This window comes from Pelophylax lessonae, assembly GCF_965119305.1.
Source record: "Pelophylax lessonae genome assembly, chromosome: 2".
NCBI classification, from domain to species: domain Eukaryota; kingdom Metazoa; phylum Chordata; class Amphibia; order Anura; family Ranidae; genus Pelophylax; species Pelophylax lessonae.
In genome coordinates, this window is record NC_138769.1 from 214,043,523 (window position 1) to 214,115,611 (window position 72,089).

The window sequence follows — 72,089 nt, forward strand, 5'->3', positions numbered from 1 at the left end:
AGTATGAGATGAACCCCAAAAACTTGGAAAGGTGGATCTCACACGTACCGACACAGACTATCACGCAATTTAATTGATCCCCAAAGGATTTAATTGAATAGCGGAATAGAAAATATGATCAAAAAGAAAGTGTATGTATCTCACACGTACACCACCACACTAGGCCCCAATTACTATTGTTTGTACCCCTGAAAGGATGGTTGAGCAGTAGGAGGAGGAGTATGGAACAGGCAGCACCCTCAAATCTTCAGAAGTATGAGATGAACCCCAAAAACTTGGAAAGGTGGATCTCACACGTACCGACACAGACTATCACGCAATTTAATTGATCCCCAAAGGTTTTAATTGAATAGCGGAATAGAAAATATGATCAAAAAGAAAGTGTATGTATCTCACATGTACACCACCACACTAGGCCCCAATTACTATTGTTTGTACCCCTAAAAGGATGGTTGAGCAGTAGGAGGAGGAGTATGGAACAGGCAGCACCCTCAAATCTTCAGAAGTATGAGATGAACCCCAAAAACTTGGAAAGGTGGATCTCACACGTACCGACACAGACTATCACGCAATTTAATTGATCCCCAAAGGATTTAATTTAATAGCGGAATAGAAAATATGATCAAAAAGAAAGTGTATGTATCTCACACGTACACCACCACACTAGGCCCCAATTACTATTGTTTGTACCCCTAAAAGGATGGTTGAGCAGTAGGAGGAGGAGTATGGAACAGGCAGCACCCTCAATTCTTCAGAAGTATGAGATGAACCCCAAAAACTTGGAAAGGTGGATCTCACACGTACCGACACAGACTATCACGCAATTTAATTGATCCCCAAAGGTTTTAATTGAATAGCGGAATAGAAAATATGATCAAAAAGAAAGTGTATGTATCTCACACGTACACCACCACATTAGGCCCCAATTACTATTGTTTGTACCCCTAAAAGGATGGTTGAGCAGTAGGAGGAGGAGTATGGAACAGGCAGCACCCTCAAATCTTCAGAAGTATGAGATGAACCCCAAAAACTTGGAAAGGTGGATCTCACACGTACCGACACAGACTATCACGCAATTTAATTGATCCCCAAAGGTTTTAATTGAATAGCGGAATAGAAAATATGATCAAAAAGAAAGTGTATGTATCTCACATGTACACCACCACACTAGGCCCCAATTACTATTGTTTGTACCCCTAAAAGGATGGTTGAGCAGTAGGAGGAGGAGTATGGAACAGGCAGCACCCTCAAATCTTCAGAAGTATGAGATGAACCCCAAAAACTTGGAAAGGTGGATCTCACACGTACCGACACAGACTATCACGCAATTTAATTGATCCCCAAAGGATTTAATTTAATAGCGGAATAGAAAATATGATCAAAAAGAAAGTGTATGTATCTCACACGTACACCACCACACTAGGCCCCAATTACTATTGTTTGTACCCCTAAAAGGATGGTTGAGCAGTAGGAGGAGGAGTATGGAACAGGCAGCACCCTCAAATCTTCAGAAGTATGAGATGAACCCCAAAAACTTGGAAAGGTGGATCTCACACGTACCGACACAGACTATCACGCAATTTAATTGATCCCCAAAGGTTTTAATTGAATAGCGGAATAGAAAATATGATCAAAAAGAAAGTGTATGTATCTCACACGTACACCACCACACTAGGCCCCAATTACTATTGTTTGTACCCCTAAAAGGATGGTTGAGGAGTAGGAGGAGGAGTATGGAACAGGCAGCACCCTCAAATCTTCAGAAGTATGAGATGAACCCCAAAAACTTGGAAAGGTGGAACTCACACGTACCGACACAGACTATCACGCAATTTAATTGATCCCCAAAGGTTTTAATTGAATAGCGGAATAGAAAATATGATCAAAATGAAAGTGTATGTATCTCACAAGTACACCACCACACTAGGCCCCAATTACTATTGTTTGTACCCCTAAAAGGATGGTTGAGGAGTAGGAGGAGGAGTATGGAACAGGCAGCACCCTCAAATCTTCAGAAGTATGAGATGAACCCCAAAAACTTGGAAAGGTGGATCTCACACGTACCGACACAGACTATCACGCAATTTAATTGATCCCCAAAGGTTTTAATTGAATAGCGGAATAGAAAATATGATCCAAAAGAAAGTGTATGTATCTCACACGTACACCACCACACTAGGCCCCAATTACTATTGTTTGTACCCCTAAAAGGATGGTTGAGCAGTAGGAGGAGGAGTATGGAACAGGCAGCACCCTCAAATCTTCAGAAGTATGAGATGAACCCCAAAAACTTGGAAAGGTGGATCTCACACGTACCGACACAGACTATCACGCAATTTAATTGATCCCCAAAGGTTTTAATTGAATAGCGGAATAGAAAATATGATCAAAAAGAAAGTGTATGTATCTCACACGTACACCACCACACTAGGCCCCAATTACTATTGTTTGTACCCCTAAAAGGATGGTTGAGGAGTAGGAGGAGGAGTATGGAACAGGCAGCACCCTCAAATCTTCAGAAGTATGAGATGAACCCCAAAAACTTGGAAAAGTGGAACTCACACGTACCGACACAGACTATCACGCAATTTAATTGATCCCCAAAGGTTTTAATTGAATAGCGGAATAGAAAATATGATCAAAAAGAAAGTGTATGTATCTCACACGTACACCACCACACTAGGCCCCAATTACTATTGCTTGTACCCTTAAAAGGATGGTTGAGCAGTAGGAGGAGGAGTATGGAACAGGCAGCACCCTCAAATCTTCAGAAGTATGAGATTGTGTTCACTGTACCCCACAAAGATTGTGTTCACTGCACCCCACAAAGATTGTGTTCACTGCACCTCAAAAAGGATTTTGTTCACTGCACCCCACAAAGATTGTGTTCACTGCACCCTAAAAGGATTTTGTTCACTGCACCCCAAAAAGATTGTGTTCACTGTACCCCCCAAAGATTGTGTTCACTGCACCCCACAAAGGATTTTGTTCACTGCACCCCAAAAAGATTGTGTTCACTGTACCCCCCAAAGATTGTGTTCACTGCACCCCACAAAGATTTTGTTCACTGTACCCCACACAGATTGTGTTCACTGCACCCCACAAAGGATTTTGTTCACTGCACCCCAAAAAGATTGTGTTCACTGCACCCCAAAAAGGATTTTGTTCACTGCACCCCAAAAAGATTGTGTTCACTGCACCACACAAAGATTGTGTTCACTGCACCCCACAAAGGATTTTGTTCACTGCACCCCAAAAAGATTGTGTTCACTGTACCCCCCAAAGATTGTGTTCACTGCACCCCACAAAGGATTTTGTTCACTGCACCCCAAAAAGATTGTGTTCACTGTACCCCCCAAAGATTGTGTTCACTGCACCCCACAAAGATTCTGTTCACTGTACCCCACAAAGATTGTGTTCACTGCACCCCACAAAGGATTTTGTTCACTGCACCCCAAAAAGATTGTGTTCACTGCACCCCAAAAAGGATGTTGTTCACTGCACCCCAAAAAGGATTTTGTTCACTGCACCCCAAAAAGATTGTGTTCACTGCACCCCACAAAGATTGTGTTCACTGCACCCCACAAAGGATTTTGTTCACTGCACCCCAAAAAGATTGTGTTCACTGCACCCCAAAAAGGATTTTGTTCACTGCACCCCAAAAAGGATGTTGTTCACTGAACCCCAAAAAGGATTTTGTTCACTCCACCCCGAAAAGATTGTGTTCACTGCACCCCACAAAGATTGTGTTCACTGCACCCCAAAAAGGATTTTGTTCACTGCACCCCAAAAATATTGTGTTCACTGCACCCCACAAAGATTGTGTTCACTGCACCCCAAAAAGGATGTTGTTCACTGCACCCCAAAAAGATTGTGTTCACTGCACCCCACAAAGGATTTTGTTCACTGCACCCCAAAAAGATTGTGTTCACTGCACCCCAAAAAGGATGTTGTTCACTGCACCCCAAAAAGGATTTTGTTCACTGCACCCCAAAAAGATTTTGTTCACTGCACCCCAAAAAGGACGTTGTTCACTGCACCCCAAAAAGATTGTGTTCACTGCAGCCCAAAAAGATTGTGTTCACTGCAGCTCACACACAGAAAAATGGATGTGGATCACTGACACCTGCCTATCTCCTATCCCACACCACACAGCAATATCGATTGTAGTTTGTAGAACACAGTTTCCCTAAAATTTAGCAGCAGCCTCTCCCTAACAGGATTGAGAAGAGATCGTAGATCAGGATTGAGTGCAGAGTCACCCCACCCCCCACACAGCAATATCGATTGTACTTTGTAGAAGACACTGACCCTATAATTCAGCAGACTCTATCCCTAAAATGCCTACAACTCGCCCTGCCTAAACACTCCGACCTGTCCCTCAATTCTATCCGGACACAAATGGTTTTTTCCTGCCTGTCTTTCCCTAATCAGCAGCCAGCACGTTGATGTGTGCTCTGTCCCTGATCTAAGCAGCAGAATGAAGACGCTGCGGCTGCCTGGAACTTATAAAGACTTGGTCACATGCTTCAGACGGCCAATCACAGCTACTGAGACATTTGCAGGCATGGCTGGGATGGCTTAAGGCACACCAGTTAAACGATTGTTGATTGGCTGTTGAAAGCCCGCCATGAAAAGAGCGCCAAAGCATGCAAAACCCGGAAATAAAATGACCGAACACGGATTTTTACCCGAACATACAGTAAAGTGTCCGTGTCCGTGTTCGGGTACAAAAAATCCAATTATTCGGTACGAACACGAATAATACAGTCCGTGTTCGCTCAACACTAATAATGAGTCTTTTGAATATGTCATTTTTTTCCACAAGTTTTTGGAAAATGTGGAAAGAAAATGAAAACACATTTTATTTATACAAAGCTGTCCATTTATGCAATATTTCTAACACATAGCATGTACATAGCAAAAATTGCACCCCAAAATACATTCTGCTATTCCTCCTGAGTATGGCGATACCACATGTGTAACACTTTTTCACAGCCTGGCCACATACATAGGCCTAAAGCCCCGTACACACGTACCGATGGTCGGCATACAAATGTTCCTCTTTTCTCCCCGGGATGTCGGTGTCTGCTGAAAAGTGCAAAGACAGCACAAGGACAGCACAAGAATTTTGTCCGCCGACTGCAGAAGTGATGTCATGTAATGGTTAACTTTCCCTGTGTTTTCTATTTTCTGAGCATGCCCAGTCTTGCAAATCTGCGGTCTGTCGGCCGAATTCTGTACTGACAGGCGAACAATCGTCCGTTCTGGTGTCGGCATACAAAAATTTTCATGTTTGCAAGAAAGACTTTTGTCCGCGGATTGTGCGCAGACATCTGTCGGAGGCACCATACTAACACGCGTACAATCGGCAGATCCTTCGTCCACCGACGTTTGTATGCCGACGATCGGTACGTGTGTACGGGCCTTGACATCCAAGTAGCGCTTTACACAAAGTTGTCCATTTATCCACTTTAAGACTGGGCCTATTTTTGACACTTGGTGTTTACAAGCTAAAATCATTTTTTTTGCTAGAAAACTACTTGGAACCCCTAAACATTATATATTTTTTTTAGCAGAGACCCTAGAGAATAAAATGGAGATCGTTGCAATATTTTTTATCACACCATATTTGCGCAGCAGTCTTCCAAATGCGATTTTTTTAAAAAAAATTCACTTTTTTGAACTAAAAAATAAGAAAACAGTAAATTTAGCCCATTTTTTTCCATAATGTGAAAGATAATGTTACGCCGAGTAATTAGATACCCAACATGTCATGCTTCAAAATTGCGCATGCTCACAGAATGGCGCCAAACATTGGTACTTAAAAATCCCCATAGGCAACATTTTAAAAATTTCTGCAGGTTACTAGCTTAGAGTTACAGAGGAGGTCTAGGGCTCAAATTATTGCTCTCGCTTTAACGATCGCGGCGATACCTCACATGTATGGTTTGAACACTGTTTATATACGTGGGCGGGACTTGCGTATGCATTTGCTTCTGCGCGCGAGCTAACGGGGACAGGGTGCTTTAATTTTTTTTTTTTCCTATTTATTTTATTTATTATTTTTTTATTTTTACACAGTTTAAAAAAAAAAATGTTTTGATCATTTTCATTCCTATTACATTTTCATTCCTATTCATCACCTTTTGGTGATGAATAAGCGACATATCCAGTCGTGAAACGCGTCCACCTATTGTCCTGCAATCACAGTGTGTACCTGTACCTGCCATTTGATTGATGTGGAATAAAGATACTCCTTTCCATGAAAATCCATCAGAAGTGCGGTCATTCTTTTTTGTCTGAATCCCTTGTAATAGAAATAGGCATGACAGGTCCTCTTTATTGTGAGATCTGGGGTCAAAAAGACCTCACACCTCACAACTACACTAAAAAATAAAAAAAAATTAAAAAATTGTTGAAAGAGGAAAAAAAAGAAAAGAAAAAAAAAAAGCGGCCCTTTAAACCGGTTGCTAGGCAACGTCTTTTGACGTAGCTCCGGTCCTCCAAGACCATAGAGTCGAGTGAGGGCCATCTTGCCCTCACTCGACTTCCTGTCTCTGAGGATCCGGGACCGGATAGTTTTCCCCGCTGCCGGCGGGTCCGGTAAGCTGGGAAAACGTCTGGGACGCGGCAGGAGGGGGGGGGGCACCTCTTCCCCTGCACCGTAAGGGTAATTCCGCGGCGAATCCGCCACTGGGACCACCCTTATCTGAAAGCCGACCGCCCGCCATTTCAAAAAATACCGGGGCTATGGGGGCTATCTACTGCCATAACCCCAGTATTTAGCTTTTAATGGCCGACGCATATAGTCGTTAGGCAGTCAGTAAGTGATTGCATGTATATGGCAAACAGATGACGATGACTGATGGGGTGACAGGTGACGATGGCTGATGGGGTGACAGGTGACAATGACTGATGGGGTGACAGGTGACGATGACTGATGGGGTGACAGGTGACGATGACTGATGGGGTGACGATGATTGATGAGGTGACAGGTGATGTTGATTGATGAGGTGACAGGTGATGATGATTGATGAGGTGACAAGTGACGATGATTGATGAGGTGACAAGTGACGATGATTGATGGGGTGACAGATGACAATCACTGACGGGGTGACATGTGACGATGATTGATGGGGTGACAAGTGACGATCACTGATGGGGTGACAAGTGACGATGATTGATGGGGTGACAGATGACGATGACTGATGGGGTGACAGGTGACGGTGATTGATGGGGTGACAGGTGACGGCGATGGTCACTGATGGGTGACAGGTGACGGGCGATGGTGCACGGCGGTACTGATGGCAGTCTCTGGTGACCGGTGAACTTTAGGCTACGTTCACATGTGAGCGTAGCGATCGTGGGCAGATTCACTGCAATTCTGCCCGCGATCCAGAAATCATTGCAAATTGCGGGACGTCTGTGCGTTGCCTGTGATTTGCAATAGCACCCCAAACGCTGTGCGATGTTGCTGCGATTTCCGCCTGCCGAATCGAGGTAACATCACGCAAACAACGCATGGCGCCCCAAAGAAGCTCTTGTACCTTTTTTGGGCGTCATGCGATGTTTGTGTGATGTTACCGCGATTCGGCAGGCGGAAATGGCGGCAACATCGCACAGCGTTTGGGGTGCTATTGCAAATCACGGGCAACGCACAGGCGTCCTGCAATTTGCAATGATTTCCGGATCGCGGGCAGAATCGCGGTGATTCTGCCGGCGATCGCTGCGCTCACATGTGAACGTAGCCTTATGGGTGTCAATTTCTGGGCACTGATGAGGTGACTGTTGGGTGACAGGTGACATTGGGGGGGGGGCTGAGGACTGTGTGGGGGGACCTTTATTTGTGTGATTTTACTTTTTTACAGGTGTACAGAGCAGTAACTCACTATTTCTAGCTCTGCTCCCCTCATACTGGAAACTGTATGAGGGGAGAAGAGCTAGTAACAGTCAGTTACTGCTCTGTGTTTACATTTTGTGATCGGCTGTGAATGGATTCACAGCCGATCACTTAGTAAACAGTCACTGTCAGTGACTGTTTGCTACTGCCGGTGACAGCTGTGTTCCTACGGAACACAGTGCCACCGACATGACCGCGCTGCGCGCTCCCGATCGCGCATGCGCGGTCATCTTCCGGGCTCCGCTATTGTGATCGGCTGTGTCATTGGAACACAGCCGATCACGTGGGAAACAGCCATGCCTATTGGCTGTTTCCCCCCTACCGGTGACCGGCTGTGTCCCGGGGACACGCCGACACCGACGTCCGCCCAGGATAATAGCCGCACCGTCCCCCCTTCATATGACGGCGGGCGGGCGGTAAGTGGTTAATTACACTTAATGTAGCAGGTGGTGGATTATATATACCTAAAATAACAAATGGTATATCATACACTTGAGCTCGTACAAATACATATTGCCCTTCAGGGTCTACCTTTTTTTGAAAGCACTTCCATGGTACCGACCTATGGACAAGCAATGAAACCCCCCTTGCATATGTTGAATAGCTTGAGTGTATTGACCATTGGATCCAGGGTTTACACAATTGGTTTGTTGTATCTGGGATCATATGTGTCTCTTGCAGGCATATAATTTGTGCTTTAGTTTGTAATATATTTGTAATTACCTGGGAGATCTCTTCTGGGGGGTCCCTAGACCCCTAACATTCCATGATAGGAACCCACATTTTGTAGTCATCTTAGAGGTTTTTTTCTATATATAGCTGTAGGTTCACTTCCCAAAAGCGATCCCATATATCTAACCGTCTATCTATGACATTTATCATGATAATACCCCATAGCAATGTACTCCTTATATTTTATACCAATATAATTATTGAGGTCAGTTGGGCAAACCAGGACACAGCGATCTTCAAAAGTAACAAGAAAAAATATGAAAAAGAAAAAAAAAATCACAAACAAAATTACCAAAAAAAAAATATTTTTTTTTAAAAAGAAAAATCATCATGCACATATAGCAAAATTTTGACCAATCATTTGCATGCAAGGACAATATAGCTGCGACCTCCACTCAAGCTCCCACCTTACTCTCAGAAAAATTTCATGTTTTCCTCTAAGAAATAAAAAAGGAATTTTGCTAAGCCATCAAAAAAAAAAAAAAATGGCTCAAAGAATTACCAGTGGTGGTAGGAGGGAGGGAGGGGAAGAGGAACCCCGAAAAAAACAAAAAAAAAAACAAGAGTCCCTCCAGTCTGTCCTTCACAGTGTTCACAGAGGTAGTACATTTATGGACAGCCTGCAGGATTTGACTTAATGTTGGCTGATCATCCTCCATCAGCCCCTCTGCTGTCTCTGTGAGCAGGTCAGTCTATGATGAAAGTGAGTCAGTCCCCAGGCCCTGTGCAGTATCAGCATATGCACTCACACAGGCAGGGCGTTCACCTTCCATATCCTCCTGCCCCTGCATATCAGAGAGCTTCCTGGCATACAACAGTATGTCTCCAGCGCCGTCCATACCTTGAGGACACTGGGCTTTACTTTTTCCTCCAGCTTCTTTAGGCTTCTCTGTGCCTCGTGTGACACATTGTGGAGTTGCTGTGCCGGCATCATCTTGGCCTGAAAACACTGCTGTGTCATCCTTATTTTTGCCGCTGCGGGTCATGGCGGCACTGGAGAGTAACATGAGGGGTACCTCAGTGATCAGGGGATCTTCCTGCATTATATTCCGGTGGTAGCAATGCGGATTTCGGCCAGGGAAAGGATTGGTAGCAGGATCAAATGCGGGATCTCCGTGAGAACAATCCGCTCACATGCCCCATTTGGCCACACCCCCCACACAAACATATTTGACCTTTAACAATCATCATGCGCACATAAATATCTTCATACTACACAATATTTGATTAAAAAATGTGTTTGCTGTATTGAAAAGAAATTGGTTACCATAATTTTCACCTTTAAGTTAGGCAATATAGATTTAAAGGGCATGTTTAGCCCAAACTTCTTTTCTTAGTTTTGGATAGAGCGGTGAAGGGTTGGAACCTCTCATGTACCTTACTGTGGAGCCTGAGATGATTAGGGTGGCCTCTTGCAGAATTCCCATCCAAGCACCCCTGGGGATGGAGACAGGGAGTGCTAGGGCAGTGGAAGGGCGCAGGAGTCTGGAAGCTGTAGGAGTAAGTTGTAGCTTGGAGACACAGGAGTTCCTCCAGTGGTGGTGTGGAATCTGGTCACAAGCCTTGTTCAGGGGGATCCAGGCAGACAGGTGCAGAATCAGGATCAGGTTCAAGGTCAGGAGCAGTCAGAAGTCAGTAATGTGCTGGCGGTGGGGTACCAAATCAGGAAGCGGAGACGGGTCCAAGTCGGGTCAGTAGCATAAGCGAGAAGCAGATATAGCAGGCAAGGGTGTTCCAAGAGAGGTGTTAGACATAGACGGGTCAGGAACAAGGTTAACAGACATGGATTAGAATCAGGAACACAGGAACCAAAGCTGAAGACAATCCAGCATGGCAGCCATGCAGACTCTCAGTTTACTGTAACTAGACTGCTGGGCTCCAAAATCTGTGGATGCATGTGCACGCCTATATGTACGTGTTTGCGCATGTGCCCGCTACACATTCTAGTCCTTGCTTTTCTTAGGCTTCTATGATCGTGACTATGCACATGTGCATAAGAATGAGCATCTGCTGAACGGGAATGATTATTTGCTGACTGGGAATGAGCACCTGCTACATAATTTTACTGCTATTTTGGGATTCTGTTAGAGAGATTTCCCCTCACGTCTTGTCCTTATGACTTTTTACAAGATAGGTAGTGAGGGGAACTCTCAGCTAACTCGCTGTACTGTATATATGATATGTGAAATCCAAGTTACTGCTGCCTCTGATAGAAACACAAAACAGAGCTCACCAGATTGTGTACAACAACTTTTTAATGAATAAAAAATGGTAAAATTGCATTTACAATAAAGTGGCTTGACCTGGGCATATCACCAGGAATAAAAATTGTATTGTAATGAATCTGCGCTGTGATAACACATGTGGCTGCTTGATATACCCAAACCTAAAAACCAGTGAATATAACAAAAACATACAAATAAACAAATAAGTACACAGTGTTTAATGTGCCAAACGTGAAGTCTCTCTTAAATAAAAGTTCATATACCGTATATGCCAGTGTCTAAGATTACTTTTTACCCTTAAAAAAAATCGGGGGTCGTCTAAAATGTAAAGCTGAAGAGAACTCCAGGTTGAGGACTACTTTACATAGTTTGTTTGGGCCAAGCTAGCGAAAAACAAATGTTCCCCTAATCTGTTAGTCCGCTGGATATGCGGTAATACTGTATGTACCGTAGCTTTGGCTACATACAGTATACCGCGCTGAGCCAATCACTGTGAGCGACATATTCTATTATTGAATACAAAGCCTGCTCAGATTGGCTGAGTCAGAGAGGCAGGCTGATGATGTTACAACCTCTGACTCTCCGAGCTGGCTTTGTATTTAATAATGGAATACATTGCTCATCGTGATTGGCTCAACGCAGTATACTTTATGTAGCTGAAGCTTTGGTACATACATTATTACATCCAGCGGGCTGACAGATTAGTGGGAATAAGCAAAACAGCTGCTAGACAAGTCCCCATCATGGCTCCACCAGCAAGGAGAAGTAAATATGAAGCAAGCATATACGGTAAGTCCAGACAAAAAAAAAAAGATCTTCCACCATCATTCCATCAGAAATATCCCTCCATTGCTAAACTAGGTTACATCAACAAATGTTGAGAAAAACTCTCATTGGGTAGCTGGCAAAAGGAGAGACACTAGTCGGGATAGTTATCTCTGAAGTGGTCATTGCAGAAATCATGGACAAACAATGTGCAAAAACACCCCCAGAGTGTGGAAACAGAGGGCCAATATTATATCCTGAATATGTGAGGTACCTCCACTATAATTATATCCTGGATATGTAAAGTACCTCCACTAACATGTTTTGGTGCACACACACCCTCTTCATAGTGGAAGGTGAGACACTAAAAGAGCATTTAAGTAGTTTAATTTTAAGGGGACTATAGTTGGTGCCCAAAATGCAAGCTTCATTGTGACAGCTTTGGAGTGAAGCATGCCTCAGAACGTGGCTAGTGCACTTATCCTGGCTGTCAGTGAATGACAGAGCCACCCCAGACTATCATTCCCTTGTGAACAACTAGTCCTCTTTGAAGCCTTCTTAACCACTTTACCACCGGAGGATTTTTCTGTCTTACGTCCAGGCCACTTTTTGCGATTCGGCACTGTGCGACTTTAACTGACAATGAACTGAACTGAAATGACGGTCATGCAACGCCGTACCCAAACAAAATGTACGTCTTTTTTTTCCCACAAACAGAGCTTTCTTTTGGTGGTATTTGATCACCTGTGCGATTTTTACTTTTTGCGCTATAAACAAAAAAAGAGCGAAAATTTTGAAAAAATAACAATATTTTTCACATTTTTTTATATGAAATTCCCCCCAAAAAAATGTAAAAATCAAAATTTTTTATAATTTTTGGCCAATTTGTTTTCTGCTACATATTTTTGGTAAAAAAAATCGCAATAAGCGTATTTTGATTGGTTTGCGCAAAAGTTATTGCGTTTGCTAACTAAGGGAAAGATTTCTGTCATTTTTGGTGTTTTTTATTAACGCGTAATGGCGGCGATCTGTGATTTTTTTTTGCGGGACTGCGACATTGCGGCGGACAGATCGGATCCTTGACTGACATTTTTGACACTTTTGGGGGTACCAGTGACATTACTACAGTAATCAGTGCTATAAATATGCACTGTTACTGTAAAAATGACACTGGCAGGGAAGGGGTTAATTTTATTGGAGAGGAAGGGGTTAATGTATGCCTGGTGCTTACTGACATGTGTGGGGGGAGGTGACTGAGTGACACAGGGACAGATCGTGGGTTCAGCTATGCTGAACCCTGCAATCTGTCACTGCCTGTCACTTAGGAGATCCGCCCGCTTTGTTTACACAAGGGGGCGGATCTCCACACTCGATTCCCCGACGATCGGGGAAGAGCAGCGGCGATCGCCACGCTCCTCCCCTGGCCCGACTCTCGCTGTGACTGAACACAGCGGGAGCGAGCCTCCGGCGGCACGCGCGCGCCGCCCACAAGGGGAGGAGTCCAGCGACGTAGGTCTATGTCGCTGGACGATAACGAGCCACATTGCTGCAGTAGCAGCAATGTGAGCGGACGTAAAGTGGTTAAAGGCTCTTATAGCATCTCACTCTGATGAGTTGGCCTGGAACCAAAAACATGTTAGTGTAGGTACTTCTCATATCCAAGATACAATCTCTTTCTTCTGTTTACACGCACTGTTTACACAGTCTGGGGGCATTCTGTACATTTCATGTCCATGGTTTCTGCAGTGTCCACTTCAGAGGTAACCAACTTCACTAGTGTCTCTCATTTTATTCATTATCCAGGGAGAATGTCTTAAGCAAGCATCTGTTGGTGTAACCTGATTTACCATTGGAGGGATATCCCTGGTAATGTGTTCTGGTCAAACCTCTTTATTGTAAGTTCAAATTTTTCCATTTTTATTTATGTATTATTATTTCACCCACAGTCTGGCTGGCCATTGCCCACTGAAAACTGTTGCAAAGCTCCAGCACACCCTTGCAGAAGCTCTCTCTAGTCTCTAGCTCTCTCTAGCTCTCACAATGATTCCAGAATCCGTACCTACCTGAGTTAATTTAACTAGTAGCAGATTCAGATCAGGATTCCAAAATGTACCTTCTAAAACCCAAGACTACTCACACCTCACCTAGGGTTTTGGAAGGGCAGCTAGAGCTCTCTTTAATTCTAGTTTAACTTGCAACCTTATTCATAATTTAGTGTTAGTATTATTATGGGAGAACTGATATTGTAATTCTAATACCAGGACAAAGTTTGGTTAAAGTCTAACTCAAGCCAAATATTTTTTTTCGTATTTGAATTTATTGGTGTAGGGTTACACCCTCTGTCAGGCTTTTACTGTCCTCCCAATTAGGAAATATCCGAGTCAGAAATATTTCACCTAATTTTCTGCCCTTGTGACAGCAGGGGGAAAAAAAAGCAGGGATCAGTTGTCAACTGGACAAGATACAGACAATAATAATTTACCTGATAGGTGTTCTAACCCTTTAATTTTTTAACTGAAAAAAAAGTATTTTGTTGCAGTATGAATCCAGACACCATTTCAGCATGAAAACAAAAAGTGTTTTGTTGTAGTATGAATCCAGATGCATTTTATGATTTCTTTATGTTATACAGTTATACAGTATAAGACAGGTAATCAATGTCTGCAATGCCCTGTTCATGTATATGTTTTGACTGCTCTTTTCTCCTATGTACTTTAGATATTCAAATGACATTCACCTCAACAATATTTTATAAAGGGAGATTCGCCCAACAGTTGTCTGCATGATAAATATAGTGAATGTCATCAGAAATGAATGGGCAAAATCCATCAAAGGTTTGGGAAGATGGCCCTCAGTCGACTCTATGGCCCTGGAGGACCAGAGCGACGTCGATTCCTAGCAACGGATTTAAAGAGCCCATTTTTTTTCAAGATGAAAACCCCCCCCCCCTTTTTTTTTTTTTTCTAGTGTAGGTGTGAGATCTGAGGTGGTCTTTTTGACCCCAGATCTCACATTAAAGAGGTCCTGTCGTGCTTATTTCTATTACAAGGGATGTTTACATTCCTTGTAATAGGAATAAAAGTGATCAAAACATAAAAAAAAAAAAACGGTGTAAAAAAATAAAAATAAAAGATAAAATAAATAGGAAAAAAAAATAATTAAAGCGCCCTGTCCCCGTTAGCTCGAGTGCAGAAGTGAACGCGTACGCAAGTAGCGCCCACATATGTAAACAGTATTCAAACGACACATGTGAGGTGTCGCCGCGATCATTAAAGAGAGAGCAATAATTTAAGCTCTAGACTTCCTCTGTAACTTCAACCTGTAGACATTTTTAAAATGTCATCTATGGGGATTTTTAAGTACCAATGTTTATCGCTATTCTACGAGCGTGCGTAATTTTAAAGCCAGACATGTTGCTCGGTGTAACATTATCTTTAACATTATGGAAAAAATTGGGCTAACTTTACTGTTTTATTATTTTTTAATTCAAAAAAGTAAATATTTTCCCCAAAAAATTGTGTTTATAAGACCGCAAATACGGTGTGATAAAAAATATCGCAACAATCTCCATTTTATTCTCTAGTGTCTCTGCTAAAAAAAAAAAATATATATATATATATATATATATGTATTGTTTGGGGGTTCTAAATAAATTTCTAGCATAAAAAATGATTTTAACTTGTATACAACAAGTGTCAGAAAAAGTCCAGATCCAGAAGTGGTTAATGAAATAAAACGCTACAACTGCTTCATCTATTGAAGTAAGACAGACAATACTATATTAAAATTAGATGAATTGCTCAAAATGTAATAGATTCCTGTTGAAACAGAATGTGCACAGTCATATAGTGAAAACCAATAACATTCAATTCCCTGCTTTCTGTCTTTACAGGAGGTGAGAAATCTTATGTACATAGTTAAAACACTTCCAGCACTTGTTTTAGGTCGTACCTGTCCTTTTATTTTCTTGCTTTGAAGATTTTACAGACTTTTGAAACAATTTGTGATAAGGTTTTCTACACCATATACTTTGCTCGGCAGGGATGAAATAGTGTTACAAGATTGCTTTCTATGCCTTCGGTTGGTTTAATTTGCACTATTCTAGAGATTTGAAATAGGACCACAGCTTGAGATCGCTGTTGTCTCAAGGAGAATGAACCCTCATTACACAGATAAAATGCACAACATTTCCCTGACCTGTGAGCTGCACTCTGTATGCCCAAGTTTTCAAATCATGTACAATTATACATCCCACTATGGATTTACAGACAAACGACAATTTTCTCCTCAACTTTGTTTGACCTTGTAACTGCAAGACACTTTGTCCACCACATAAAAGAATCTAAAACTTTTATACAGTCAATAAAAAAATGACAAATATTGAAACACCTTTTCTCATTTATTTGATATAGAAAATGGAGTATTGCTCATGACTGGCAATCTTTAATATGTCACAGACTGATAGAGAATGTAGTGTTACAGAGTGAAAAGAAATACTCTCACCTAACGAAATAACCACATACTGTATATGCAAATATTTTTACTAAGAATCTTTCTCCGGAGATTAATGTATTAACAGTGCATTATAGCCAAAACAAATATTTCAGTTGGTCAATGCTTAAACCGCCTGGCAATTTCTTGGAGATGTTGGAGCGCAATGTGGAAAGGAAGAAACTCCATTTGGGCATAATGCCAGGAATATCTCACTTTTGGAGTAGCAAAAATGTATAGGAAACCAAGAACTAACTAAGCCCACTAGGCTCCACCTATAGCCAAATTTTGCCGTTGGAAAGTCTGACCCTTTACAACAGATTTCAGTCCAGCATTTTTAAATAATAAAAAGCAGCTTTTTCTGTAACATTCACCTGGAGTCCTTGAAAATAAAAAATCCTGTTAGACTTCTGAGTTGAACAACAGCCAGCTTAAACCAACCCAATTTTTGTGAGCCCAGGCTGTCATGGACATACCCCCCACAAGTCTGGAACACAGGACTGCCCATTGCTACCACTGAGGAAGAGGAGGGAAGGCCTGTGACCAGACCATTTTGAAGACTTCTGGAAAATGTATATATAGCTTTTTTCTTTTATCACTAGCAGGGGGTTTTAGGTGGAGGGTCAGTGTTAATGAATATGGAGTCCTGGAGTGCACAGATCGAAAAAGATGGCGCCGGCTCCTCCTCACACACAGCAGCACAATGCAGCAGGCTGGACACTTGGAAGAAGGGGAGAGAACACACGCTGGGCTGCAAACTCAGAACAGCAACTTTCTCCAGGCTTAAGTCAGTAGCGCAGTCGAACTGAAGAGAAGGATTTATATTTCAATTATAGATTGCTGCATAAGTGATCATGTCTTGTTGCAGTGCTCCTTTCATTGATATAATTTCTTTAATTGTTTTTTCTTGCTTTTTAATGTAAAGTTCAAGGATCATTATTTTTCTTGAGCACTGCATTAACACTGGAAGTCTAATTGGACAAACATGGTTAACATTTGTAAACATGTCACCATTTTTCAGGAATCTGATTCTTCCATTATTATGAGACCTAAACTTATGTCATTAAATGTACATACAAAAGAAAAGCTCTACGGTCTGATGCATTGAAACTTGGAAGTGACATTGTTTGCATTCAAGAATCCTGCTTTGCAGTGGATAAAACACCTAAATTTACATATCACAGATTTCCACATACAGTATCTCACAAAAGTGAGTACACCCCTCACGATTTTGCAAATATTTTATTATATCTTTTCATGTGACAACACTGAGGAAATTACACTTTGCTACAATGTAAATTAGTCAGTGTACAGCTTGTATAACAGTGTAAATTTGCTGTCCCCTCAAAATAACTCAACACACAGCAATAACACAATGTCTAAACCACTGACAACAAAAGTGTGTAAGTGGAAATGTCTAAATTGGGCCCAAAGAGTCAATATTTTGTGTAGCCAACCTTTTTTTCCAGCACTGCCCTAACCCTCTTGGGCATGGAGTTCACCGGACCTTCACAGATTGTCACTGGAGTCCTCTTCCACTCCTCCATGATGACATCACGGAGCTGGTGGATGTTAGAGACCTTTCGCTCCTCCACCTTCTGTTTGAGGATGCCCGACAGATGCTCAATAGGGTTTAGGTCTGGAGACATGCTTGGCTAGTCCATCAACTTTACCCTCAGCTTCTTTAGCAAGGCAGTGGTTGTCTTGGAGGTGTGTTTGGGGTAGTTATCATGTTGGAATACTGACCTGTGGCCCAGTTTCCAAGGGGAAGGGATCATGCTCTGCTTCAGTATGTCACAGTACATATTGACATTCATGGTTCCCTCAAGGAATTGTAGCACCCCAGTGCCGGCAGCACTCCAGACCATGACACTCCCACCACCATGCCTGACTGTAGGCCAGACAGACTTGTCTTTGTACTTCTCACTTGGTTGCAGCCACGCACGCTTGACACCATCTGAACCATCTGAATCAGATAAGTTATCTTGGTCTCATCAGACCAAAGGACATGGTTCCAGTAATCTATGTCCTTAGTCTGCTTGTCTTCAGCAAACTGTTTGCAGGCTTTCTTGTGCATCATCTTTAGAAGAAGCTTCCTTCTGAGACGACAGCCATGCAGACCAATTTGATGCCGTGTATAGCGTATGGTCTGAGCAGTGACAGGCTGACCCCGAAGCCCTTCAATCTCTGCAGCAATGCTGGCAGCACTCATACATCTATTTCCTAAGTACAACCTCTGGATATGACGCTGAGCACGTGCACTCAACTTCTTTGGTCGACCATGGCGAGACCTGTTCTGAGTGGAACCTATCCTGTTAAACCCCTGTATGGTGTTGGCCACTGGGCTGCAGCTCAGTTTAAGGGTCTTGGCAATCTTCTTATAGCCTAGGCCATCTTTATGTAGAGAAAAATATATTTTTTTATATCCTCAGAGAGTTCTTTGCCATGAGGTGCCATGTTGAACTTCCAGTGACCAGTATGAGAGAGTGAGAGCGATAAAACCAAATTTAACACACCTGCTCCCCATTCATACCTGAGACCTTGTAACACTAATGAGTCACATGACACTGGGGAGGGAAAATGGCTAACTGGGCCCAATTTAGACATTTTCACTTAGGGGTGTACTCACTTTTGTTGCCAGCGGTTTGGACATTAATGGCTGTGTGTTGAGGTATTTTGAGGGGACAGCAAATTTACACTGTTATACAAGCTGTACACTCACTACTTTACATTGTAGCAAAGTGTCATTTCTTCAGTGTTGTCACATGAAAAGATATAATAAAATATTTACAAAAATGTGAGGGGTGTACTTACTTTTGTGAGATACTGTATATTCCTTTCAAACACTAAAAGGAAAAAAAAAAGGAAAAATAGTTATTAAAGACTCTTTTCAACTTCTAGACTTACAGACAGATACTTAAGGAAGATATTTAATTCTAGTACCAGCCATTGACAATATAACATATACAATTGTTACATCTCTACCCCTATCAAAAACCTTAATCTCTTGATATGGAAAGTCTTAGTGAAAATACAGAAACTACAAAAAGGTTACTTTATTATATGTGGGGGCCTTAAAGCTCCTATGGACCCTATTATGGACACCACTAAAAAGAAGCATACTACTAGATTTGGGTTAAATCATATTTTCTTTCATGAGGACTTGTAGGCCCCTTGGAGGTGTCCCAACACCATAGAAAAGGATTATACATTCTTTTCGAATGTTCATACAACTTATTCAAGGATAGACTACATCATTACAGATAAATTACTCTTACAAAAAATAGATGCCCAGATCCTCAATATATTCTTGTCAGATCACATTCCAATCACACACAAAATTGGGCTGGGGCAGCCCTGCATCAATAATACCATATGGAAGAACACCATATTTATTCTCTCGCAAAATAAATATATGTCTGTAATGTAAGGAAGATTAGAAGAATTCTTTGTACTTAATGATATTGATTCTGTAAACTATACCAATATATGGTGCATCAAAAAAGTTTATACTAGGGGTCAAATCATACAAATGGCCTCTAAGGGAAAAAAAAAAAGAAATCGAGTTCTATAAATAGGTTATTGAAAGATATAACTAAATTAGAAGAAGAGCATAAAAAAATCCCCTAATGATACAAATATGCTACAACAACTCAAATACTTCAGAACGGAATTACAGTCCGTATTAGCAGACCATGACTGATTTCTCAAAAACTAAGATTAAATTATTACTCTCAGGGCAAAAAAGCTGGCAAGTCTTTGGCTTTTCATTTATGCCAACGTCAAAATAAAAATAAAATCCATAAATTGATTCAGCATACATCCAGAAAGGTACTTTACAACTCCCAAGAAATAGTAGATACCTTCTCAGAGTACTAAGGAATAAGGATCACTAAAGGATGATAAAAATAATCCTCAATCCTCATCTAAAAATATAATAGAATTATTAAATACTGTGAACCGACCGAAAATTTATACCACCACTTTAAAACAGCACAACAAAGCAATATCCCTGGAAGAAACCCTTAAGGGTCATCAAATCCTTGCTGAAAAACAAAGCCCCAGGATAGGATGGTCTTTCAGGAGGCTACAATCAAGCTTTTGCTGACACTTTAGTATTGTATCTGAATAAAATGTTTAATCACGTGGCCAATATCAACCAATTTCCCAAAGAGATGTTGGAGGCTATAATAACCACCCTTCCTAAATCAGGAAGAGATCCCACATTCCCTATAAATTATAAACCCATATCATTATTAACTCTGACCTTAAATTTTACTCAAAAATATTGGCAAATAGTTTACGGACAGTAACCTCTTATTTTATAGGCCCTGATCAAGTAAGCTTTAAGGAATGACAAGCCCAAGATGGAACCAAACGGTTGGTAATCTTAATCCAACAGGTAGAAAACCTGCCTTCTCTTCTCCTAGCCCTGGCTGGTGATAAGGCATTTGATAGAATGCATTGGGATTACATTTTTAAAACACTAACAAAATTTGGGTTTAAAGGTTTTATTCACTCGGCCATCATGTCACTTTACACGCAACCTTCAGCTAAAGTGTTTACCTCAGGCATAACTTCCAAGAGTTTTAATTTATCAAATGGAACAAGACTAGGTTGTGCACTATTTCCCTTAATTTTCTTATTAGCCATAGAACCATTAGCAGAAACTATCTGCACAAACTCTGATATTAAAGGAATAAAAAAGGGTCACTATGAGCATAAAATAGGCCTTTTGCTCATGGAATTATCCTTTCATTATTTAGCCCAGCTATCTCTATATCTGAAGTTCAAAAAAGATTGGAATGTTATGGTAGAGTGTCTTACTATAAGGTCAACCAGAACAAATGTTATGCTTTACCTATGAACCTATCTACAATACTCACTAACAACTTGCGTGGAAAATTTGGCTATAATTGGGACACATTTTCTCTATCATACTTACGAATACAACTTACTTATTCATCTTCCAAATTATATGAGGTAAATTTTCCTAAACAAGTTAGAACAAATTAATGACGACTTGAAAAATATTCAGAAAACCCATATTTCATGGGTGGGAAAAACAGCAGCATTTAAAATGCAAACTTTACTTAAGATTCTATATTATTTTCATTCTCTTCTCATCCCGATCCCCTCTAATTTTTTCATGCGAGTGGACTCTAAAAAAACAATTTGATTTGGAATGGCAAAAATCCCAGAGTGACATTTTTAATAATAACCATCACCAAATCCACAGGAGGTATAGGTCTACCAGATATTAGAAATTACTACTACGCATCTTTATTAGATCAAATGCGGTATTGAATTTCTTTCCTCAAAGATAAATTATAGTTGGCCATTGAAAGAGAGGCTACTTTAGGTCATGATATGTTCGCTTTAACTATTGCTTATTATATGCTCCCTAAAGTAAATATACCTTACCTTCTCAGTATAAGATCCATCCCAATGGCATGGAAACATATCTTATCTAAAATTAAAGGTATGGGCAATATGACAAATATATCTATTCCTTTAAGAGTAATGGAATACTGCAAGATTCGCCTCTCAGTGGGAGATTGGATCAAACAAGGTTTTCATTATTATAACTGCCTGCCTGTGTATTATAAGAACATAGTAACATGTAAGATCAACAAATATGCCCGCTTAAGAGAATGTAATCCTAATAACAACATCGAAATCCCTGTAAAGATATGGCAATACTTTACAATAAATAATGACCAGAAGAGGAAAGGAATATCCCTATTTCATGGTCTACTATCTACTTATCCCAAAGAGGTTAAGAGTCCTCAAATGCTTAAGCGTGAAAAAGAACTATCCCAATCCCTCTCATGGGATCAATGGCAAAAGGCCATACTGATCGCTGGAAAGTTTTCCTCATGTACTGAATACCTGGATAATACCTAAAAAATAATAAATAGATGGTACATAAAGCGGAGTTCCGGCCTCAGAAATGGTTTGGAGATAAAAATACCCCCAGGACAGTCAGGGCTAGTGCATTCCAGAATGGATAGCCTCTGAACTGTCCCAGGCCGCACTTACCTTTTAGAAGAAATACTTACCTTGAAAATTTCTTGTCCAGCGCTGCCATCTCAGGTGTGGGCAGCTGAAGCCAGGGCGTCCTCTTCGGTGTCCTCTTCGTCCCAGAATGCGCTTGCACTGGCCCCGCTCATCAGTTCCGGTGCACTGGGCATGCTGAGAAGCTGTTTAGCAGGGAATGACGCGCCTACACCGGAACTGACGAGCGGGGCCGGTGCAAGCGCATTGACTCCCGGGAGCGATGATGTTCAGCTCCCAGGAGTCAACGCAAGCAGGAAGTGATGGCGCAGGCTGCGGTCGCAGAGGGAGGAAGCAGAAGGAAGGTAAGTATTCTTTCTTCAAAAACAAGGTAAGTAAAGAGGCGGGAACTCCGCTTTAACACCATACAAACTATCCAAAATGTGCCCATCCGCATCCCCTATATGTTGTTCATATTGACGTTCAGCTCCCAGGAGTCAACGCAAGCAGGAAGTGATGGCGCAGGCTGCGGTCGCAGAGGGAGGAAGTAGAAGGAAGGTAAGTATTCTTTCTTCAAAAACAAGGTAAGTAAAGAGGCGGGAACTCCGCTTTAACACCATACAAACTATCCAAAATGTGCCCATCCGCATCCCCTATATGAGTGCAATGACCAAAGTTGGTACTCTATATCACATTTTATGGAACTGCAAAAATCTACACAGCTTTTGAAAATCAATATCCTCCTTTATAGCTGCCTTCACGAGTAATCTAATCAAACTTACTCCTGTGATGGCCTTAATAGGAATTAACTTAGACATATACCCCCTAAAGTATAGAAAAATTGTAGCTCATATTTATAGCTGCAAGACTTGCTAAAACTAACCTATGGAAATCTAATGAAGCTCCTTATGTATCTAATGTTATTGTTAGACTGAATAGTCAAGCACAGTACAAATTAATGTTAGCCCATAAGAACTATACCACAACATGTAGATTTAAAAAAGTTGGCAAGCTTGGATTTCTCACCCCAGAGCTCCTAATTTTCTAAAGGATTTTTTTTTTAAATCAGAATAAAGTTTATCAACAATTTTTTTTTAACAAAGTTTTTATTGTTTTAAAGCTAAATCAGATAGACAATGCAAAACAAATTGACATTTAAAACTACATTCAGAGGATGGTTACATGAAACATGAAGAAGACACTGTAATGACTGTGTTACAAAACAGTCAGATCTATTGTACACAAGTAGTATAATAAATTGCATTGGGACATATGTTATCATAATACTTTGACGTAATATTTACTGTCCGTCCATGATTTCCACAACTTGTTGAATTTCACACTTTGTAGTAACGTATAGGAATACATTTTTTCATAAGAGAACTGTGTGTTTTTGAGGGCTATTACTTCTGAATGGTTGGGTAGCTGCTACTAAAATGTGTATTATTACTGTTTTCAGTCTATGATGTATGTTGTCTATGCATATGTGTAGTATTGGGAGAGCAGGATTAGGAATAATTAGTACGCCCGTAGTCTCTGAAAGAATTTCAAAGACTTTCCTCCAAAAGCTAGTCAGGTTTTTACAGGATTAAAAGGTGTGTAGAAGATTGCCAATTTGGCCATAGTTCCTCCACCAATGAGGGCTTCGTTTGTCAGAAAATTTTGACAAACGATATGGCGTCAATGTGACGAACGCCCATTTGCTGGGACGTTCGCCACGGGCTACTGGAGGAGTGTGGAGGCCAGCCTCCTGCCCACGGACTATGGGCCCTGGCTTGTAGGGGAGCGCGGCTCTGTGTGGGGGTGTATGTTGGGGGACCCTTGGAGTACTGTTACTTTGAATTCAAGTCCCTGTCACCCCAAGCGACACAGACTCTAGGCCTAAGCTGCCTACAACAAAGGACTTCACACAATGAGAGACTAAACAGATGCTAATGACATAAGACTCCGCTATGGTATACTGGGGGGATGTGAACTGACACTTATAATAAGGTGTGTTAAAAATGGAGACGGGCAGTATGCGAGCCTATGTCTTCTGCTTTCATCTGTTTAGAGGTGGTGTGTGTTCACACTTCTAGGAATGCTTATTCGGCTATGTTTTGGGCTTGTTGGTTGTTGAGTCAATTATGATAATGCTAATCCTGTCTGAGCCTATTGTTTCTGTCCAGATGGCCAGGTATGTTAATTATGTTCTGTATACAATGCATTTGCATGATGTAATAAAGCACCTAAGACTGTATATATTGGAAGTGAGTTGTTGAATAAAGAGTCTTTGTTTTTACCCTTAATCGAGCTTAGGCTGATGTTTGGTGGGGAATTGGGGGCCTTAGTCACTGCATCGCATGGGATTCGGGAGACCTAAGATGGAAATACTTGGTTGAAGTATTGGGGGTCCGTTACAGTCAGGTACCATCTTGTAATCAGTTTCTGCGCTTGTTCCCAGTGGCTCACACAATGGGATTCTAAGTAATTGCAATGGATAGCAGTTAATCATTGATTTTCAGAGAAGGAGGTTTGGAGATCTTCTTCCCATTTAAGCATAGGAGATGTTTTTGAAAATTGTAACTTGTGTTGGAGAGTATAATAAAAGAAGGTTATAAAAGAAGGTTATGCCCTTGGTAGTGGGTTTTGTGGTAGAAAGATATTGCCATATTTTCTAGGTATTTATAGTTGGGGAGGGAGGTTTTTGGACAGAAAGCTGGAAATTCTGCTATATGAGTAAGAGGCTGATTTGTTTAGGTTAAATTCTGATTGGAGAGCTTGAAAGCTTTTTAGTCTATCGTTGTGGTATAGGTGGTCTAATGTCTGGATACCTGCTTCTATCCATCTTTGGAGAGATATACAGGGAATTAAAAGTTCTAATGTCTTTAGGGGGAGTGGGACATGATGTGTAGGAAGGGATGCAGAGTTTTGGGATAACAGTTTTCTCCAAGCAAGTATAGAAGTTCGGGTACGGAGTGGGAGAGATGATATGTTTAGAGGTCTCCAAGCATCTGCTAATAAGACATGGTAGAGTTCCTCCGATTTTGTAAGTGTGGATTCGATGCTGGTCCATGGGGTGCACTGCTCATGGAACCAGTGTCGTAAGGGGGTGAGTTGTGAGGCATGATAGTAATCTGTTAAGTCTGAGAGGCCAAAACCTCCTATTCATCTATGTTTGATAAGGTGTTGATATGAACATCTAGCGCGCTTATCTTTCCATATTAAGGATTTTAAAATGGATTTTAGAGTATTGAGATAGAGTAGTGGTATTTGTGACAGGAGTCACTTTGGGCTGGGGGCTTGTGGAACCCAGATTACTTTAGAGAGGTCGGGAAACTACTTGTCCAGCTTCCCCACCCTTCTTATGTGTAAGTCACCCTGTGTCTATTAGGGGCACAGGGTGACCAAGAACCCCAGCCGGGTCTGCACTAATCACACTCGCTGTACAACCACACCACATTTTGTGTTACCCCGGTTATCCTGGTATCACGTGCCTGGAGATGAGCCTGACACTGTGAGGAAGGCCTCCCTTGCGCCTCCGACTCGGGACCCCTGATAGTGCAGACAGGGGACACCGGAGTGTGGAGTAGCATGAGTGCCTGGAGATTTGCTTGAAGTGGACGATGGCTACTGGTGAAGGTCGCCAGAGAAGTCCGATGAGCAGGGTGTTGAGCAGGCAGCAGGTGCTGGAAGCAGGAGTTCCTGGGTAACAGGAGGAGCCTCCTGGGCAGGATGGACGGATTTGGGAATGACAGAAGCGTGGTAAGACAAGCCGGGTCAGGAGCTAATCGGGAACGTAGAAGCCAGTAGGAGCAGACAGGAGGAGAGGTCACGGGACAAGCCAAGGTCGGTGCAGGTGGAGAGCAGAGAATCGTCAGGACAAGCCGGGTCTGGAACTAGGAACAAGATGCAGGTAAACAGGTAACAGGTATCCAAGGCTGAAGACAAAGCAGCACTAGAGCAGTGTAATGGCTAGGTTTAAATAGTCCCTTTGGCGCCAATGTCTAATGCACGTTCGCGTACTCGCGAACGAGCGTGCGCGGTTGCGCGAGTTCGCGCATGCGCATTGGCCATTGTCAGGTTTCTGACAGGAACACGTCTTTGCACAGCAAACGTTCTCTTACATTGCCCCCTCCCAATGGGCAACCTCTGGATGCCCAAGCAGGGCCAACCTCTCTGGGTGATTACGCTTGAAAGCCTGGATTAAGTCTTTTGCATGGATATTGTCCACTGGCTCCCAAGAGTTCTCTTCAGGTCCATATACCTTCCATTTAATCAAATATTGAATTTGATTAACCCTGCTTCTGCAATCAACAATGGCTTCAACCTCAAACTCCTCTTCACCGTTGACTACCACAGGTTCAGGGGGACCATTGTCCCTTTCAGGAAAGGGGTTCGGTAATGCAGGTTTTAACAGAGACACATGGAAAACAGGGTGGATTTTGAAGGAATCAGATAGTACCAGTTCATAAAGAGACGTCATTGATTCTTCTTTTAATAGGAAAAGGACCCACAAATTTAGGTCCAAGTTTTCTTGAGGGACAGGTAAGTTTCAAATTGGTTGTGGCCAACCATACCTGATCACCAGGTTCCAATATCAGCTCTCCCTTTCTTTTCCTGTCAAATAATTTTTTATTATTTTCCTGAGCTTTAGCCATGGTTTCCGGAAGTAACTCAGTGTTGTATGCAAAAAAGTTTACTGTGTCCTGGACAGCAGGGACAGGGCATTCAGGTATTGTGGTGATCAGAAAGGAAGGGTGGTAACCATAATTGGCAAAAAATGGAGTCTGCTTGGTAGCCAAATGTTCAGAGTTGTTGTATGCGAACTCCGCTAGTGGCAATAGCGTCACCCAATCATCCTGGGAAAGGGACGAGAAACAGTGTAGATACTGTTCCAGTGTCTGCTTGGTCCTTTCCGTTTGACCATTGGTCTGTGGGTGATACGCTGAAGAGAAGGACAGTTCAATATCCAATTTCTCACAAAGGGATTTCCAAAATCTGGAGGTGAACTGAACTCCACGGTCGGATACTATGTTGGCAGGAACTTCATGCAGTCTCACAATCTCTTTGATGAACAACTTAGCTGTATCCATGGCCGAGGGAGTGCCCTTCATGGGCAAAAAATGCGCCATCTTGGATAGCCGGTCTACCACCACGAAGATGGTAGTGTAGCCTTCAGATGGCGGGAGTTCAACGATGAAGTCCATGAAAATAATTTTCCATGCTCTGTCAGGGACTGGTAAGGGTTTGAGCAAGCCCCAAGACTTGGACCTGGGGGTCTTGTTCCGGATACATGTAACACAAGTTTCAATATACTTTTTACAGTCCTTCTGCAGATCAGGCCACCAAAAGGTCTTATGGACTCCAAAATGACCTGCAAGGTAATGGTCATGGCAGAGACCCAGGACAGGGACCTGCAATATTTTGTCATTATGCCACAAAAATCCATCCTTAACTTGTAAGGACATTCCGGGAAGTGGGGAAATATACTCAGAGGCCTGTTTGAGCTGGAGCAGTAAGTCTTCTTGCAGCAACAGGAAGTTTCCTGATGACAGAATTGTATCTGGGACTGCAGATGTCTCAGCATCAGAAAACATTCGGGACAATGCATCCGGTTTTGTGTTCTTTGATCCCGGCCTGTACGTGACATGAAAGGAAAATCTGGAGAAAAAGAGAGCCCACCTGGCCTGGCGAGGTTTCAAGCGTTTAGCTGCTCGCAAGTATTCTAGATTCTTGTGATCTGTGTAGACTAGGATTGGATAGGCTGCCCCTTCTAAGAGGTATCTCCACTCTTCCAGGGCTGCCTTAATTGCCAAGAGCTCTCGATCACCGACGCCATAATTCCTCTCTGCCGGAGATAACTTGCGTGAAAAGAAGGCAACGGGGTGTAACAGAGCTTTGGCTCCTTGCCGCTGCGACAATACTGGTCCTACAGCCGACTCAGATGCGTCCACTTCTAGGACGTAAGGCAGGCCAGGATCTGGGTGTCGAAGGACCGGTGCAGAGGTGAAGAAAGCCTTTAGAGTTTCAAATGCGGTCTGCGCCTCAGGAGTCCACAGGAACCGGGTACCTTGTCTGGTTAACTGAGTGATGGAAGAGATAATTGCAGAGAAATTTTTGATAAACTTCCGATAAAAGTTTGAGAACCCTACAAACCGTTGCACCCCTTTTTTATGAGAGGGGACCGGCCAGTGTAAAATGGCAGAAACTTTTTGAGGATCCATTTCAATACCTTCTGTGGAGAGGATCAGACCCAGGAATTGGATACTCTGACGATTGAACTCACACTTCTCAGGTTTTGCGTATAAGCCATGCTGTCTGAGACGGGCCAGGACACTTGTTACGTGTTCATGATGGTCTTCTATGGTGGAGGAAAATATCAAAATATCATCAAGATAAACAATAACAAACAAGTCCAGAAAATCTCGGATAATGTCATTAACAAAGTGCTGGAAGGTGGCTCGGACGTTGCAAAGCCCAAAGGGCATCACTAGGTACTCATAGTGCCCGAAACGGGTGCGAAATGCTGTTTTCCACTCGTCACCTTCCCTGATTCGCACTAGATTATATGCCCCCCATAAGTCCAACTTAGTAAAAATGGTGGCACAGCGGAGTCTCTGGAACAGTTCTGGCACTAATGGTAATGGGTAACGATTCTTGATCGTAATTTTATTTAGATCACGATAGTCCACACAGGGGCGGAGCGAGTGGTCTAAAAAAGAAAATCCCAGCTCCTGCCGGGGATGTGCAAGGGCGGATAAACCCCTTTCTCAAGCTATCATCAAGGTATTCTTTTAGTGCTGCAAGTACAAGTTCAGTGAGGGGGAAAATCCGTCTGAAGGGTATTTCGGCTCCGGGAAGAAGCTCGATAGGGCAATCGTATGGTCTGTGAGGAGGAAGAGTCTCTGCTCCTTTCTTGCTGAAGACTTCTAAGAAATCATGGTAGGTTGCAGGCACAGAAGAGCACGATTCGGTATCAGAGTCCATACACAGAAATGAAGACAGGGGGTCTTGTGGTTGGAGGAAACAGAGTTGTTGACAGTAAGATGACTGGAATTTAATCTCTCCAGTTTTCCAATTAATGCAGGGATTGTGTGCCTGCAGCCATGGCATGCCCAGAATAATGGGAAATAGCGGTGAGGTGATAACATCTAGGCGTAGTAGCTCCTTGTGGTTACCTGATATGGTAGCATGCAAGGGAAGAGTCTCTTGTGTGACAGGTCCAGATCTGATACAAGACCCATCGGCCAAATCGATAGTCAGCCCCTGTGATCTGGGCCTTAGCGGAACTTTTAGCTGAGTTGCAAATTTCAGGTCAATAAAACAGCTACAGGCTCCTGAATCAATAATGGCAGGTGCCTGGATAGCCCCTTCTGGAAGCTGTAATGAGATGAGAACAGTCAGGTGAGATGAATTGTGGGGGCACAACCCTTGGTTGGTAGAGGAAAGGGTTAGGCACTTACGGCTTTTAGCTGGACAAGACCTCACATAGTGTCCATCTTCTCCACAGTACAGGCACAAGTTATTCAGTCGCCGGCGTTGACGTTCTTCTGGGGTGAGAGAAGGACGGAGTATGCCAAGCTGCATTGGTTCAGAAGAGTCAGTAGCGAGAGGAACGGATGCTGAGAGTGCTGGACCAGAAGGTCTGAAGACTCGAGGCATCATCCATACAGGTCGGGACTGACCGAATGATCTTTCTGAACGACGTTCTCTTAGGCGTCTATCGATCTGGATCGCCAGGTGTATCAGGGCTTCCAGAGTATCTGGCACCCCTACACGGGCCAATTCGTCTTTCAGAGAGTCAGATAGTCCCATCCGAAATTGGTGGCGGAGGGCAGCATCATTCCAGTTAGTATCAGCACTCCACCTTCTAAAGTCAGTTACATAGTCCTCTGCTGCTCTGCGGCCTTGCTGAAGGGTGTAGAGAGCTGCCTCAGCAGTAGTGGTTTTCTGGGGGACCTCATATAACTGGGCCATAGCTCCAAAGAAAAAGGTTAAACTGGATAAGCAGGGATCCTTTTGTTCAAGCAAACGGTGGGCCCAGGACTGGGGTTCGCCTTGTAGAAGGGAAATGACGAAGCCTACTTTAGTGGCTTCGAGTGAAAAAGTCCGGGGTTGTAGCACAAAATAAAGTTCACAGGCATTATGGAAGGACCTGAATTTGCTGCGATCACCAGAGAACTTTTCCGGGGTAGGTACACGAGGTTCTGGAGGCAAAAATATTACTGCAGGCGCAGCAGGAGATCCCCCCTGGGCGTTTGAAGAGGAGGCTGGCGGGGTAAGTGACTGGACTCGTTCTTCAAGTCAGTTATAGCCTTCTTGTAAGTCTTTGACAGACCGGGTCAGTGCCGCCAGGTGATGACATAACTCGTCCATAGGAGAGGTTCCTCGGTCAGGCTCAGACATCTGGCTGCTTTGTACTATCACGTACCTGGAGATGAGCCTGACACTGTGAGGAAGGCCTCCCTTGCGCCTCCGACTCGGGACCCCTGATAGTGCAGACAGGGGACACCGGAGTGTAGAGTAGCACGAGTGCCTGGAGATTTGCTTGAAGCGGACGATGGCCACTGGTGAAGGTCGCCAGAGAAGTCAGATGAGCAGGGTGTTGAGCAGGCAGCAGGTGCTGGAAGCAGGGGTTCCTGGGTAACAGGAGGAGCCTCCTGGGCAGGATGGACGGATCTGGGAATGACAGAAGCGTGGTAAGACAAGCCGGGTCAGGAGCCAATCGGGAACGTAGAAGCCAGTAGGAGCAGACAGGAGGAGAGGTCACGGGACAAGCCAAGGTCGGTGCAGGTGGAGAGCAGAGAATTGTCAGGACAAGCCGGGTCTGGAACTAGGAACAAGATGCAGGTAAACAGGTAACAGGTATCCAAGGCTGAAGACAAAGCAGCACTAGAGCAGTGTAATGGCTGGGTTTAAATCGTCCCTTTGGCGCCAATGTCTAACGCACGTTCGCGTACTCGCGAACGTGTGTGCGCGGTTGCGCGAGTTCGCGCATGCGCATTGGCCATTGTCAGGTTTCTGACAGGAACACGTCTTTCCACAGAAAACGTTCTCTTACACATGGGTTCTATATGTGTGGTTTGTGTTGAAAGAATGAAGGGCCTCTTTCACTTGGGACAATATTATTTCTGAACAATATCACTCAAGAAATATATAAAGATAAACAATTTGACTTTTCAGATTGCTTGAATGTTGTCTCTCATAGACCCTTGCTAGATAGTGAGGTGGGGTGGGGTTTGTTATTGTTAAGTGCCTGTATCCCATTGTTCTATTGTTTCTGTCTAGCTCTTTGCGGTAACTATAGCCAGATTCACGGATCTCGTGTTCCAGAGCTTAGAAAGCAGCTTCTTGGCGGATATACCCAGTTGGGGTGTCTGGAGTCCATCACAGCATTGGGATTGGGTGTGTACAAAATATGTAAAGTATTTTGGGGAGGCTTATCATTTTAAATGCTGCAGGTATGCTGGCCCAAGATAGTTCAGTTTTGGAGAATCGATATGTATCCTCTTTTATAGAGTTAATTAAGGGTTTCAGATTTGTTTCCAGTATTTAGATGTCAGTGATGTCAGTGTGATTCCCAAGTATGGTATGTTACGCTCAATCCAGGAGTATGGTAGGTGGGGGGAAAGGTGTGGGTTTCTACATGAGTCAGAAGGTCTAGTATCAGGGATTTAGAAAAGTTCACTTTGCAATATGATGCTTTGCTGAAAGCTTGGAGGGTTTGGTGTGCTTTGAGGAGTGAGATGATAGTGTTTGTTAGTGTTAGGATAACATCATCAGCGAAAAGATAAATTTTATGTGTGTCTCGTTTAAATTTAAACAGTGTGATATGGTGTGAGCAAATGGATGGAGAGAGGGGACAGCCTTGGCGAGTGCCATTGGTTATTGGAAAGGGCTTAGAGAGGAGACCTAATGTGAGGACCCTAACAGACAGAGTGGAATAAAGGGCCATAATCATGTATAAAAATGGACCTTTGAAGCCAATTTTAGTCAGCACTGCAACCATGTACCCCCAGTGGACTCGGTCAAATGCCTTCTCCGCGTCAATAGAGAGAAGCAGAGAAGGCGTCCAATTTTGCTCTGCATGGTGCATGAGAGCGGCATCAGGCCCCTGTCTTCCCCTAATAAATCCCATTTGGTCTGGTTTAATTAAAGTGGGTAGTATGTTCAAGAGTCTAGTTGCTAGGGTTTTTGCATAAATCTTCACATGCGTATTTAGGAGTGAGATGGATCTGAAGTTAGCTCGTGAAGGTTTCCCTGGCTTAGAAAGGGTTATTACATGATAAAGAAAAAGGGAATGACCCCCTGGAAGGGTGGGACTTTAAAGGTAACTAATGAGGATCTTTCGAAAAAGATAGAATTAATTAAAATATTTAACAATTTATTGAAAAAAATGTGAATGAAAGAGATCAATCAAACAGTAATAATACATTCAATGTATAATACAATACAGTTGCTGATGCATGACAGAGTCCAACGCGTTTCGAAATTTGTATAGTACCAAAATCTTCCTCAGGGAATCTGTATGTTTTCCTGGAAAGCATAATCATATGCCAAAAGTGAAACCAAGAGAACAAAAGCAAAAATACAAAAACATACATTAGTGTGTTACATCAATCATATCAAGGTTTTGCATATGCGACAACATGTTGTTCCATCTCAAGAGGTAATATATCAAGGGGGAAGGAGAGAGGGGGGAAGGGGGAGGGGGGGGAAGGAAGAGGGAGTGGGGGAGGGGGAAAGGGAGAAGAGAGGATGATAGGGGAGGGGGGGTTGTACACATACCGGAAAATGTCCGGAGCCGCTCATATTGTCCACGGGGAGATATGTATGGGTCCCGCAGGGTGGGAGCTAGAATCAGGTATTTATATTATTTTCTATAACCTGTAAATAATAATGCAGTGTCAGAAAAGTTCACTCCAAGGATGAGTTCCCTTAAGTATATAGTTACGGATCACTTCACCTGTTGTAATGATCCAAAGGGGGAATAGGTGTGTAAAAAATACGGAAGAAAGGGATCATTCAAGTGACGGAGAGGATTCCAGTCACCTTTGGTTATCCCAAACTAAAGGTGCCTATTAGGACTTAATAGATGGTGACCCCTAAAAACGAGAAGAAGGGGGGGGGGAAGACATAAAACGAGGAAGTACTGGAGAGCAAGGAGCTCAAAATATAGATTATCCACAGTTGGAATTATTTTGTTATTTGGGGTATCTTACCTCCGTGTAGATAAAGAGTAAATAACAGCCAAATCCAATACCACTTCAGCAGATGAAGTATCTACTTGGGGGTGTGCTTTTTGTCCCAGAGTGGTTGAATATAGATATTGGTATTATGCTTGTGTCTAAAATATAAAAAGTTTTATATTGCATCTATCTGGTTACCTATCCAGGATATTGTATATGGCAGGAGTGTCCCCAATAAAAGTATAAATATAAATACCGTAGGATGAAAAGAGGTGGCAGACACCCAATGACAATGTCTTCCAAGCGGGGACGGATGAAAACCCCCACGGCTGATTATACAGCTAGTGGGGTTCGCCCATAGATCTGAAGGAGTAAATATGTATAAGGTGTAAAATAAAGTTCACCTTGATGAAAGTACCCAAAGCATTCCAACGATCAAAAATTCCCCTAAAAAAGGTTACTTACTTAGCTGTAGGGAGGGTTGGAGGAACGACAATTCTGTCCTATCACGGAGAGATCACTCACCGGACTGATTCTCGGTGTTCCCTAAAGTATCATAACGAGGCCCGTGATTTGCCAATGGGCATCGCGAGGTTTAGAGTGATGTCGTCATTTCCGTCTGTTTAATCTCGAGTAAAATACCGCGAGTCTAGGACGGTGACATCACATCCGGTTTGGGCGTATAATCCAGCACTTCACGGGACGTAGCCGCGGTGATGGACTTCCGCCCTCACTTGCAAAAGGGGCAAGACAACAATATCCGCCCTTGATTCCAACAATTGGTACATCTTTGATGCCAAATAGGACAATGAAGTGTTTTAACAAAGTGTGATCCAACCATAAATATGTCGGAGTCATAATAATAAAAATTATACGAAAGTTTCAAGAGATGCCAATTTTTCATTATGGATACTTGGTCTAGTAGATACAGAAGGGGAAATCTTATAAGATATCGCCCCGGCACGGGTGGTGGCGTTTAACCCTTAGATGGTCGGGGGTTCAAGCATGGAATTCCCACAGAGATTGTAGGAAATTAATCCAGCTGTATAACGCATATGCTCTCCAGATAAAAGATGGGACATCCAAAATAAATTTTGGGTCCCAAGGAGAGTAGTCTCACCCGTGCCGGGCTCCCAGCTGCGGGATATCTCTCCAAAGGAACAAATATGGAAACATGAGATCACATGATTATGACATCCAGACAGCCGGGCAGTGGACCCCCTGGGAGACGGGAAGGGAAAAAGAAAGGGAGGGGGGAGGGAGGGTTTTGGATTGAAGTGGAAGGATAATTACCTGATTGGATGTTTTTGGAGAAACAGATGTTCGTCGCATCATGCAATTACATGACTGGAGTTGCAAAATATAATATAACAATTAAATACATAAATATATCAAAATAAATATAAAGAGGCCACTAAGAGATATGCATTTAGCCAAGATGAGGCTAAATGCAAACAGCATTCATCCTCAGAGTGCTTGTCAGAGTCCTCCAGGGGGATAAGGAATAGGAGGAAGAGACGCCAAAGATAGCTCTGAATTAATCAGAGGGAGCATTGAAAGCATATAGAGCAGATAAAGTAGAGGGAAAAATATGGGGGGAGGGGGGAGGGGGGGAAAGAAAGGGAAGAAGGGGGGGGAAAAAAGGGGGGAGGGGGGAGAGGGGGGAAGGGGGAGGAAGGGTAGTTTGGAAAGGAGGGAAAGCAAGGAAAAAAGAGACAAGAGGGATGAAAGATGAAGGGGAGTCGATCCTAGATCTCAAAAACAAAAGGGAGAAGGGCTACTCAAAGGGAAGATCCTTAATCTGTCTTTCCTGAGACGAATCCCTCCAAGAAAGGTCTGTAGCTAGCTGTTTCATTCAGGCCAGGGGGGGTCGTTGCCCCAAGTCTCGCAATCCAGCGCATTTCATGCTGGAGAAGCTGCTTGTTCCAATCGCCCCCCCTGGCCGGAATGTGTACCCTTTCAAGGGCGTAAAATGTAACTTTGGGGGTCCTGTATCTGTGCGCGAAGGCCATGTGTCGGCCCAGTGGCAAATAGAGATTGCCAATGTCGAGGCTTTGCATATGTTTGCTAATGCGTTTCCCAAGTTCTTGTTTGGTTTTACCAACATAAAAGGCCTTACATTCACACCGCATCAGATACACGACCCCCCTAGTTTTACAATTAACGAAGTGTTTCGAATGATGTATTTCACCATTGGGGAGCTTGGTGCTTTTGCAGCGGACTATCACCCTACATTGGTCACAATTGCCGCAGGGAAATGTCCCTTTGTCGCGACAGGGGTCTCCTCTCTCTGCCCCCTTATATTCACTTTGGACTAGATCGTCCATCATGGAGGTGGCTCTTCTGTATGTGATAGCAGGGGAAGGAGTTACTATCTGTTCAAGGATAGGATCTTCCCTCAATATTGCCCAATGCTTTTTGAGAATTCCATGAATTTCAGTATGTTCATTGGAGTAGTCAAGAATAATTCTAGGTGGGTTCTTTATAGGTGCCCTTTCCCTTTTGGAGGTTTTGAAAAGTAGGTCCTGTCTCTTCATAATTTGTACCCTATTGAAGTTTTTTCTAAGACACGTCTTAGAATATCCTCTTTCGAGGAGTCTCTGTGTAAGTTCCCCTGCCTTTTCCCTAAAGTCCCTTTCTAGGGAGCAATTTCTCTTAATTCGTAAATATTGCGAAAATGGGATTGATCTCTTGAGTGGCTCAGGATGAAAACTAGCTGCATGCAGCAAGGTATTCCCTGCTGTGGACTTCCTAAATAGGGTTGTTGATATATGGCCTTCATCACTTTTGTGAATAGTGATATCCAGGAAGTCCACAGATTTTGGGTCATGATGCATGGTAAAATATAAATTCATATCATTTTGGTTTAATTTTATGAGCCATTCCTCAAGGAGTTCCACCGGACCGTCCCATACCAGGAAAATATCGTCGATGTACCTCTGCCACATGACTACGTGGCAGAAGTACATCGACAAGTCCTCACTGGTGATAATATTATGTTCCCATTCCCCCAGGTACAGGTTAGCATAGGATGGGGCACAACAAGTCCCCATCGCTACTCCCTGTACCTGGAGGTAATGGGAACCCTGAAAAGAAAACACGTTATGCTCCAAGATAAATCTCAGAACTTCCAAAATAAACATATTGTATCTTAGTTCCTGAGGGCCTCGCTGTTTCAAAATCTTGGTTATGGCAAGAAGACCTTTCTCATGTGGTATGGAGTTGTATAGACACTCCGCATCTATAGTTGCAAGTAGAGCATTGGGTGGAATGGTCACACCTTCTAAGATTTGAAGCATGTGAATAGTATCCTTGGTATAGGAGGTTAGGCCAGTAACATGAGGTCTTAAGTGGGCATCCACTACCCGGCTCGCTGTTTCGGTGATACTGCCATTCCCCGAAACTATGGGACGGCCCGGTGGATTCCTGAGATCTTTGTGGATCTTAGGTAAACAATAGAAAGTGGGAATACGGGGATATGGTGTCCTCATGTATTCCCACAATTCAACTGTGATTGTGCCTGTTTCCCTGGCTCCATCAATGATGGTATAGTATTCATTATTGAATGTTGAAATTGTTTGGGCTGATATTTTTCGATAGCATGTTGTGTTATTCAAAAGTTGGAAACACATTTTTTCATAGTCTGCATTGTCCAAAAGGACAATGTTCCCTCCTTTGTCACTGGGTTTAATAGTGATATTATTGTTTTTTTGGAGGGTTTTTAAAGCTTCACGTTGATCGGGGAGGAGGTTATCTTTGGTAGATTGGATATTGAGTTTATCAATATCTTTCGAGACTTGCCTAACAAAAAGGGCTATTGTTGGATTTTGATTAAGTTGTGGAAACTTTGGAGATTTTGGGGATTCGTCTCAGGAAAGACAGATTAAGGATCTTCCCTTTGAGTAGCCCTTCTCCCTTTTGTTTTTGAGATCTAGGATCGACTCCCCTTCATCTTTCATCCCTCTTGTCTCTTTTTTCCTTGCTTTCCCTCCTTTCCAAACTACCCTTCCTCCCCCTTCCCCCCTCTCCCCCCTCCCCCCTTTTTCCCCCCCCCTTCTTCCCTTTCTTTCCCCCCCTCCCCCCTCCCCCCATATTTTTCCCTCTACTTTATCTGCTCTATATGCTTTCAATGCTCCCTCTGATTAATTCAGAGCTATCTTTGGCGTCTCTTCCTCCTATTCCTTATCCCCCTGGAGGACTCTGACAAGCACTCTGAGGATGAATGCTGTTTGCATTTAGCCTCATCTTGGCTAAATGCATATCTCTTAGTGGCCTCTTTATATTTATTTTGATATATTTATGTATTTAATTGTTATATTATATTTTGCAACTCCAGTCATGTAATTGCATGATGCGACGAACATCTGTTTCTCCAAAAACATCCAATCAGGTAATTATCCTTCCACTTCAATCCAAAACCCTCCCTCCCCCCTCCCTTTCTTTTTCCCTTCCCGTCTCCCAGGGGGTCCACTGCCCGGCTGTCTGGATGTCATAATCATGTGATCTCATGTTTCCATATTTGTTCCTTTGGAGAGATATCCCGCAGCTGGGAGCCCGGCACGGGTGAGACTACTCTCCTTGGGACCCAAAATTTATTTTGGATGTCCCATCTTTTATCTGGAGAGCATATGCGTTATACAGCTGGATTAATTTCCTACAATCTCTGTGGGAATTCCATGCTTGAACCCCCGACCATCCAAGGGTTAAACGCCACCACCCGTGCCGGGGCGATATCTTATAAGATTTCCCCTTCTGTATCTACTAGACCAAGTATCCATAATGAAAAATTGGCATCTCTTGAAACTTTCGTATAATTTTTATTATTATGACTCCGACATATTTATGGTTGGATCACACTTTGTTAAAACACTTCATTGTCCTATTTGGCATCAAAGATGTACCAATTGTTGGAATCAAGGGCGGATATTGTTGTCTTGCCCCTTTTGCAAGTGAGGGCGGAAGTCCATCACCGCGGCTACGTCCCGTGAAGTGCTGGATTATACGCCCAAACCGGATGTGATGTCACCGTCCTAGACTCGCGGTATTTTACTCGAGATTAAACAGACGGAAATGACGACATCACTCTAAACCTCGCGATGCCCATTGGCAAATCACGGGCCTCGTTATGATACTTTAGGGAACGCCGAGAATCAGTCCGGTGAGTGATCTCTCCGTGATAGGACAGAATTGTCGTTCCTCCAACCCTCCCTACAGCTAAGTAAGTAACCTTTTTTAGGGGAATTTTTGATCGTTGGAATGCTTTGGGTACTTTCATCAAGGTGAACTTTATTTTACACCTTATACATATTTACTCCTTCAGATCTATGGGCGAACCCCACTAGCTGTATAATCAGCCGTGGGGGTTTTCATCCGTCCCCGCTTGGAAGACATTGTCATTGGGTGTCTGCCACCTCTTTTCATCCTACGGTATTTATATTTATACTTTTATTGGGGACACTCCTGCCATATACAATATCCTGGATAGGTAACCAGATAGATGCAATATAAAACTTTTTATATTTTAGACACAAGCATAATACCAATATCTATATTCAACCACTCTTGGACAAAAAGCACACCCCCAAGTAGATACTTCATCTGCTGAAGTGGTATTGGATTTGGCTGTTATTTACTCTTTATCTACACGGAGGTAAGATACCCCAAATAACAAAATAATTCCAACTGTGGATAATCTATATTTTGAGCTCCTTGCTCTCCAGTACTTCCTCGTTTTATGTCTTCCCCCCCCCCCCTTCTTCTCGTTTTTAGGGGTCACCATCTATTAAGTCCTAATAGGCACCTTTAGTTTGGGATAACCAAAGGTGACTGGAATCCTCTCCGTCACTTGAATGATCCCTTTCTTCCGTATTTTTTACACACCTATTCCCCCTTTGGATCATTACAACAGGTGAAGTGATCCGTAACTATATACTTAAGGGAACTCATCCTTGGAGTGAACTTTTCTGACACTGCATTATTATTTACAGGTTATAGAAAATAATATAAATACCTGATTCTAGCTCCCACCCTGCGGGACCCATACATATCTCCCCGTGGACAATATGAGCGGCTCCGGACATTTTCCGGTATGTGTACAACCCCCCCTCCCCTATCATCCTCTCTTCTCCCTTTCCCCCTCCCCCACTCCCTCTTCCTTCCCCCCCCTCCCCCTTCCCCCCTCTCTCCTTCCCCCTTGATATATTACCTCTTGAGATGGAACAACATGTTGTCGCATATGCAAAACCTTGATATGATTGATGTAACACACTAATGTATGTTTTTGTATTTTTGCTTTTGTTCTCTTGGTTTCACTTTTGGCATATGATTATGCTTTCCAGGAAAACATACAGATTCCCTGAGGAAGATTTTGGTACTATACAAATTTCGAAACGCGTTGGACTCTGTCATGCATCAGCAACTGTATTGTATTATACATTGAATGTATTATTACTGTTTGATTGATCTCTTTCATTCACATTTTTTTCAATAAATTGTTAAATATTTTATTTAATTCTATCTTTTTCGAAAGATCCTCATTAGTTACCTTTAAAGTCCCACCCTTCCAGGGGGTCATTCCCTTTTTCTTTATCAACTAATCTAGGGATTATGGTAACACAATATCTGAGAACTACCCACATACCTTTTCATATATATTTTGGGTGGATAACACACCCGACCCCCGCTCTCTGCGGATAGTTCTCAGGTTACCCACTATTAGAGATTAATGATTTAAATTTCCTAAAAAAAAGGTTTTCTAACGGAGGAAAGGGTTTTTTACCATATTTTCCTCTATAAACCTCACTACAGGCTATCTATATAACCTGTTTATTGTAGACGTCCCAGAATGGGAGGCTTCCAGGGAGATGGCTGGGAGGAATTGATGTCTGACATTGAAAGCCAATTCCAACAAAAAGAGCAGATAGAATCGGACATTTTCACTTTGTTCTCCACTTTAAAACGCTTCTTAGAAAAAAAGTCAGCATTACACTGGCATATAAAATCTTTTGACAAATATGTGAAAGAAGGTCTGAATCCTTTAGGATTAAGGATTCAGATCTTCCCTACCCTTGAAAATATCTCGACTGAACTTAAACAGGATTGGGAGAGAATCCTTAATGAATGCTCCAAGAATCTTATGATTCTCCTTCAAACCGAATATCTCAAACAATTAAAACTTATTGAGACAGAAGTTTCTGCTATCAATAAACAACTAGCCCCATTAAAAACCTCCCCTCTATACACAGAACAAGAGAGTAAATTAAAAATATACCTTGAAGATTATAACAAAACAATATTACAAAGAAAAGAGAAAAAATACTGGAGGGATAGAATAGCCTTCAATGAAGGTAAAGCATACAGATGGAACCAAGGGCAACGCAATATGAGACGAAGGAGTGAATACAATAGGAATGATAACTATTCCTCTGACTCCTCTGCCTCCAACTCATCCCAAACCAACCAACGGGGACGCCCGAAAGGCGAATACCCACAATGGGGGAAAAATATGGACAAAACTAAAAAGAAAAAACCCAATACCTCACAGGGACCAACCTCCACACCTAATAATAATGAGGGCACTGCCAGTGAAGCTATGGGTGGCTCCATCGAAAACCAAGGAACAACAACAACTAAATCAAATAGTAAGGGTCATTTTTTAGGAAGACCTCACACGCGACAAGCAGTCAAAACGCAAGTCAGCATGGACTCCTTTGCAGTCCGGTTGGCCGAGAAAACGGACTAACCATTATTAATTTATCATCTCACAATCTCACCAAAGGGGAGGAGGAAATACTTAGACTGGGATTATCCTTTTGTCCTAGCCAATCCATTGACAGGTTTAGTGTCATCAAAGACATAAATCTATTTGCAAGGGAAATTTTTTTCAAAAGTAAATATTTTAAACAGTCTGATAAAGCGCAAAAACCTGATACACAACTAAAAGCAGCGGAATATCGAGCCCTTCGGGACTTGAATTTACTCTTACAGGAAAGTGGTTATGACAATGAAGAAATCTGGGAAAATCTAAATAGCTCCTCAGATGAAGAATCCACACCTACACAGAGTAAAGAAAAAGTTACCCACAAACGCTTTAAGAGAAAATCTCCAAAGTTTCCACAACTTAATCAAAATCCAACAGTAGCCCTTTTTGTTAGGCAAGTCTCGAAAGATATTGATAAACTCAATATCCAATCTACCAAAGATAACCTCCTCCCCGATCAACGTGAAGCTTTAAAAACCCTCCAAAAAAACAATAATATCACTATTAAACCCAGTGACAAAGGAGGGAACATTGTCCTTTTGGACAATGCAGACTATGAAAAAATGTGTTTCCAACTTTTGAATAACACAACATGCTATCGAAAAATATCAGCCCAAACAATTTCAACATTCAATAATGAATACTATACCATCATTGATGGAGCCAGGGAAACAGGCACAATCACAGTTGAATTGTGGGAATACATGAGGACACCATATCCCCGTATTCCCACTTTCTATTGTTTACCTAAGATCCACAAAGATCTCAGGAATCCACCGGGCCGTCCCATAGTTTCGGGGAATGGCAGTATCACCGAAACAGCGAGCCGGGTAGTGGATGCCCACTTAAGACCTCATGTTACTGGCCTAACCTCCTATACCAAGGATACTATTCACATGCTTCAAATCTTAGAAGGTGTGACCATTCCACCCAATGCTCTACTTGCAACTATAGATGCGGAGTGTCTATACAACTCCATACCACATGAGAAAGGTCTTCTTGCCATAACCAAGATTTTGAAACAGCGAGGCCCTCAGGAACTAAGATACAATATGTTTATTTTGGAAGTTCTGAGATTTATCTTGGAGCATAACGTGTTTTCTTTTCAGGGTTCCCATTACCTCCAGGTACAGGGAGTAGCGATGGGGACTTGTTGTGCCCCATCCTATGCTAACCTGTACCTGGGGGAATGGGAACATAATATTATCACCAGTGAGGACTTGTCGACGTACTTCTGCCACGTAGTCATGTGGCAGAGGTACATCGACGATATTTTCCTGGTATGGGACGGTCCGGTGGAACTCCTTGAGGAATGGCTCATAAAATTAAACCAAAATGATATGAATTTATATTTTACCATGCATCATGACCCAAAATCTGTGGACTTCCTGGATATCACTATTCACAAAAGTGATGAAGGCCATATATCAACAACCCTATTTAGGAAGTCCACAGCAGGGAATACCTTGCTGCATGCAGCTAGTTTTCATCCTGAGCCACTCAAGAGATCAATCCCATTTTCGCAATATTTACGAATTAAGAGAAATTGCTCCCTAGAAAGGGACTTTAGGGAAAAGGCAGGGGAACTTACACAGAGACTCCTCGAAAGAGGATATTCTAAGACGTGTCTTAGAAAAAACTTCAATAGGGTACAAATTATGAAGAGACAGGACCTACTTTTCAAAACCTCCAAAAGGGAAAGGGCACCTATAAAGAACCCACCTAGAATTATTCTTGACTACTCCAATGAACATACTGAAATTCATGGAATTCTCAAAAAGCATTGGGCAATATTGAGGGAAGATCCTATCCTTGAACAGATAGTAACTCCTTCCCCTGCTATCACATACAGAAGAGCCACCTCCATGATGGACGATCTAGTCCAAAGTGAATATAAGGGGGCAGAGAGAGGAGACCCCTGTCGCGACAAAGGGACATTTCCCTGCGGCAATTGTGACCAATGTAGGGTGATAGTCCGCTGCAAAAGCACCAAGCTCCCCAATGGTGAAATACATCATTCGAAACACTTCGTTAATTGTAAAACTAGGGGGGTCGTGTATCTGATGCGGTGTGAATGTAAGGCCTTTTATGTTGGTAAAACCAAACAAGAACTTGGGAAACGCATTAGCAAACATATGCAAAGCCTCGACATTGGCAATCTCTATTTGCCACTGGGCCGACACATGGCCTTCGCGCACAGATACAGGACCCCCAAAGTTACATTTTACGCCCTTGAAAGGGTACACATTCCGGCCAGGGGGGGCGATTGGAACAAGCAGCTTCTCCAGCATGAAATGCGCTGGATTGCGAGACTTGGGGCAACGACCCCCCCTGGCCTGAATGAAACAGCTAGCTACAGACCTTTCTTGGAGGGATTCGTCTCAGGAAAGACAGATTAAGGATCTTCCCTTTGAGTAGCCCTTCTCCCTTTTGTTTTTGAGATCTAGGATCGACTCCCCTTCATCTTTCATCCCTCTTGTCTCTTTTTTCCTTGCTTTCCCTCCTTTCCAAACTACCCTTCCTCCCCCTTCCCCCCTCTCCCCCCTCCCCCCTTTTTTCCCCCCCCCTTCTTCCCTTTCTTTCCCCCCCTCCCCCCTCCCCCCTCCCCCCATATTTTTCCCTCTACTTTATCTGCTCTATATGCTTTCAATGCTCCCTCTGATTAATTCAGAGCTATCTTTGGCGTCTCTTCCTCCTATTCCTTATCCCCCTGGAGGACTCTGACAAGCACTCTGAGGATGAATGCTGTTTGCATTTAGCCTCATCTTGGCTAAATGCATATCTCTTAGTGGCCTCTTTATATTTATTTTGATATATTTATGTATTTAATTGTTATATTATATTTTGCAACTCCAGTCATGTAATTGCATGATGCGACGAACATCTGTTTCTCCAAAAACATCCAATCAGGTAATTATCCTTCCACTTCAATCCAAAACCCTCCCTCCCCCCTCCCTTTCTTTTTCCCTTCCCGTCTCCCAGGGGGTCCACTGCCCGGCTGTCTGGATGTCATAATCATGTGATCTCATGTTTCCATATTTGTTCCTTTGGAGAGATATCCCGCAGCTGGGAGCCCGGCACGGGTGAGACTACTCTCCTTGGGACCCAAAATTTATTTTGGATGTCCCATCTTTTATCTGGAGAGCATATGCGTTATACAGCTGGATTAATTTCCTACAATCTCTGTGGGAATTCCATGCTTGAACCCCCGACCATCTAAGGGTTAAACGCCACCACCCGTGCCGGGGCGATATCTTATAAGATTTCCCCTTCTGTATCTACTAGACCAAGTATCCATAATGAAAAATTGGCATCTCTTGAAACTTTCGTATAATTTTTATTATTATGACTCCGACATATTTATGGTTGGATCACACTTTGTTAAAACACTTCATTGTCCTATTTGGCATCAAAGATGTACCAATTGTTGGAATCAAGGGCGGATATTGTTGTCTTGCCCCTTTTGCAAGTGAGGGCGGAAGTCCATCACCGCGGCTACGTCCCGTGAAGTGCTGGATTATACGCCCAAACCGGATGTGATGTCACCGTCCTAGACTCGCGGTATTTTACTCGAGATTAAACAGACGGAAATGACGACATCACTCTAAACCTCGCGATGCCCATTGGCAAATCACGGGCCTCGTTATGATACTTTAGGGAACGCCGAGAATCAGTCCGGTGAGTGATCTCTCCGTGATAGGACAGAATTGTCGTTCCTCCAACCCTCCCTACAGCTAAGTAAGTAACCTTTTTTAGGGGAATTTTTGATCGTTGGAATGCTTTGGGTACTTTCATCAAGGTGAACTTTATTTTACACCTTATACATATTTACTCCTTCAGATCTATGGGCGAACCCCACTAGCTGTATAATCAGCCGTGGGGGTTTTCATCCGTCCCCGCTTGGAAGACATTGTCATTGGGTGTCTGCCACCTCTTTTCATCCTACGGTATTTATATTTATACTTTTATTGGGGACACTCCTGCCATATACAATATCCTGGATAGGTAACCAGATAGATGCAATATAAAACTTTTTATATTTTAGACACAAGCATAATACCAATATCTATATTCAACCACTCTGGGACAAAAAGCACACCCCCAAGTAGATACTTCATCTGCTGAAGTGGTATTGGATTTGGCTGTTATTTACTCTTTATCTACACGGAGGTAAGATACCCCAAATAACAAAATAATTCCAACTGTGGATAATCTATATTTTGAGCTCCTTGCTCTCCAGTACTTCCTCGTTTTATGTCTTCCCCCCCCCCCCTTCTTCTCGTTTTTAGGGGTCACCATCTATTAAGTCCTAATAGGCACCTTTAGTTTGGGATAACCAAAGGTGACTGGAATCCTCTCCGTCACTTGAATGATCCCTTTCTTCCGTATTTTTTACACACCTATTCCCCCTTTGGATCATTACAACAGGTGAAGTGATCCGTAACTATATACTTAAGGGAACTCATCCTTGGAGTGAACTTTTCTGACACTGCATTATTATTTACAGGTTATAGAAAATAATATAAATACCTGATTCTAGCTCCCACCCTGCGGGACCCATACATATCTCCCCGTGGACAATATGAGCGGCTCCGGACATTTTCCGGTATGTGTACAACCCCCCCTCCCCTATCATCCTCTCTTCTCCCTTTCCCCCTCCCCCACTCCCTCTTCCTTCCCCCCCCTCCCCCTTCCCCCCTCTCTCCTTCCCCCTTGATATATTACCTCTTGAGATGGAACAACATGTTGTCGCATATGCAAAACCTTGATATGATTGATGTAACACACTAATGTATGTTTTTGTATTTTTGCTTTTGTTCTCTTGGTTTCACTTTTGGCATATGATTATGCTTTCCAGGAAAACATACAGATTCCCTGAGGAAGATTTTGGTACTATACAAATTTCGAAACGCGTTGGACTCTGTCATGCATCAGCAACTGTATTGTATTATACATTGAATGTATTATTACTGTTTGATTGATCTCTTTCATTCACATTTTTTTCAATAAATTGTTAAATATTTTAATTAATTCTATCTTTTTCGAAAGATCCTCATTAGTTACCTTTAAAGTCCCACCCTTCCAGGGGGTCATTCCCTTTTTCTTTATCAACTAATCTAGGGATTATGGTAACACAATATCTGAGAACTACCCACATACCTTTTCAGGGTTATTACATGGGCTTGCAGCATTTCAAGGGGGAATGATGCTGTGTTAGTAGCTTTAGAAAAAACTGTCAGGAGGGTGGGGTAAGAATGTCCTTGAAGGAACGTAAGTATTTATTTGTTAAACCGTCTGGGCCTGGAGATTTATTCAGGGGGAGGGAGTCAATTGTTCTCTTGATTTCTGTTTCTGTAAAAGGGGCATTGAGCATTTCTAGTTGGGATTCACTCAGGGTTGGCATGTTAAGGTTCGCAAGAAAATGTTGTATGTTCGTATTTGATGGTTGGGGTGTACCGGGATCGTTATTTAAGTTGTAGAGTGAATGGTAGTAGTCCACAAAGGCATTTGCTATTTCTTGGGGATTTATGACTTTGTTATTAGTGTGTGGGTGAAACATAGCTGAGATCTTAGTTTTAGATCTTTGAGCTTTTAATCTATTTGCTAGAATGTTGAAGAATGAGGTGCTCAAACAAAAAATTAATCTCCAGCAGCAACCGAAACTTAAACCTTGATAAAGTAAACGTGTGATGTGCGAAAAATGGGTGCGCTAGATGTGAGCAATGTGTGTTGAACCAAAAGGGAAAACACAATGAACAAAATGCCTAATAAATATAAATATACACAGATATTATAAATGGTGCACAATGTGAACAAAAACGTGCTATGGAAATATGTGCAGTCCAAAACAAGTCCAAAATAAAAAAAAGGCTGAAATCTTCTTGATGGTGAATGAAGGTGAAGAAGAGGACGTGCAAACACCAAATCCCTCTTGGCACCCACGTGTAAAGAAAAGAGAGGTAATACCCTTACCAACTCAACATAATAAAACACTTGAGAAGATGACACCAGCCATTGTAATAGATATGAAGTCCCAACCTTTCACTCTTCCACCCGATTTGTGGTATATCAAAACTCTTACCAAAGGCAAGTATTTCACAGGTCAGATGGTGAGTGATAATGTTCTCCAAATCATCAGGCAAACTATCCAGACTAGCAGGCAGTGAATTTTCTTGTAAATCTTATTCTGACTCCTGTTTCTGTATGGGGGTTGGTCTCTCTCCTATACCCCTAACACTCAGTGACAGATAGTGCCCAAAAAAGAATGGTACAGGCAATAGTGCATTACCTCTTAAAAGAGTTTATTAAAAAAAAGGTAGAACACTTACAGTTAAGTTGAATAAATAGGCGAATGCAAATTCAATCGTGGCCGCTCTGCAGCGCAGACCACGGGTGGTGATGGCGCAGGCTTCTCCCTCCGACGCGTTTCCCCTGATGAGGCATCGACTGGGAATGGAGATAGAGGCTGCTAGCTAGTTTTGCTAGAAACTTACCAGCTCTGTTGTTGACAGCATAGTGCTTCATTTTCAAGCAGGATATATATTTGTCATGTTATTCACACAGTAGTCTTCTCAGATCATTTCTAAGTCGATACAATTTGGATGCATTAGCGTGTGTCGGGGATGTTTTATTGAGAACGTCAAAGGAGTGGATTTCTGCTATAAGTAAATCAGATTTGGCTTTGTATAATTTTATTGATTTGGCTCCCAATTTAATGAGGATACCTCTGACAAATGCCTTATGAGCATTCCACAAGGTAAAAGGGTCTGTTTCTGGAAGAACATTGTGAAGAAAGGATTCTTGAAGTTGTTTGGTGATAGATTTTTGGTATTCAGGATTTAAAACTATAGAGTTATTGCATCTCCATATATATGTGGATGAATGTGATTTTGTGTCTGCTATGGACATACAGTATATATGGCTGCGTGATCTGACCAGGTGATGTCAGATATGGTAGATGTTGATACTTTTTGTACCAGGTATTTATCCACCAAGAATATATCTATACGGGTGTATGTGTTGTGTCTAGAGGAGAAGTACGCAAAGTCACGTTCGTCTGCATGTTGGCAGCGCCACACGTCATGTACATCCTCTGTATAGATAAGGTTGTCCAAGGAGGGTAATTGGGATTTCACCCTGGAGGAGGTGTCCATGACATGGTCCACTATAAGGTTGAAGTCTCCACACACAACTAGATGTCCCTCGCGTACTTTAGATAATCTAGTAAACAAGTTGCGTAGAAACTTCAACTGATGTGAGTTCAGGGCATATACATTAACTAAGGTATATATACATTCATTAATTTTGCAAACAAGTATGATATATCTACAATACCCTCCGCGTCTAATATCTCCTTGGATAGGGAGAAGGTGCGCTAAAATATAGTGAATACTGAAATCACCAAAAATATATATACAAGAAATATATAATACAAAAAAATGATATATACCACTCAAAGTGTGTGTGAGGAAAAGGTAACAAGAAATTAATCAGTGTTCCTTAAAAATGTGAATATCACCAATGTAAATCAATAATTAAATAAACATGAATCATCAAGTGCAAATTATAATGAAGTGAAAAGATAAGGATATTAATTAAATTCAATCCCAATAAAGTCCATACAAAAATTAGAAGAAAATCCAAGAAGGTGTGCCACAGGGTCCCAAAAAAGTGCATCCACACAATTCCTTGTGAAAATATAGTAGACACCGATGTGCAAAACACCCAGGGAAAACAGATGGCTGCTTACCAGAACGGGTAGGTCTCTCAAATTAATGAGTAGACCACAGAAAGCATAAGTGTAATGCCAAGGATGGCCACAGGATGTCTCCTTTATATTCTCAATGGCGATGTCCACATAGTAGGAAATAAATTAGGACAGGGACATAGTGTAACTCCGTATATAAGGCATTTATTAATGATAAAAGGCAGATAAAAACACTCACATTTGCGATGTGAATTCAAGGCATCTATAAGTTACAGGTACGCTGGAAACGAACGAACATCTCCCTCGCTGTTAGTGTCTAAGGAGCCGGCTTGTTGGGGGCGTGGTCTCGTCACGTCTAGATCACCCGACCGGTTTCGCTATAGGTTAGCGTCATCAGGGGTGTCTATATATTTTTGGTGATTTCAGTATTCACTATATTTTAGCGAAGCACATTATTGTTCAATATTCACTTGGGGTTTTTTCTATGATTCCTTTGTGCAGCAGCTCACCCTACAATACTAATTTTTTACTTAATTAATTATACTAGCGCAGAAATATCCACTTTTATATAGGGAGAAGGTGACCGAGTCTCTCACTGCCACCATTACTCCTCTTTTCTTGGCTTGTGTCGATGCCAGGAAGATATGTGGATAATTCTTGGGGGCGCAGTGAGGTTTAAAGTCTTTGTGGAAGTGGGTCTTCTGGACGGCAACGATATCTGGTGTTGACAGTTGCTTCTCTCCAAAGAGAGTGGCGTTTCGCAGGGTGATTCAGTCCTTGGACATTTAAAGACATACATTTAAGGTTTATTTGGGCAATGTGTGTTGATATGTAGAATGATATTTCGGATCAAGTGTAAAGAAAAGTTTGATGAGTTTTGTTCATTCACTGGTAGGAGGACAGATGTCTCAGAGGTTGTTGGTAAAAGGATTTGGGTTATGTATATTGCTCGACAGGTCTTAACTGAGCTTATGGAGTAATTCATGTCAGAGATCCATGATGACAGCTTGCAATGTGTAACTGCTGAAAGGTAGTTTCTCCAAAGGGCAGGTAGCTTTGCAGAGATTGAGGAGTAAGAAAATAAACTTGGTGTCAGAATGTAGGAAGTTGAATACATAGAGAAATAAGCTGCCCAAAACATTACCAAGAATGAAGTCCATGATGAACCTTGTGTGCAGTAACCACTGCCTATTTTGCGGGGTACTGAGTACAGTGTAAGGTACTTTAATAAGGTTCAGTGCCCCAGTGGTTCCGGGATGGATGTGTTGATGTGCTGATTAGGCCTTGCCTGATGGTTGCTTGGATTTCTTGGCTACAACCTGCCATTTTGGCTGGACGTGTTTGGGTTGTTGACGTAGGAGATTGGGTGATATAGATTGAGGTTCAGGAACAATTCCCCCATTGTTGGTGGAAGTGCATTCCTTCCTCCAAGGTGGAGACTGTAAAGGTTTTCCCTTGATGTGTCAAGCATAATTTGGCTGGGTATTTCCATTTGTAGATTATTTTGTTGTTCCGCAGAGCTTTAATGATAGTGTTTACATTTCATCGAAGTTGCAGGGTGTGTTAAGAGAAATCAGGGAGGACTTGAATATTGTTTGCATGGGCAGGGAGTTGGTCATTATGCTGTAAGGCTTCCAAAATGTTTTCTTTCACTTGATAAAAGTGGATTCTCAACAACACATTGCAGGGTATCTCCTGTGGCAGGAAAGAGGGTTTTGGAATGTGATGTATTCTGTCTATGGTGAGATCTGCTGTTGTGAGGTTAGGAAATACCGCTTTAAATAGGTCTTGAGCAAAATGAGGTAATTGATGGGCTTGGATGGTTTTTGGAATGCCCCTGATTTTTAGGTTGTTGCCGCACGACCTGTCTTCAAGGTCTGCTATCTTGTTTTTCATGAACGCCAATTCTTCTTGATGGGAAGTATATGATTCCACTAGTGTGTTGTAAGATGAGGTTAATTCACTCATTTTGTTTTCCACTCAATCTACTCTTCCTCCCAAATACTGTATTTCTCTTTGACAGTGGGTAAGTGAGGATAGTTCATCAGCTTGTATAGAGGTACGGAGTGAGATTAACATCTTTTTTAGGATGGTTTTAGACACTGGCTGTCCAGTAGTAGGAAATGCTGGACAGCCAGTGTCTAAAACCATCCTAAAAAAGATGTTAATCTCGCTCCGTACCTCTATACATTCGACTTTGCCGGGCTCTGTGTGGATGGTGTGGAGTTTCCGGAATGTCCGGAGGGCTGTGACCCTTCCAGCAGCGGTTGTAAGTTGTCTCCTTGCATTTTATGACATTTCAGGGCCTTCACTAGAGGACTGGTGTCGGTGTCTGTGGCTTTGTCTCTGCCGCCATTTTGTTGGCGACCAGCTCCAGCGGAGGGAAAGAATTCAGATAATTTCTTGATGGGCATGCCCTCCGTCCTACACCTCCTCATCATCCGCTGTCAGCGCGGGTGTTACGCTGTGCAGGAAGCCCTGTGAGGAGTCAATGTCAGGCCTGGTAAGTGATGTGGATGTGTTTGATCCCGGGCACACACAGAATCTACATCTCTCTCCATGTCACCACGCCCCCCCCCTCCCCCCTCAGTTTATTAACAACTTTTAACAGTACAATAAAAAATGCACATTCCGGAGTATTACATTATACAATACTTTCCCACAATACAAAATAGAATCATGTTCTTGTACAAAGACAAAGCAGGTTTATAAAACCAATTGAACCTGAGATGTCATTAGCCATTATATCTCACAGTGTATGCATCCCTAGGTATGGTTTAAGAAGAAATTCTCATTATATCTCTTCCCCAGTACTTTAAATTTAAACTCACTCCAAGGGTACAAACAGAGCGGTTTAGTTCCCACTTTAATAGCCTATAAAGAATTAGGTCCAATGGAGCCAAGCCAGGGGTAGCTAGCCAGCATCCCCAGATCTTATTGAATTGGGTTGGGTTGCTTCTATGCTGATATATCAGGTGCTCATATCTCAAAGGTAATCCCTAGTTGGCTAACCACATCTCTAAAGTTGGAGAGGTTTGAGAGATCCAATGTTGCAAGATCAGCTTTCGAGCTTAAAACAGTGCTCTGGGCACTGCCTCTCTGACATATATGTGTGCTATAACCTCATCCAGTATACCCAAAAAGCAAGGTTTAGGGTCAAAAGAGATGGTTACTTGAAAAGTATTGCTAATGGTGTTTACTATGCCAGTCCAAAAGCGTTGCAAACCTTGAGCACCGGCAAAGGAGATGTATCAGGTCACCTTATCAGGTCACCTTTAGCTCCTTTACATCTCCTACACAATGAGTCTGGGCGAAGTCCAAGAGTAAACAATTTAGGTGTGGTATGATGAACCCGCACTAATATATATAATTGGGACAATCTTTGTGTTACATTTAAAGAACAGCCATGGACAGATTCCAGGGCCTCCGACCACTGATCCCCATCTATATCACACACATCCTCCACCCGTTTTTCCATAACCATGTTGGGAAAATTCTCCAGGTACTCTGGGAGCAGCATCGCATAGCACCTGGAGATGAACCCTTTAGTGGATTTGTATTGCTGCATCATGTTGAAAAGAGAAGTGGGAGATAACACAGCCTGCTCTAAGGATGCATGCGCTTTAATTGCATGCTGCAATTGAAGGTAGGGGAAGTACATTTTGTTTGACAATCCTTATCTTGCTTGCATCTGGGCAAATGGGAGCAACCTACCATTGCTTAAAATGTGATGGAGGTGAGTAACACCATATGTTAGCCACCAGGCTGCACACTGCAGCTTTGCCAGTTCCAGGTAAGTATTTATAGCAGGGGGGGAGTACCGCGCTTTAAAAGTGCTTAGTGAAAATAAATTAGTACATATTGTTCATGCTAAATAAAAGTGCTTTAGTGCTTCAAAATATATTAATCATATATATCCCTATGTGTTTCATATAAGAATAAAATCTGATTACTAATGATAAAATTAGTTTCTCTTCAATACATAAATAATCTCTTATAGGTGATGTAAATATAGTGCTTAATAAAATCCAAAATCCTTACATAAACTAATAAAAATTATTAAAGTGCCAGTGAGCTCATAACAAAAAAAAGGATAAACAATAATGTTATTCAGTCCACAATAAATATATAATTCAGTGATAAAAGTATTAAAGTGCTGAAGTGTCCTTGAAATAAATTAAATAAATAAAGAGGTTGTGTTCAAATAAATCTTCTTTCTCAAAATCTCATGCAGGTGCTCTTCCATGCAGTGACCACTAGGTGTCCTAAGCGCTCACCTCAATTCCCTTTTTAATACGCCTTGTATTATATGCCTCTGTGTAGTATTTCCTCCTTCTCTGTGGCGTGTAGGTCCCGCTATTAATGACCGAACTCCCTCCTTTGTGGATCGGTATTTCAGGAAATGTATGTGGAACCTTTATGTCTCCGAAATAAATGGGCCAAAATAGTGAAGTACCGTTGGTATTTTATTAAAATAGACTTAAAATAAGACTCACATTGCTTTTCGTCTTTCTTATTGCATAACACACGTTGCCGATACGTCACTTCCGGTTAGGCGTCCTAAAATAGACTTAAAATAAGACTCACATTGCTTTTCGTCTTTCTTATTGCATAACACACGTTGCCGATACGTCACTTCCGGTTAGGCGTCCTACGCGTTACGCTGCGTGCCCACACAGCTTCTTCCAGGGATGATCCCTGGAAGAAGCTGTGTGGGCACGCAGCGTAACGCGTAGGACGCCTAACCGGAAGTGACGCATCGGCAACGTGTGTTATGCAATAAGAAAGACGAAAAGCCATGTGAGTCTTATTTTAAGTCTATTTTAATAAAATACCAACGGTACTTCACTATTTTGGCCCATTTATTTCGGAGACATAAAGGTTCCACATACATCTACTGAAATACCGATCCACAAAGGAGGGAGTTCGGTCATTAATAGCGGGACCTACACGCCACAGAGAAGGAGGAAATACTACACAGAGGCATATAATACAAGGCGTATTATGCGATGCATACTAGCTCATTATGTGTTTCTCTTTCAGGGTGAAAAAATAAAAAATCGGGTTTACAACCTCTTTAAGACTCCGAGCCAGTACTTTAGCCAACATTTTTATGTCAGCTTGTAGCAAGGAAATAGGTCTATAGTTCTATAGGAATTAGACTCCGTAGCTGGCTTATCAGGCTTCAAAAGCAAAATAATACTAGCCCTCTTCATGGAAGGCGGTAAACGTCCATGCTCATGGGCCTCATTGAATACTTTTAACAGCTTAGGTAAAAGGATATCAGCGTGTTGTTAGAATACCTCCATTGGCAGCCCATCATCCCCAGGTGCTTTGGAGTTGGAAAAAGAGCTGATCGCCTCCCGGATCTCCTCTAATGTAAGAGGAGCATCCAGACTTGCTCTATGAGCATCTGACAGGGTGGGTACATTGATAGACTGTAAATAACTTGATAGGGCCTCTGGGGTATAGGAGACCTTAGAGGCATAGAGATCCAAGGAGAACTTTACTAGTTCTGCTGTAACCGTTTCTGGGGAATTGGCATAGCCTCCAGTAGGACGCTTTAGTGCACGAATAACTGGAGCCGCTGGGTGTACATTAACTATTTTTGCAAGCAGACGATCAGTCTGTTATCTAAAGGAATTTAAAACCTTAGACATTTTCCTAAAATGCAAAATATTTTTTTTTTCTTCTAATGAGAATTTGGTGTAACATGTTAAGAAAAGCTCCTTCCCTTAGTCCTTGTTGCTATTTTTGACAACCATTATCTGCTTACAGTCTGAGCCCAAATTGGGGTAAACAGAGTCTAGTATTCAAGAGTACTGATAATATTTTGTTATCAATATTTGATCTTTGACTACTATGGTTTTATTTCTTTTTTTTTTATTTGTATCGTACAATCAATACTGATACTGAGTTTTATATAGAATATTTTATTGTCAACAATACTTTGTTATTCTATATGATACCTCAAAAAAAAAAAAAAACTCTATAGTTAAAAAAAAAAAAAAAGAAGGGTGAATTATTTCTTGGATGCTAGCCAAAGCAAATACATTGTAGTGCCAATTAGCGATGAGCCGAACACCCCCCTGTTCGGTTTGCACCAGAACATCTCGAACAGGGGAAATGTTCTAGCGAACATGTGAACTCCATTAAAGTCTTTTGGACACGAAAATGAAAAATCAAAAGTCCTAATTTTAAAGGCTTAAATGCAAGTGATTTGCCCAAAAAAGTGTATGGGGACCTGGATACTGCCCTGGGGGGAACATTTTTAAAACGATTGTGTTTACAGGAGCAGTGATTTTAATAATGTTTAAAATGAAACAATAAAAATGAAAACTTCCTTTAAATATCATGCCTGGGGGTCCCCCTTAATGTGCCTGTAAAGTGGCACATTTGTGCGATGTTTGTAGCCTGCTGCAGCAATACTGACATTTCTAAAGGAAAAAATGTCATTTAAACTTGATCACGGCTGTAATATATTGTCAGCTCCCGGCAATACAGATAAAAAAATGAAAAAAAAATGGCGTGCTCCCCCCCCCCCCCCAATATCCATACCTAGACCTTTCGGGTCTGGTATGGGTTTTAAGGGAAACCCCATGCCAAAATGTAAAAAAAAATCCATACCAGACCCTTATCCGAGTACCCTGGCTGGCCAGGATGGGGGTGGGGGTGAGTGAGCACCCCCCCTGAACCATACCAGGCCACATGCCCTCAACATAGGGGGGTGGGTGCTTTGGGGCAGGGGGGCTCTGCCCCCCCACCCCAAAGCACATTCCCCTCATGTTGATGGGGACAGGGGTCTCTTCCCGAAAGCTGTGAGCTGTGGTTATGGGGGTCTGCTGGGGGAGGCTTATCAGAATCTGGAAGCCCCCTTTAACAAGCCCCCCCATATGAATGGATATCTGGATCATCATACCCCTACCCATTCACCAAAAAAGTGTACAAAAAAAATAAAGACAAAAGCCAGTTTTGGAAAAGTCCTTAAAAAATAAAAAAATTGTGTCCCCCGATGATCAGTCACCTGCCCGCCCGAAATATAGAAAAAAATAAAAAAAAGAAGCAGGAGCTCCGAACGCTTCACGCTATGAGCTGTTTTGAGTTTGACAGCTCTTTTATAGGGACCTGATGTCATGACCCACAATGCACTGCTCAGGTGCAGTGAATAAATTACATGACGTATGTAATTTATTCACTGCATTTTCTGGTGGGTGGGTGATCGTTGGGGGACGCTTTTTTTTATTTTTAATAAAGGACTTTTCCAAAACTGCCTTTTGTCTTTATTTTTTTTGTACACTTTTTTGGTGAATGGGTAGGGGTACGATGTACCCGATATCCATTCACATAAGGGGGGCTGGGATCAGATTCCGATAAGCCCCCCCCCGCAGACCCCCACAACCACAGCCCACGGTTGTCAGGAAGAGACCCCTATCCCCATCAACATGGGGGAAAGGTGCTTTGGGGTGGGGGGCATAGCCCCCCTGCCCCAAAGCACCCACCCCCCATGTTGAGGACATGTTGCCTGGTATGGTTCAGGAGGGGGAACCTGCTTATTCATGTTTTATTGATTGTATTACATAGGTTGTTTTTAACAATTTTTGTCATTATACATTATATAAGTTATTTTTCTCGTTCACATGTTTTATCCAATCTACACATGCACTTGTTTCTTTTCCCTTTAGGATTTTATGCATACATGTTTTTTTTTTATGCCCATACACTATGCAATCCGAATGTTCACATTGTTCATCACCAAAATCAAGATGTTTTAAAGGGTGCATTTGTATCACCTGCAATCCAGGATAATGGTTTACCTCTTCACTTGTACCACCTGTTATCAATTGTCAATTGTTTATTGAATACATGTGTGTGTATATATTGAGATGTTATACCAGTTTTTCCTTGTAATGATTAAGCACACATCTTAGTGTGTGAAACGCGTCTACCTTGCCACTTTTTTGCCACATTGGGATGTCCAATAAACCTGGATTTTGACCACGTCTGAGTGCAGCCATTTCTTTTCATTATTGACTGTCCACGGAGGCGAGCCGGGGCGAGCACCGCTGTTGGTCATCAAGCTTCCCATTACCTTGAGCAGTGTATCTCTTTCCTTTGTAGCCTTTGGTAAGAACACACTTTCTTACAATTCCTTTTTGGGTCCTTGGGAGGCATGAGGATTACCAGACAGGTGGCATGTAGCAGACACTGATGTACACCGCCTAATGCTGAACATATAGTTGGGAATTATATAGTCGGGAATTGTTTGGTTGCCAAACCTTGCTTATGCTCTGTTTGAAGTGACCATTACTATGGTTTTACCATCTTGGAATCATGCAGCTGTAATCGCCATGGTTCCCCTATTTTTTTCCCATGGTATTTTATACACGTTGTAGGCCATTACTGCCTTGATCCCTTTCTTCAGCCTCCCCATAGTCCAGTTTGGCGTGACAAACCTATCCGACTTAAATTATCAATATTAGGCATTGTGTCAGGCGAAGAAATCTCTAACCCTGAGGAAGCAGCTGTGACCGCCAAACGCTTAGGAAGACAATACTTCAATTGCTTATGACTATTGCCTTAATTGTTTTATGTGTGATTGATCAATGTAAAGTTGTTTCTACTGATTGTATAATTTTTAATATTTTTGAATACTTTGATGGATTTTCTATATTATATTTGTCATTTGTCCAAAATAACATACTGAGAGTCCATCCTCGAACACCCACATTCTCCTTTCTTGCTTTTCTTCCCAATAATTTCTTGGGTTTATGATCCCTCGGTATTAAGCTGTTTAAACTATTATAAGTTAGATATAGTGTCTCTCCCACCAATTATTTCATTTTATTTTTTAATACCTCCTTACAAATCCCATCAAAGACTCTCCCCTGAATGTGCACTTGTATCAGAAGATATTGTCTAAAACCTTTTCAGATGCTGTCATATTCCTAAATATTGGCCAGCTGATAAAAACAATGTTGCAGAAAAAAGTAAAACAATGGCGGTTTATTACCAGTACAGATCCTTTTGGATTTAGACATATAATCTGCACTTCCCATTGTCATAGTGCAGTTATACTGTCTGATTAAATACTGTTTAATATGGATCATTTAGCAACAGCATGAGCTATTCTCTTAATACAGTTATTATTTAAATATTTGCTCAACTAGCACAATTTTATGACACCAAGCATTTGTATAACTGCTTAATAATGTGTTAAAAAACATCTTGCTGCCATAAATCAAGTTCTAAGGCCTGCATCATTTGCACAATAATAAGGGATCATGTGCAAGGAAATATTTTCTTTTTATACTACTTGAAAAACATTTGGATGGTTACTTAGGAAAGTGTTACTGGAATTTGAGTCATTTGCTTTCGGGAAAGTGAATGGTGAGAAACCTGACTTCCTTCACTTCAAAATTCCTATTGTGGAACTAACACAATGTATTAATAATAGCATTGCTTATTCTAAAAACATAAACAACACAATTGGAATGAGCACTGTAAAGTAAGTTAATGTGCTTTTAGTTGAAGCACAGCAGCAACCCACAAATAAATGCTGACAAAAATGTACAACTTAACGGTCTAAAGTGTATGTTAACCCTACTATGAACTTCTCTTATTTGCTACCTTTTTCTCTGTTAAATATATGCTTTAAGTGTTTTTTTTTTATATGTATCTGATAAGTGCATACACATATCTGTTGTTCTTGTAAGAAATTCAGAGCAGCCGTGCATCCTGTGCCCACTGCTTGTGTTATCTCAAAGAGTCTAATGGCCCTCATAGATAATGATAAGAGAACTGTGCAAAGTTTGTTCACTGGACATTCGCACAATTAATAAAAATGTAAAAACTCGAACATAGCAGTGAGCCCCTTTGTAGTCAATGGGAGCAAAATCTTGTCATTTTTTGACATTGATCATATTTGGTCAATGATGTCAGCCAGAATACCCCTGTCCCATTTGTTTACATTCAGCTGTGAAAATGCCATTCATGGTTAAAATCTGCTGGGAGTGCATCAACTTGGCGGGTTAGCGCTTAAGATTGTTAAAAAAATGGCATCCACAGACATCAGGAAAGAAAATCTGTTCAATTCCCAAGGAAACATTCAGAGTTCTCCTCATATGACGTGTTTGCATGTAAAAATAAACATAACGGAAAACTTTCCCAATACAGTAAAACCCCATATTGAATTTTAAAACTAGTGTGTCCCTAGCACATCTGACCACTCAGAGTATGAGAGTCACTGAAAATTGGTAAGCAGCCTCTGTGTGTATAGTGGTGGTGAGCTTCACTCTGAACTCTGAAGATATTTGAATGGACTCTTTTGAATGTCACTACTTTTCTATGTTTTACTAGTGGGATCACACATTCAATTTAGGAATTCCATTTGTTGGCATTAAATGAATACACTTTAACAGTAGCGGGACTACCACTGACCAGCAAGATTGGTACTCAGGCAGTCACCCTGGCGGATGACACTGGCTCATCTAATGTGTGGAGTGGAGTGTAAATACTAACCAGTGTTCACCCGAGCCTCCTGATGGTGGATAAGGATTTGGCTGCATATTAGTACCAGGTCACGATCCTCAAGATCACCCCACCAGAAGGTGAGCAAGCTGGGTTCCAGAAGCAGATAAGCAGGTAAGGATCAAACAGAAGCGTAGTTAGTAAAACAAAACAAAAGGTCAGTTACAAGTAGTTGCAGGTTGAGATCAGGCAGAAGCATAGTCGAGAAACAAACCAAGGGTCGATAATGAGTGGTAGCACAGTATGGTTGGCAGCAGGGAAGGCAAGTTCAAGTTACTGGCTGAAGAGAGCACAATAATCTGGCAAAAAATAAATGTAGAGACATGGCTTAAATCAGCAAGATCATGGGAGGAACAAAGAGTTCAAGGTTCAATAGAAGTCAAGGCTCAAGGCATGGTTGTCCAAAGGATCAGACAGGGTGCTGTCTAGGATCTCAGGTAGCTCAGCGAGAAGCCACAGCCAAGCTTTCCTATCATTTGTTGTGGGAAACAGACTTGGAATCCGAGACAGCTGATACTTACCACCACACTTGTAAACATAAACTACCACGTCTTATCGCACTGGTATCTAATACTGTCAATCATTGCTAGGATCTTCCCTGATGCTTCCCTCTGCTTTAGGGGTTGTGGACAGAAAGGTACTATATACAAAAGGGAGCGAGGAGCAGGGTGACATTAGTCTCGGTTATGGCTGGGGATCGGAGATATCTTATACAGATGCTATTAGGAGTATTATACATGCTGTTTATATAGGGGAATAAACCTATGCGCTACCACTAGAAAAAAAAGCGGGGATAAGGAGGAGGCTGATTAGCAAAATGGAGCACCCAGACTCCGCAGCTAATTCCTTACTGTCACCACATACAAAGTAAGTTAAAGAGAAAAGGAAGAATCAGCGCAAGATGTCCCTACTGGATGAACCATAAATATAAGAATAAAAGTGATAGAAAGATAAATACTTCTTAAAATCTTTTATATTCGTAAAAATGTAAATGATGTGCAGCCGTGAAAAATCAAGTGCTTATTAGTGTGAGATAAAAGTTGATAGTAAAATACTTTTAAAATGATATACAAAAGTGCTCCTATAAATAGATAATTAAGATCTTAACATAAAGCATCTTAATGAGATAATAGATGAAATGATGTGAAAACAAAATCACGTGACTTTATCAAGGGTAAAAGATAAAGTCACGTGATTTTGTGATGCAACGCATCGGGATAAGCCGTGGTGACGTCACTTCCGGTCTGCGGCCGAGACCGGAAGTAGAGGAACGGACCGCAACAGCAGGATCCCTGCAATATTTTATGAATGCTGTTATCTCTCCACTTAAGTGTAAGTGCAATTTTATTGGATTAATTAAAGCTGTTAAAACTTACTACACTATGAGAGTCCCCTTTTTCATTTTCTTCTGGTAAATGAGTATCCCAGGAAGTACACAGCCATCTCTTTACACCGGAGGTTATTAGAGAAGTACACCATCCCAGCATATCCATCCAGCATATCCAGTGTATCCATATTGGAGGAGTGTGATTGATTGGAAATTTGATCTGGAGGGTCTGCAGGTTGACCTTATATACCTGAAACACTCTTTTGAGTGTTAATGGAGGTGAGCGGCCATTACACACCTTTGATTTCCTAGCTCACGAAAGTTCGCACTGGGTTGTCACCGGAAGCATTTTATGTCACTGCACCTTTATGAACATTTATTTTTAAATAATTAATTTTCATAATTTTTTTGGCACAGGTTTTGTGCTCTAGTTTACCCCTCTGCTTTTTTCCCGTTGTGGGGTTTTTATTATTGGAGATATTTATTATTTATCCATTTTTTTCTTTGGACACTTGGAGATCAACAGATTGTTATTTACTTGCTATTTCACTGGCACATTTATTGTTATTCATTTGCTATTTTCACTGGCACATTCTCAACTTTATTTCATATACCCGTTGTACAACCTGCTTGGTTGTAGGGGTTTACTCTTCAGAGGGCACTTACCCGATTTTTATTTATCACTCCATTTATCATCTTGAATAGATTTTTCACTTTATGATTTTAATTTCACATACCCATTGTGCAACCTTTGGGTTGTAGGGGTTCACTCTTCAGAGGGCACTCACTTGGGTTTTCACATCATTTCATCCATTATCTCATTAAGATGCTTTATGTTAAGATCTTAATGATCTATTTATAGGAGCACTTTTGTATATCATTTTAAAAGTATTTTACTATCAACTTTTATCTCATACATGCTGTTTACAGTTACGGAATGTGAGTTGATATTTGTTAATAAATCCTTTTTAAATAATACTACACTATGAGGATTACTTTCTTTACATATGGGTAAAACTGATTGGACGAGAGGAGAACCCACAGTGAGCCAAGGCAGAGATTTGTTTGCTATGTGCTATTAGACCTTAATGGTCTAAACGTGAGGTAAGCTGCTATAGCACCTAGTGTGGATTGCGATTGGTGGATGGGAACATGATCACTTCACACAAGGAGTTTCATTTTTTAAATTTAGAAAACACTGGACTGTATTTTACCCATGTATTGACACATGTATTAATATTTCCTTTTGGCTTTTTCGCACAAATGGACTGTATTTTGTTACCATATTGATGAATTTGCAAGATTAATATTAACTGTTTATGTTGGCACCAACTGTTGCAGTATTTGACTTTTAGATGCACCACACAGTAGGGGTTTTGAGAATTGTTGGTTTTATTTATTAATACTTATTAGCATTTTTGCAAACTTTATTAACCCCTTTTAATAACACAGGTTCAATGTTAGGTTTTGGATAGCATCACTTAGAAGATTTATTTATATATACAATGAGGGAAAAAAGTATTTGACCCCCTGCTGATTTTGCATGTTTGCCCACTGACAAAGAAATGATCAGTCCATAGTTTTAATGGAAGGTTTATTTTAACAGTGAGAGACAGGACAGCAACAAGGAAATCCAGAAAATTTAATTTAAAAAAGTTATAAATTGATTTGCATTTTAATGAGTGAATAAATATTTGATCCCCAAAGATTTCTGGTTCCCAGGTGTCTTCTATACAGGTAACAAGATGAGATTAGAAGCACTCTCTTAAAGGGAGTGTTCCCAATCTCAGATTGTTACTTGTATAAAAGACACCTGTCCACAGAAGCAATCAATCAATCAGATTCCAATCTCTACCATGGCCAAGACCAAAGAGCTGTTCAAGGATGTCAGGGACAAGATTGTAGACCTACACAAGGCTGGAATGGGCTACAAGACCATCTCAAGGCAGCTTGGGGAGAGGGTGACAACTGTTGGTACGATTATTTGCAAATGGAAGAAACACAAAATAACTGTCAATCTCCCTCGGTCTGGGGCTCCATGCAAGATCTCACCTCGTGGAGTTTCATTGATCATGAGAACAGTGAGGATTCAGCCCATACCTACAAAGGAAAATCTTGTCAATGATCTCAAGGCAGCTGGGACCATAGTCACCAAGAAAACAATTGGTAACACAATGCTGTAAAGGACTGAAATCATGCAGCCCCTGCAAGGTCCCTCTGCCCTGGAAAGCACATGTACAGGCCCATCTGAAGTTTGCTAATGAACATCTGAATGATTCAGAGGAGAACTGGGTGAAAGTGGTGTGGTCAGATGAGACCAAAATCAAGCTCTTCGGCATCAAATCAACTCGCCGTATTTGAAGAAGGAGGAATGCTGTGTATGACCCCAAGAACACCATCCCCACCGTCAAACATGGAGGTGGAAACATTATGCTTTGGGGAAGTTTTTCTGTAAGGTGACAGGACAACTTCACTGCACAGCACAGGAGCCTGGAGCCTGGGGGTGGAACCGGAAGTGACATCTATGTACACCCGGAAGTAACCTTTGAGGCCATGGAAAGCAGGCCCCACCCACCCAGAAGTGTGTGTGTTCCAAGCCCACAATATACGGCTTGGAATGCTGGTAACAACACTGGACCCTCCTGAATCCGCTCCCTGATTCGCAAGTACCCACCGATGTCAGGGAAATCCTCACCCAGCAGCATCCAAGGCTCCCTTGTGAGTACCTTTTCCTATGGGCTTCTGTGCTGCACTGATGCACCGTGCACACATTTGGATGTGAGCATGCAGCATTCATACTGCAAAGCTCAGCGCAGGTTCATCATCACTATTCTTCCGCTGTTTAGCTTTCTGGGGGAATGAGTTTGTAACACCATCTACTGATTACTGATGTCTGATTATGCATGTGTTTTACCCTTGTTTTAAATGTCGGTTTTTAGCAGAATTGTCTGTTACCAATCATGGTATTCATATGATCATATACTGATCTATTAACCTCCACTGATCATTGTTTCCTAATGATACTTTTGAGTATAATGCTTCAGCATGAACTATCATCTGTCATCATCTATGTATTTGTTTATTATTTATGTATACATATATTTCTTTCTCCTGTATCACAAGCATCCATACAAGACTTTTTGGGCCATTACCACCATCATGCTATCCTTGGTTGTTTGTACTCAGTGCTACTGCCATATTATGAACATCATCTATTGCATGCACCTGACCATTGGGACACGCACCCCAGTTTGTTTTCTCCTACACCTGTCCCTGACCTTTTGCCCCTCCCAGGGCGGGGGCGGGGTGGTGTGGGCGGTGCCCACTGGCTATATAACTTCCTAGGAGTGCATGGTGGGTCAGTGGCGATTTTGGCTCTGAGGAAGAGGGTCCTCCCTTGAAACGCGTAAGCCACATCAGGTTTTGAGGACGCCATCATGCTATCTAGCAGTAGAGAAGTGTCCTGGAAGCGAGCGGTGCCCATTTCCTATATGCGTGTTCATATGCTACGTTTGTGAGTATATTGTACGCTACCCTTCTTTGATTTTAATAAACTTTTAAGTGGTAATGCACAAGGTCGGTTTTTTTGTTGTCAACTTAACTGCATCAAAGGGATGATGGACAGGGTCATGTACCTTCAAATCTTGGGTGAGAACCTCCTTTCCTCAGCCAGGGCACTGAAAATGGGTCGTGGATGGGTATTCCAGCATGACAATGACCCAAAACACACGGTCATGGCAACAAAGGAGTGGCTCAAGAAGAAGCACATTAAGGTCCTGGAGTATCCTAGCCGGTCTCCAGATCTTAAGCCCATAGAAAATATGTGGAGGGAGCTAAGGGTTCAAGTTACCAAACATCAGCCTCAAATCCTCAATGACTTGGAGAGTATCTGCAAAGAGGAGTGGGACAAAATCCCTCTTGAGATGTATGCAAACTTGGTGGACATCTACAAGAAATGTCTGACCTCTGTGATTGTCAACAAGGGTTTCTCCACCAAGTACTAAGTCATGTTTTGCGAAGGTGTCAAAAACGTATTTCACTCATTAAAATGCAAATCAATTTATAATTTTCTAAAATGCGTTTTACTGGATTTTTTTTGTTCTTGTTCTGTCTCTCACTGTTAAAATAAACCTACCATTAAAATTATAGACTGACTATTTCTTTGTAGGTGGGCAAATGTACAAAATCAGCAGGTGATCAAATATTTTAATCTACCTACCCACTGTTCACATGAGGATTAGGTGTGTATGACATTAGCACTGGACACCATTTTATTATTTATCTATTTGAATATATTTAGTACTCTGGGATTGAGACTTTGGTCTGATACACTTATTGCGTTTTGTTGAAGCTAAGCGCCACACCAAATTATTTTAAATTTCAGTACCAACGTAAATGTCTCCAAAAATAAAAAAAACACCCAAAAACAGCACTTTTAAATGATCTGAAGAAGGATATCCATAGATATACTCAGTCCCTCATATTCTACTCCTTTTGGTGGCCATAATGTTCATTCAAAAAGCATTAAAGACACCTGTATAATTACACCTAAAAACAAACAAATAAAGCTTCACAAAAAGTAGGCTAGTGTCCTTAGGGACAATAAACTAGATTTGAAAAGATCTAGAACCCCTGTAGAAAAACATTAAGAATCACTTATCTAAATCTAGAGCAGGTAGCCAGGAACAGAGCCAAAGAGAACAGTTCTTGCAAGTCTATTCTTCTTCTCTTCTTTGTTCCCCCCTCTTCAAATTCTTACTATTTATTCCATCTTTTTCTCCTTTCTCTTCCCCTTCCCAATTTGTCTCTGTGTAATGAAACTTTCCAATGCTAATTTTCATGTTTTTCAAGTTTCCTAAATACTGCTGTATGATGACCACTGGCTAGTGAAACAATTTAGATGTAGAAGGATCAAATGGGTGCACGTACTTTACCCTTTACTTTGTGGTTAAAAACTGGATATTGAATGCATTTGAAGTTTGAAACGCATCACCCAGCGTAGTTGACATTTCTTATTTCTGATCAATGAGCCTAACAACTATTTGTACTTTTGTATATTAACCACTTGCCTACAGTGCACTTTCTTTCACCCCCTTCCTGCCCAGACTGATTTTCAGCTTTCAGCGCTCTCACACTTTGAATGACAATTACTCAGTCATGCAACACTGTACCCATAAAAAAATTTGTGTCCTTTTTTTCACACAAATAGAGATTTCTTTTGATGGTATTTAATCACTACTGGGTTTTTTATTTTTTGTGCTATAAATAAAAAAAAGACTAAAAATATTGTGAGAAAACGCATTTTTCTTTGTTTCTGTCATACAATTTTGCAAATTAGTCATTTTTCTTCACAAATTTTGGCCAAAATTTATACTGCTACTTATCTTTGGTAAAAAATAACCCAAATAAGTGTAAATTATTTGGTCTTTGTGAAAGTTCTAGAGTCCACAAGTTATGGCGCTAATCATTGAAAATTGACCACACTTGATCACACCCGATGTACTGAAGGCCTATCTCATTTCTTGAGACACTAAAAAGTCAGGAAAGTACAAATACCCCCCAAATTACCCCTTTTTGGAAATTAGACATTCCAAGGTATTTAATAAGGGGCATGGTGAGTTTTTTGAAGTTGTAATTTTTTTCCCACAATTCTTTGCAAAATGAAGATTTTTTTTTTGTTCTACAAATTGACGTATTAACAGGTTATTTCTCTCAGACAGCATATATATACTTGCAACTACACCCCAAAACACATTCTACTACTCCTCCTGAGTATGGCGATACCACATGTGTGAGACTTTTTTACAGCCTAGCCACATACAGAGGCCTAACATCCAAGTAGCACCGTCCGGCATTCTAGGAGCATAAATTACACATATAATTTCCTGACAACCTATCTCATTTTGAAGGCCCTGAAGCACCAGGACAATGGAAACTCCCATAAAATTACCCCATTTGGAAAGCAAATACGTATAATTTTTGAGGCATAATGAATCTTTTGAACGTGTCATTTTTTCCACAAGTTTTTGAAAACTGTGGAAAGAAAATGAAAATGCATTTTTTTTTTTACACAAAGTTGTCCATTTATACAATATTTCCAACACATAGCATGTACATAGCAAAAATAGCACCCCAAAATACATTCTGCTACTCCTCCTGATTATGTCAATACCACATGTGTGAGACTTTTTCACAGCCTGGCCACATACAGAGGCCTAACATCCAAGTAGCACCGTCCGGCATTCTAGGAGCACAAAATTCACATATAATTTCCTGACAACCTATCGCACTTTTGAAGGCCCTGGAGCACCAGGACAATGGAAACCCCCATAAAATGACCCCATTTTGGAAAGAAAACAGCCCAACGTATAATTTTTGAAGCATAATGAGTCTTTTGAATATGTCATTTTTTTCCCACAAGTTTTTGGAAAATGTGGAAAGAAAATGAAAACGTATTTTTTTTACACAAAGCTGTCCATTTATACAATATTTCTAACACATAGCATGTACATAGCAAAAATTACACCCCAAAATACATTCTGCTATTCCTCCTGAGTATAGCGATACCACATGTGTGACACTTTTACACAGCCTAGCCACATACAGAGGCCTAACATCCAAGTACAAAGTTGTCCATTTATTCACTTTAAGACTGGGCCTATTTTTGACACTTGGTGTTTACAAGCTAAAATCATTTTTTTTTGCTAGAAAACTACTTAGAACCCCCAAACATTATATATTTTTTTTAGCAGAGACCCTAGAGAATAAAATGGAGATCGTTGCAATATTTTTTATCACACCATATCTGGCAGCAGTCTTCCAAATGCAATTTTTTTGAAAAAAATTCACTTTTTTTAATTAAAAAATAAGAAAACAGTAAATTTAGCCCAATTCTTTTCCATAATGTGAAAGATAATGTTACGCCAAGTAATTAGATACCTAACATGTCGAGCTAACGGGGACAGGGCGCTTTAATTTTTTATTTTTTTTTAAAAAAATGTTTTGATCATTTTGATAATTTTTATTCCTATTACAAGGAATGTAAACATCCCTTGTAATAGAAATAGGCAGGACAGGTCCTCTTTATTGTGAGATCTGGGGTCAAAAAGACCTCAGACCTCACAACTACACTAAAAAAGAAAAAAAAATAGTTGAAAAAAAAAAAACAAAAAAAAAGCGGCCCTTTAAACCGGTTGCTAGGCAACGACTTTTGATGTAGCTCCGGTCCTCTAAGACCATAGAGTCGAGTGAGGGCCATCTTGCCCTCACTCGACTTCCTGTCTCTGAGGATCCGGGACCGGATAGTTTTCCCCGCAGCCGGCGGGTCCGGTAAGCTGGGAAAACGTCTGGGACCCGGCGGGAGGGGGGTGGGGCACCTCTTCCCCTGCACTGTAAGGGTAATTCCGCGGCGAATCCGCCACTGGGACCACCCTTATCTGAAAGCCGACCGCCCGCCATTTAAAAAAATACTGGGGTTATGGCAGCTATCTGCTGCCATAACCCCAGTATTTAGCTTTTAATGGCCGACCTATATAGTCGTTAGGCGGTCAGTAAGTGGTTGCATGTATATAGCAAAAATTGCACCCCAAAATACATTGTATAAAGGAAAGTGTACAGGAATAGTCCAAGTCCATCTCCGATCCACTACTATTAGCGATTTCAAATTCCGAATCGGATTCGGAATTTGAATCGGATACGGATGAGAGCTCCCCGGTGCTCTCATCAGTCATGGAGAGGACCTGAAGGGCCTCCTCGTTGCTGTACATCCTTTTTGACATGCTGACTGTGATGGACTATGCGACGGGTGACGGTTGACTGCGGATGATCACTGATGGGTGGCAGGTGACTGATAGGTGGCAGGTGACGGTCACTGACGGGGTGACAGATGACGATTACTGATGGGTTGACAGATGACGATGACTGATGGGGTGACAGGTGACGATGACTGATGGGGTGACAGATGACGATGACTGATGGGGTGACAGGTGACGATGACTGATAGGGTGACAGGTGACGATGATTGATGGGGTGACAGGTAATGATGACTGATGGGGTGTCAGGTGACGATGATTGATGGGGTGACAGATGACGATCACTGATGGGGTGACAGGTGACGATGATTGATGGGGTGACAGATCACGATCACTGATGGGGTGACAGCCAGGTGACGATAATTGATGGGGTGACAGATGACGATCACTGATGGGGTGACAAGTGACAATGATTGATGGGGTGACAAGTGACGATCACTGATGGGGTGACAAGTGACGATGATTGATGGGGTGACAGGTGACTGTGATTGATGGGGTGACAGGTGACGGGCGATGGTCACCGATGGGTGACAGGTGACGGGCGATGGTGCATGGCGGTACTGATGGCAGTCTCTGGTGACAGGTGAACTTTAGGCTACGTTCACATGTGGGCGTAGCGGAAATCATTGCAAATCGCGGGACGCCTGTGCGTTGCCCGTGATTTGCAATAGCACCCCAAACGCTGTGCAATGTTGCCACGATTTCCACCTGCCGAATCGCGGTAACATCGGGCAAACAACGCATGACGCCCCAAAGAAGCTTTTGTACCTTTTTTGGGCGTCATGCGTTGTTTGCGCGATGTTACTGCGATTCAGCAGGTGGAAATCGCGGCAACATCGCACAGCGTTTGGGGTGCTATTGCAAATCACGGGCAACGCACAGGCGTCCCGCTATTTCCAATGATTTCCGGATCGCGGGCAGAATTGCTGTGCTACGCTAACATGTGAAGGTAGCCTTATGGGTGGCAATTTCTGGGCACTGATGAGGTGACTGTTGGGTGACAGGTGCAATTGGGGGGGGCTGAGGACTGTGTGGGGACCTTTATTGCTGTGATTTTACTTTTGCAGGAGTACAGAGCAGTAACTCACTGTTTCTGGCTCTGCTCTCCTCACACTGGAAACTGTGTGAGGGGAGAAGAGCTAGTAACAGTGAGTTACTGCTCTGTGTTTACATTTTGTGATCGGCTGTGAATGGATTCACAGCCGATCACATAGTAAACAGCCACTGTCAGTGACTGTTTACTACTGCCGGTGACAGCTGTGTTCCTACGGAACACAGTGCCACCGACATGACCGCGCTCCCGATCGCGCATGCGCGGTCTTCCTCCGGGCTTTCCTATTGTGATCAGCTGTGTGATTGGAACACAGCCGATCACGTGGGAAACAGCCAATGGGCATGGCTGTTTCCCCCCTGCCGGTGACGCGCTGTGTCCCGGGGACACGCCGCCAACGACAGTGCAGGGCGGCGCGCACACGATCGCGTGCCTGCCCTGCCTGAATGGGCCGACGTCATATGATGTCCGCCCAGAACAATGGCCGTACCGTCCCGCCGTCATTTGGCGGTGGGCGGGCGGCAAGTGGTTAATATAAAATAAAAAAAATGTAAAGAGAAAACTGGGCAGAGTTAACAATACTCAGTCCAATAAAATGCCTGGTGTTGTCAGCCCTTAAAAGTTCAGCTGAGTGTTCTTTTCTGTACTTTATTGGTCTTTAAATGGAAAATTGGGGAAATGTAAATGTAATGCGCAGATTTTCCTTTTTTCCCCTTGACATACACTTTAAGGCAATGTCCACACATCTCTAAAGTGTTCCCTTGTGAGTTCTCCACACAATCCCCCTTAAGTCTCCCTACCTTTTCTTTATACACCAGTTTTATCTTTGTTCATATAAACTTTCCTCTTAAGCCTAGGCTCTCATATGAGTGGTTTGGAAATGTGTGCAAATGCATTCCCAACCTTCAGGCAAACATGCTGCTCTTTAGCAGACTTGCAGGGGTAATTAATTTTAATGGCACCCCACACATTAGCAAAAGGCATGTGTTTTCACGCACGCAAAACCGCATGGTTCTGCAATACCATGCAGTTCCATGCGGCCCATTTTTAAAAAGGATTGTGGACTTTTTCCCTCTGTTTCTCATGGGTACAGAAGCCTATTTAAATGAATGGGCTGCTGTACCTGCGACGTGTCTGTGCACATGCACAAATGTGAACCTACCCTAAAAGGAATAGGAGGCCTGCACACAGACTGCATCAGTGTATTCCACACTAGGGATGGCCTTGCGGTTCCCCCGGCGGTCGGTTCGTGGCAAATTTTGCTTGTTCGCTACCCGCCAATTTTGCAAACACATGGCGTTGTTCATGGCGGCCATATTAGTTTACATTGGGGAGAACTTTGACCCATGACACAGCCGTACGGTGGAACGGGACAGCCAATTGAAACATTTCAGCACATGGAAATTCCCCCTACCTTATAAATAGACCAGAGCAGGCGGCCATTTCACATTCTGCTTTTTGTCAGTGTAGGGAAAGGTCTGCTGTGTTCACCAGGGAGAGATTGCCAGACACAAATAGCTCTGTTAAGATCCACAAAAGTCCTTTTCAGGGCTGGTATTTCGGTATAGGTCTACTACAGTCTCTTTTCAGTTTAGGGACAGGTATCCAGTCTGTGCTTTAGGGACAGATAGAGATTGGCAGTGACACAAATCGTTCTGTTAATGTCCACAAAAGTCATTTAAAGGGCTGCAATTTATTTGGTATAGGTGTACAGTTTCTGTTCAGTTTAGGGACAGGTGTTCAGTCTGTGCTCCAGGGACAGATAGAGATTGGCAGTGACACAAATCGCTCTGTTAATGTCCACAAAAGTCATTTAAAGAGCTGCAATTTATTTGGTATATGTGTGCAGTTTCTGTTCAGTTTAGGGACAGGTATCCAGTGTGCTCTAGGGACAGATCAGCAGTGACCCAAATCGCTCTGTTAATGTCCACAAAAGTAATTTAAAGGGTTGCAATTTATTTGGTATAGGTGTACAGTTTTTCAGTTTAGGGACAGGTATCCAGTGTGCTCCAGGGACAGAGATCAGCAGTGACACAAATCGCTCTGTTAATGTCCACAAAAGTCATTTCAAGGGCTGCTATTTATTTGGTATAGGTGTGCAGTACGCTATATAGGGGTGTAATCCACGGTATAATATACTTTGTAATATAGAAAGCATATTATAGTGGATTTGTATTGTGCACTGTGCAGCATTGTGACTGGTGTGGAGACTGAGCGTTGCTGCAGCAATACTACAAACAGTGACAAAAGCACTTTTAATGTATTTTAACTGGTGTGATAGACCAGTGGCCCCCCAATACCACATATTGAAGTGGGGTGTTATCTGAGTATACTTTTACAAGTGTATTTGTGTCCTGCAACAATATTGCCTCTTTTGCTGTGTTGACTCTGCTACACACAGTGCCAAACTCACTGGCCAATTTTTTGAACAACTGGTGTGATAAACCAGTGGCCCCCCAATACCACATATTGAAGTGGGGTGTTATTTAACAGTATACTTTTCTAAGAGTGTATTTTAGTCCTGCAAAAATGTGGCCTCTTTTGCTGTGTTAAATGTGCTACATACAGTGACAACAGTTACTGGCCAATTATTTGTATAACTGGTGTGATAAAACTGTGTCC